At 41.9% G+C, this 72,089-nt stretch overlaps 2 protein-coding genes across 4 annotated transcripts; both read left to right on the forward strand.

The window, feature by feature from the left end:
- The first annotated feature begins 28,499 nt into the window (after positions 1–28,499).
- DEPDC1 (DEP domain containing 1) lies at positions 28,500–41,712 on the forward strand. Of its 3 annotated transcripts, none has more exons than XM_082054730.1 (12): positions 28,500–28,627; positions 30,356–30,621; positions 31,119–31,269; positions 31,393–31,511; positions 31,902–32,032; positions 32,457–32,504; positions 35,390–35,530; positions 36,014–36,877; positions 37,484–37,656; positions 38,586–38,762; positions 39,058–39,243; positions 40,980–41,712. In XM_082054730.1, exons 1-12 carry the CDS (start codon positions 28,580–28,582, stop codon positions 41,118–41,120), a joined length of 2,445 nt encoding a protein of 814 aa, XP_081910856.1. In that variant the 5' UTR covers positions 28,500–28,579; the 3' UTR covers positions 41,121–41,712. The 3 variants fall into 3 exon arrangements, with proteins under 3 accessions (XP_081910856.1, XP_081910857.1, XP_081910858.1); XM_082054731.1 differs by having other exon boundaries at positions 36,014–36,277; positions 40,980–41,709; XM_082054732.1 differs by lacking the exon at positions 36,014–36,877 and having other exon boundaries at positions 40,980–41,705.
- A 4,403-nt stretch (positions 41,713–46,115) lies between these two features.
- On the forward strand, positions 46,116–51,980 carry RPE65 (retinoid isomerohydrolase RPE65; the record flags this gene model as incomplete). Its single annotated transcript, XM_082053817.1, has 13 exons — positions 46,116–46,191; positions 46,533–46,683; positions 47,218–47,325; positions 47,408–47,549; positions 47,959–48,106; positions 48,395–48,476; positions 48,825–48,957; positions 49,061–49,200; positions 49,748–49,877; positions 50,479–50,593; positions 50,689–50,783; positions 50,882–50,993; positions 51,829–51,980. Exons 3-13 carry the CDS (start codon positions 47,249–47,251, stop codon positions 51,978–51,980), a joined length of 1,326 nt encoding a protein of 441 aa, XP_081909943.1. The 5' UTR covers positions 46,116–46,191; positions 46,533–46,683; positions 47,218–47,248.
- Positions 51,981–72,089: the final 20,109 nt, after the last annotated feature.

A 72,089-nucleotide genomic window follows, 5' to 3' on the forward strand; every position in this document is an offset into this window, starting at 1 on the left:
GGAGTTGCTCTGGGGCACACAGACCTTAACAATCAGCTGTTAAGTCAGGCTGAGCTGTAGTTATTAAGCACATTGCAATATCAGCCTCATTTCCACAAACAAACATACTACTCCTCTTACTCAATCCATGATTATAGTTCTACACTGTTCATTTATCAGTCATAACCCTAATTAGCTACAAAATCCAGCTCTTACAGTTTAAACTACAAGTTCAAACTTAACAATGTCTTTTTTTAACCACCCTGAATCAGGGGAAATATTCATGGACATTTTCATGCAAAAAAGATCAAGATTTAACATCTCCAGCTGGTAAAATGAAATCACATAGGATAGTCAGCTAATACAGATCAGTCTACACAATGAAGTCTATACAAATTACTTAATTTTTCAATTAGGACTCCACTCCATCTTTCTACCTCCTCCCTGAGAGCCAAGAGATACAGATGTGGTAGAGAGGTCAAAATCCTGCACTCACTGGTGCTCTGCATCTGTGGGAACATCATCTTTCCACTATTTCACCAAAAATGGTTTCGCGAGACTTTGGCAATAAAGAACCAAGTTCATTTGTGGTACATTAGTTAAACAGAAAATTAATCCCTGCACACATCAACAAAATAGCTACAACGAGATATCTAGACATAGCAATCCTTCTTAAAAAAAAAAAGCACGGGGGGGTTGGGGGAGAATTGCCCAGCATGCTGTTTACAGAACACAAGAACAGAAAATTGCCTGACCCCAGGAAATCTGCACCAGGCAGAATATACACACAAAATAAAACAGCAGAACTATAAACACCCTGAGAGCTGATATGCCGCTTCCAAAGGTGCGGAAGATGCTCTCCCAGCAGAGATTTATTTGGGCATGGACTACTCATGTCAAACAAATGCAAGTATGCCTCAAATGGCACTGCTGCTCCATTCTGCATGCTCCAGACTTCAGAGATACTCCTGACCATTATTATTGTTATTAAAATTTCAAAGATAGGTTCAGACCAATATGTACTAATAGACAATATGATAGAATTGTGTAATCCCAGGTTGGAAGGGACCTCAAGGATCACCTGGTCCAACCTTTCTTGGCAAAGCCCGGCCTAGACAAGCTGGCCCAGCACCCTGTCCAGCTGAATCTGAAAAGTGTTCGATGTTGGGGAGTTTTTCCTGGGGAGATTGTTCCAGTGTCCTATTCTTCTCATGGTGAAAAGTTTCCCTCTTGTGTCCAATCAGAATGTTCCCAGGAGCAACTTACCTATTTGATATATTCTGAGGAGGCACTGATTTTACCTGAACAATGTACTCAGGACAGATCTACACACCAGAAACTCCTTGTCCCATGTTTGCTGCTCTGCTGGGGACGGACACGGGGTAGAGGCAGCTTGCATGGTGGTGTCAATTCACAACTTGCTTTCCCTAAACACAGCATTACCCACAGCCTCAGCCCACATTTAGCCAAAAGCTCTTCCCTCAGCTTGTTCTCAGCCCCCACTCAACTGTCTGGGTTTTCCTTTTCTGGCTTTTCCTCCTGGTTTGGGGCTTTGTTCTGTTTTCTCCAGACCTACAAAGACTTACAGTGTAATTACCAGCAAAATCCTCCTGCCCCCAGCTATTTTTCCCTTAGCTGGTTTTCCTGTGGGACAGCATTGGGATGAAGGTTGTGAATGGTTAAAGCCAAGCAACTAAACCATCAAGTGTGATCCCCCTTTGAGCCTGGGGCAACCACAGATAACACCCTATCACCCTGATCATCTCCAGGAGAAGGCGGCACTGTGGATAATACGCTTTGATTCAAGTACATTATCTGCTGAGATCTTTTTTTAATTACATCTTCCTAAATATTACGCCACAGCACACATAACAAAAGACACAGTCCCATGGAAGTTAGTGGGGATTAGGTGTGGGTAGAGCAGCAGCTCCTGGCTTGGAAGCTCTGTCTTGAAAACCACCCTGCATTGGGGATGGGGGGCAAAGGGACTCCCCGGGGGGGCACAGCCACTGCTGAGCATCAGAACACAAAAAGCCAAACACCAAAGACATTAAGCAGTTCTGCTGTGAATCTTGTAAAATGCAAAGCAAAGTATTTTTCCTTTAATTAGATTTTCTACAGCTCAGAGGACACCGGGGGACCATTACAATCTCTGCCACGATGCAAGAAAGCTTGCAGTCCCACACTTACAACATCCGAATAATATAAGCCAAGTGGCTTACAAAACAGCAATTTGCCTAAACACAATTCATACAGCCTCTGTCGTGATACATCAGATAAATGGGCTGTTAAGCCAGAAGGGATATTGGTATTCCTTAATTGCCCCAATTTCAGATGCTTCAAAGCTCCACAGAAATGCCATAGCATACAAGCACCCAGGCAATGGCTTTTTATCACACAAATATTTAAAGGACATTTCACATGGGTGCTGCTGATGGCTGAGATGTATTCAGTGAAAAAAGCAAAAACCAAGCCACAGCCACCAGAGATGCAGAAACATCAAAAGCCTGAAAGAGACAGAACTAGTCCCTTCCAGGGGAGCTCAGGTACCCACCAGCAGCTCAAGAGAAGCTCAGTTTGAGAGAAGCTCCCTCCAAAAAGCAGCCCCAGAGGGTGTTTGGGAGGGCACCACAGGCAGGGCCCCCAGGTGCTGTGCCCACAGGCTGAGCTTTGTGCACCAGCCGGTGCCAGAGACCTTCAGGACAGCCCTCAGATTTCAAGAGCAATGTGCTGATTTCAGATGAAGCAAAAGCATACGAAAGCAGGGAAGTTTTTAAGGCTGTCGCTATTTATTCTGCAGCTCCACACAGGCCTCGTCTCATTGCTAAGCAACCCTACCTCGTGGCACAACCACGCTGATACTGCAAGCCCTGGTACCACCTCCCTTCTCCGTCCCCGTGCTGCCTCCTCAGGATGCTGCAGTTTCACCCCTGCAGCTCAAACTCCCTGTTTTCCTTCTCACTGCAGTGGGACCTCCCTGGCTTCTCTTGCCACCACCTCCTGGCCCCCAAAGCTTGCTGGGGAGCTCATCTCAGGGAGCCCCTGGAGCTGGCTTCCCCCTTGTGTTCTGAGGTTCAGTTGCTTTTTGGGGTGAGAGGGGGTTGGTTTATGTTAAGTTGAATCCATCTCCTGCTCCAACAGCACAGCTGCACAAGTGGTTGTGCAGGTCGGGAACAAGCAGGGAAGAGCCGGGAGTGCTCCAAGCCAGGACTGTCAAGTTCTCAGCAACACACAAGGAAATCATAGAACAATCTGCATTGAAGAGAGCGGCCCAGCTTCCCCAGTGCCACCCCTGCCATGAGCAGGGACATCTTCACCAGCTCAGGTTGCTCAGAGCCCCGTCCAGCCTTGCCTGGGATGTCTCCAGGGATGGTTCATCCACGAGTTCTCTGGCCAACTTGGGACAGGCTCTCACCACCCTCATGGACACCTCTCCCCTCTTCTAGTGCAAAACCCTTACCCTTGTCCTGTCATAACACACCCTGCTAAGAAGTCTGTCCCCAAGTACAAGACACAGCAGTTACCTGCTACATCAAACACCAGCCAAGCCCCATCAACTGCTCTGTGATCCTTCCAGAGAGCTTCAATATTACTGCTGTACTATTAACATACTGGATTTAGTGAGCCCTTTGGTGCTGCTCTCCCTCACCTCCTATCTGAATCTGTTCTGAAATTCTCTTTTGTTACTGAACCCACAACCAGGCTGTTTCAGTCCATGCACTCAAGTGCTTTCCAGCTTCATTTCACCAGCTAGCGCATGTGTCCGGGTGTGTTATGGCCACAGCTTCCAACACATCACATTTCCTTATCAGTGTCTCACTCTTTACTCATTACACTCCAAAATCAACTACAGAAAACTGAATAACACTAATCATTGTAGTAGTATGGACCTCCTCACATCACATACACAAGAGGCTTTTCCCTACAATCATGGCAGTTGGCATGGCAGCACATCTCCCCTGACTGCAGAAACAAGCTCCCAAAATCATTTGGCTCTTGCTTTTTTGCCTCTAGTCATGCTTACAGTCTCATTACATTTCATATCTATCAATTTTCTTTTTGCTGCATATTTTCTTCTGGTTGAATCACACACTGAAGTTTGGATCTTCACAGAGTTCTTACATCTTCTCAAAATGCACTTTTTCCTCTGAAAAGCAATTTTATAAAAAGGCTCTACCTAACTCGGGAGGTCTGCTCCCTGCATGCATTCAAAGCACTATCTGCTGACATCAGTGCCAAAAATAAATTTTTACTCAGTTTTATTCCCACAAACTCAGTGGGTTTTTTTACAGCTGAAACTGAAAGGAGGTCTGCTCCATCCCAGAGGTCACCACTAAGTCTCCACTACTGAAATTAAGAGGTGTCACAGGTTTTATTAATGGCTTGAGGTGAAGCTTGCTCTGAGAGCTCAGGCTGCATTTCCAGGGCTGGCAGTTTGAAAAACATTTATGCTGAAAACCACTGATACACACCACCTCGAACCTCACTCCATCGTTATCACAAGGCAATTTTTCAGAGCGGAATTGCACTTCAGAGCTGTCCGCCTTATCAGGAATTGCTCACGCTCACCATTGTCCAACACCACAGCCAAATGTCATCTTTCTTTTTTTCTCGGGCTCTTACTCTTGCAGTGCATTGATAAGTTTAATATTGTTCCCACTTCCTTTCTTAAATTCTGTTTAATAAAAGTGTCACATCATTCTGGCACCCACTACCTGTCCTTTAGGAGTTGCAGTATTTGTACAACCAGGTTTTCATACTTGGCACTTCCACACCGATTTCAGAGACCTCTTTGGTTCACACTGTCTGCAGATTTATGCATTAATAGCAATATGGTTGCTGACTTGATCATGCAAAACACAGGGTGACGTCTGGGACAGGCAACCACACAGGACATAGCCTTTCTGCAAAGGCTACAAGAAATATTTCACTGCAGCACAGGGAAAGGAAGGTGTCAGCATCTCCAGCCTTTGTGGTGAGCTTTAAGACACTGAGAACCAGGTGGAAACACTTGAGATCCAAATCTTCAGGCTCCAACCACCCAACTCTTTGCAGAGAGATACTTCAGTAAATGATTCAGAGCTGTAAGGAACCTGCACCTACAAAAATGCAGAGAAATCCAAAATGTTCCAGGAGAATTCCTCCATGATCAGTAATAAAACATTCCCTGCACAGGACATTTTAGCAAGGACTCTAGGGATTGCTCCAGCAAGAGATGACAGCAAATGCAGTAGATGTTACTGAAAGTTACAGAAAGTTCTGCAAAAACAAGATTTCCTGATCTGGTTAAGGAAAAGACAGCAGGACCTTGTTACACCTGCTCTTGGCCTCCTGGGCTGTTGGAGCATCTCTGCATGGAGCCCAGGGTTGCCTGTGCTCTCCACAGCAAGGGTCACTGCAGCCATTCTCTGACCAGCACCTACAAACCACCCGAAATTGCACACAAAGCTGGCTCAGGTACAGGGCTGCCTGTCCCACCACAACAGCATCACCTCTGCAGCAGCACCCACCCATACTTGAGGAAAGCAAAGCTGGGAAGAGCAGGATGGAGTAGCGAAGGAGACAGCAATGAGCTGCTCTAATTTAATGCTATTTCTGAAAACCCTCTCTAAAACTGGGACTATGTCACAATACGCCATGCATCCCCACATCCAGCATAGCACCATATCCAACCTATCACTAACAACACTACTGACTCTGAGCAGTGCAACAATAATCTTTAAAACTACAAAAATATCTTCCATCTCATTCCAATCTATTTAATGAGAGACGCAACTAAATTTTCAGAGCTCCCACATACAAGTTAGCCCATTCAATTAATACAAAGTTTCGCAATTCAAAAAGCATTTCTTCCCAAAAATCCACTACAGGTACATTAAGTACAAACTAAAAAACACAATGGTTGTATCTATACAACACTGCACAGTTTTAGTGGATATTCATAGTCCATTTTGAATCAAACCGGTTACACATATTAAGACTTCATATTTTATTAACACATTAATTTAAATTCAGTATAAAAAAAATCAGAAAAATTGTTCAGTATCATAATGAACAAACTCAAAACAAGGTGAGGGTTCCGTTTCCTTTTTGGAGGTGGCAGATACAATTTCTCCATAGCTGAATGGCAAACGAAGAGCACAACCTTGTTTCAGGAGGCTCCTTCTCTTGCGGGTTTTAAATAGACTGTCACGACTGCAGACCCGCAGCTCCCTCCTGCATACCAATGTGAGGCTCCATGAGTGTGACCTCACAGGCTGCAAAGAGACTCAGAACTCAGCAACCTCCCATTAAAAGTAGAACTAGTTTTAAAGGAAATGTCATAGCTGACTCAAATTTACCCATATAAATAAATTAAAAAAAAAAAATTCTATTCTGTTTCAAAATTAAAGAAATCTATGGTTGCCCATAATTATCCCAGGAAAGGCAGCTGTATGGTAGAGCAACAGCCTGTTAGCAGCACTTGCTTTCACAGTTTTATCATTTTCCTTGACATAAACTGCTTGGGATGGAGAAGCCCCTTTCATTTGTGCTCAGGTTTGATTGATGGGGAAGATGACAACCCTTTTCCTGAGTAATTACAATTCAGTCTGCCTCTCTTCTTAAGATTTCCTTTTACTTCACGATTTTCCTCTGAAGAACAAGCAAATAAACCACCCCTCCATTCTAGAGTGTGCCCGACTGGGATGGCCCAAGTCAATCCAGCCCCCACAAGTGCACCTGGGAATGTGTCCCTGCCAGGGAGGGTGCGGGCAGGGGGTCCAGCACCCAAACCCCGATGCTGGGGCTCTGAACCACAACCACAGCACCTCCAGCAAGGAAGGAAACCAGACATTTTGAAACCCACGTGGAAAGCAGAGTGGTGTCTCTCCAGGACACGGGTTCCTCTAGTTGAGGCACTGGCCACCCATCACACCCAAGCCAGGCTTTCAGATACTCACTACAGTCCTGCACCAAGAACATTGTTATCTCTTCTCTCAGTGTCAAGGAAGAGCAGCTTGACACGTTTTGCACAAACTGAGGCATGCTTCATACACTCTTCTTAAACAAATGAAACCTAACTTTCAGTTTCGGGAAATACTGCAGCACTGCAAGTCTCAAATGCATCTCTGAAAATATAGCCTGTGGGAAAATAAATATTGCTCGTATTAGTAGAGTGTCACATGAAGTTTCAAAAATACAATTTCTCATCTCCCTGAAAACTGCCAGCTCTAAGGATAGGCTAACCAACATTTACTGTGCTGCACTATGCTGATCAAATCAGAAGAACAATTTTACCAGCCAGTGAAAAAATGGCAGTACTTCCCCTGCTCATTTCGCACCCAGCCGGCTAAGCTCTCGAGATTTATTCCTTGGGAGATAAGCAAAAGCAAACGCATAATCCAAAGCAACAGTTCCAATTCTTTACATTTAATCTGCCCAGTTTTGCTCTCTGTAAGCCAGTCCTCCTGTCTCATCAGCTCATACCATTTCTCAAGTGCAACGCACAGTGCCTCTCCAGACAAAAGAAGGTGCTTTAATGGATGCTTAATATGTCCAAAGCATGTCTTTTTAATAAACAACACCAGGTCTGACATCATGGGTAACTCCCTACCCACACATCTGACTAATACATTGTCTCTAGACCAGCTGAAGAGATTAAAACTCACCAAAATAATAAAAGCAGCTTTTTTTTTTTTTAATCCAAGCACAAAAGAGCTTTAGATACAAAGCTGGACAGTAAGCACACATTATTGTTGTTTCCTACTGTGGCTTTTCTCATCAGTGAGGTGGCCTTTTCTAATCACATATTATAGAATAAAGAGATTTACAAAAATCAAGAGCATCGGAGAGCTGCTAGGCAGGGAAAGAACAGAGTTTTTGCTTATCACAGTACCTTAGCAGCATGTACCCTGTATAAAATACAATGTTGACATTCTGTCAGTGAAAGAATTTTCTCTCCTCACAGTTTCTGGGCTTTTTAAACAAGAATTTAAAGCAGTGAATTAGGTAGGGGTGATTCCCATTGAAACCACCACACCACATGCACACCCCTTCTTATCCAGGAGATGCAAGAGCAATGCTCGGAACAGATTTTGTGTCGGTTTTGCTCCTGTCTCAGGGTTACGGTTTGGAATCTAAAAATCTAAGGAGCTCAGATCGAGGAGAAATATAATTTGGTCTCAAGAGCTTCCTCTGTACATACATGCTGAGAAACCAGGATGCTGCAGGAATGTACCTTCCTTCAACACATGCATGAGGTACCAAAGAGGAGCCCTCTGGGCAGCTGTGTCACTGCACCCAGTCCCCATGGAAGTCATCACAGGGGAAGTGCAAGGAGGCTGGAAGGGCTGTGTTTTGCTAAAGTGTATGATTAGAGTTTATTCTTTGTAAGCATGGAGATGGGCTTGGACTTCAGGGCTGGTTTGCCAGGAGGATGCAGGGATTCAGGGCAGGAACACCCCAAACAAGTGCTCACAGAGGATGGAGGTCACTGCCCAGAGGGACAAACAGCATGACAGATTCAGATCCAAACAGGGACAGGTCAGAAGAGGATAGGGAGACAGACCATGGAATTTCCATTGAAATCACAATCAAAAGTGTCTTGATAATCCATTTTCCCCAATTAAAATCAATCACATAGGCTGGGCCCCCAAGTCAGTGGATCCTCATGTGGCCAATCTCTTCTCCACTGAATCTGTAAAGTATCACCTATGTCACATTTACATTATAATATATGGCCCTAATATGACATTCCAGATTGCAACACAATACTGAATAGAACATAAGAGGTCAGAGAAAGTGGCTTGCATGTGCAAGCAAAAATAAACCCTAGACCAGCAGGAAAAATATACACTGCTTAAATACCTTTTCTTTATTCAAATTCTGTTAAGTATTATGAAGTGATCTTAATCATCCAAGTAAGACTCAAATGACCTATAAATATAGAATTAATACACCTAATTAAGAGCCAGGATGGTATGTGTATGGATGAGCTTGGGCACAACTGAAGCAGTAAGATAAAACCAAACATACAGACACAAGATGCAAAAGGTACCGGGGGGGGGGGGGGGGGGAAATGACAGAGGATCTGGCTGCTCGGTCCCACCACCCCCCAGCACTGCAGACACCCAGCACTGGAAGCACCTTTAAAGATGGTTCAGCTTACTCCAAGACTGTCTTCAAAGCTATCTCAAAAATCTCACTACAAATAAAAGCTGGAACCTCCAAAAGCACCATATACAGCCCCCATGCCATATCATGCAAGCAGCACAGAGGAAGGAAAACTGCTGCTACCTGTGCAAAAAGCACAGGGAGCTGCAGCCCCTGGGGAGCTAGGGCTGGGGGCACAGCCAGACCCTGCACACCAGGGTGCTCCTGCCAAAACCCATCGCAGGGAGCATTAGCATGATCCAGCAGAATTATTTATTTACAGAAAATGAGCCAGATGCAAGTCTATGCTAAAAACTCCTGGGGAAGCCATCAGACAGGCTAAACCAAACATTCCGTTCAGTATAACACACAGAGCTGCAATATGCTCCCAACCCCACAATATACAAAGGCAAGGTATGCCAAAGTTTACTACAATGAAAAGGAGATGCTCTGAAATAATAATTTATACATATGCATTAAACAAGGGCTTCCTTGTTTCAGCCCTGTTTACTGAGTGCCACTGAGGGCATTCAACTGTCCTGACAATACTGAGTAGCCAGTAGGAAGGTCTAGAATGATGCATGTGGTATGAGACTACAAGAAAGCCACATGAGCTTTGCACAAGCCAAGGCTTTCAGAAGAGTCTTCTCAGGAGACAGTGGGGTGTCATCAAGTGCTACTTACACCCACAGTCTTCTTACAACACATTGAAAAGCAACTTGGAGAGGGAGCCTTCACTCAAACTACACCTGAAGACTTGTGCTTTTCCAGCCAGGGAGGATATCTGGCTTCAGTATGTTATTTTGTTGGACAGAACTGCTGCTGGTTTTGACAGGCAGTACCTAAGCAGGGCTGAGGTCTGAGCCTGTACTGAGCAGCTGCCTGCAGGCACAAAGCAATGCGAGGGTCAGGTACCTGCAGGCATCCTTCCATCCATCCATCCCTGCCAGCACCTTTGCTCAGGGCGGCGGGGGGGAGGGCTCACACAGCTTCTTGCTTCCCAGGAGGAAGGCAGCAATGAACACAACATTGCTCCCAACATGCCCTTTTCACAGCACACAGGACAAGAGGTAAAGCTAAATAATGGAAACCTCATACATTGTGTCACATACTTGGTGACTTCACTGCACTGTAATGAGCACTGGAAATAGCTCACTTGGCCAGCAAACTGAAAAATTGCATTATTTCAGATGAAGTCCAGTATATTGATATTCCCTACTAGAGTGAACACAAGTCCCAGTGACTGAAAGAGGAGTGAAGCCTCACTTTCCAGCAAGCACAGACATCCCAAAGCAGCTCCAAGGCCTCTTTTCAGACTACACTGCAAGACAAGTGATGCAGCTTTGATATTAATGGCTTGGAAAGCTCACTCGAGAGCACAGCAGCAAGAAGTGTGGGTCGATCCTCAGAGCCCCTGAACTGAAGCCTTTGCAGAGGCTGAAGAAAAAAAAAAAAAAAAAAAAAAGAGCCCAAACAGAGCTTCAGTAGGTATGTGGCCTTTGGTTGTGACCCATAGCTTCTCCCTGATGAGGCAGAAAATGGAGATGGATAGAGCAAGGGAACAGAAGCAAAGCAGAAAAATAGCATGAAGGGGCTGAATGGTTGAAATCCAGAGAGTATTTGGGTTAAATGAGTTCAGTAAATCAGGAATAATCTCCTAAACTCAGCACTGCTTTCAATAGTTCAGTCAAACTCTACAAAAAGCCAACACACACCTGATTTTGCTTTGGCCTGAGGAGAGGATTAGCTGGGGAAAAACTCAAAAAACCGCAGATGAGTTCTTACAGCTAAGCCAGCGTATACAGTTTTATATTCAAAGTCCTTTGTGAATCACTGACTTCAGCATAACAACCATATTCACAGTATTTGTCATCTGTATGGGTTTTTCCAGCTCTGCCGTGGTCTCCATGAACTTGGCGAATACAGACGCCTCCTCAAAACCCAAGTTTTCTTCTGTGCTCTGCAGACCTGGCCAAGCAGCACTGAGCTACAGCAGGAGCCAAAACAAAGAGGTTTGCTCTTAGCAGAAAAAGAAAAAGGCAAAATTAAGGTCTCCAGGAAGAAAGCTGGAAGGCAGAAATAGAGGTACAAAAATCAGTAGGCCTCATGCTTTGAATTGGAGCAACTACCCTATCTCCCCAAAAATAAGACAGGGTAACTTTTGCTTCAAAAGGTGTGTTGGGGCTCATTTTCAGGGCATGTCTTATTTTTCCATGAATAATCTATATTTATTCTTGAACAGAACAAAATAAATCAACATGTATTCAAACACAGTCATGTCATCACATCTGTCACATCTGTCCTGCTGCATTCTATTGACAATTAATTTTACTTTTCTCCATGTATAGCTGCCTGGACACTATTTAAATTGACTTTTTTATGAACTGTGACTAAGGCTTATTTTTGTAGTAGAGCTTATATTTTGAGCATCCTCAAAAATCCTGAAAAATCATGCTTGGGGTTATTTTAAGGATAGGTCTTTTTTCAGGGAAACAGAGTAAGAAACTACACAACCCAGATCATGCTAAGAGAGGCAACAACATGAAAAATCCTAGCATGAAATCCTAAATAGTCAGATCACTGTCACCTCCCAGAAGGAAGACATTTTTCCTCACTAGGTATGAAAATCAATTTTGTAAAATCTGAAAAAAAAAAGAAAAAAAAAATCAGGAGACACAATAACAGGTAAAACTCATACTCTGATTGTAAAATCTACACCTGGGAATTTGGGGTCTGGCTGTCATTTTCCTTGGGGAGGACAAAGCAAGAGAAGCACAAACATAAAAGTCCTGTAGAGGAAAGGGAGCCCAGAAGATGGAAATCCAGAACACTGTTATGGATCTCTCTGCTGACACTAAATTAATTTTGCTTGTGACAAGTTAGAAGTTTACAACCAGCTGCCATATTAATATATGACTGAAAGCTTAAAAGGTCTTAAGGGTGAAATATCTTATTAGCAATACAAGAAAAAATTATTCTGCAGATAACTGGTGACAAATCGTTTCTGAAAAGTTTCACATAAATAAGCTTGAAGTTGCCATTTTTCAGCAGTGCTGTCAGTCTCACACCAGAGTATGTCAATGAACATCGTATTTGTCTTTTGGAGGCTTTTTCATTTCAGATTTGTTTTAGCAGTGAGACATGATGGGGAAAATTACTCTTTGCAAGATTATGTTTCCCATCCTAACAAGTAGTAAGTATTCTCACTAAAGCCAGGAAAATGGGAACATTGTACTAGTTAATCCTGTTCAAGACAATTCCTTTACTTATTAATGCTCATAATTACTTTTATTTGTATCTCATACTAGAGGGATATAAACAAAGATTAAAATATTGTCTATATAAGATTTTGCTTGTGACTAAATCAAGCAAAGGATGATGTTGTCAACAAAAGAGTAGCTGATTTTTATACTAAAAAAAAAATACTGATTTTATGTATCTCCTTCTCCCATATGCAGGTATGGGTTGCAACTATCAAGTGCAAGTGGTAGAAATCACCAGTTCAATTACAACCCATACTGGCCAACGTCAGGTGAAAACTCTTTATTATGTGACAGTTAATGCCACAGGGGATCACTGGAGAAGCAGCGGGATTATTGATCTGTGTTGGACAAAGCGAGAACTGCAGTAGTTAAAAAAGATAATTCAGATTTTTGAGTGTGTTATAGTCTCAGTTCCAGGTGGGTTTGTCCATTTGCTGATCTGTCCTATCAGTCTATGTTATCTTGAATCCAAGCACCAGCAAGCCAGCTTCTGTTTTCCAAATTCAGTCTTTGAAAGAGGAGATTGTCCCAGGACATTTCCAGACACAAGCTTCAAATACCACTCTAAGCCCATTCTCTTTAATTGCCTGTTCTGCCTACAGACCCACACTCACCTCCTCGGTTACTGCACCTTGCTCTCATACTGGGCTTTGGAGGGAACAAACTGGGATTAGTTAAGAAATGGATGGAGTCGGGTATTTAAAAGATTAATTCTAGCTGCCATCATTGTGTATATTAACTTGGCTGAACAGCAATGTGGAAGTCACTCTAAAAATATCTAAGGGACTAAATACCCCAGATGCACTACTCAGAAAAATAAGAGTACTGGAATATAATATTAAAGATGAGCTGTCAAGTATTTTTAAAAAACCTCTTCTTTTGCCTGAATTTGTTTCTTTATGTGGGCTTGAAAGACTATCTAGAATGGCTTCGCTAGATTCGTTCTTTGTTTTATCCTTAATGTATTAGGAATGCCAATATTAGCCTGTTTTTCTACACAATTCTTGAAGATCCCAAGGATGTATTTTTAAGCCAAGCCTTCAAGAGAGATGCTGGATTTTTAGCAAATCCTTCCTTTCTCTGAAATGTTAATTAGTCACTGAAGTGGAAAAATTAGGGGGGAAAAAAGCAAAAAGCAGAAATTCACAATATCTTCCTCTCAACCCTTCCCTTTTGAGCACAGAGTTTTCACTTCATTTCTTCTTGAAACTTTATTTTCACACATTTTCTCAGGTTTTTGTAGACCAAACACATAAGAAGTTTAAAATAAATATGCTTCAGCCCCTTAAAGCCTTTTTCCAGCTGCCAGTGTTTAATTCATTACATGGTCTAGCTTATTAAGGGAGCCAACAGAACCCTATTTTTCAAGATATTAGAAATTAAATAAGCAAGATAATATAATTCTCAATTTTCCTATCATTTGTCACTGTAAACAAATATTCTTATGGCCCTTTGATGGAAATATATAATTGTGTGAAAATCACCTTGGACTGACAGTATTTCCAGACAAGCTGTGGGCCCATCCTTTTTAGTACAGAACAACTGATAACACAAAAAGTTATCCAGCTAATTGTATGACTGCATTGTAAAAACTCATTGTGGGACTTCCCTTCCTAGCTTCCAGCTTGGCCTCCCTTTCCAGCAACTTCATAGGAAAAAAAAAAAAAGGCATCACATTATAAAGAACAGATGAAAGAAAAACTGAAACCAAGGGGCTGCAAGGACCCTTTCATGTGCAGGTCTTCAAAAAATACCTGCAGGGCAGATACTTGTGATTCCAGCTGAAGCAGCTCAGTGCTGCTAAGGAGCACAGAGCAGGACCTGGCGCTATGTCAGCTGGAGCTCGGACACTGCTACATCCCACTTTCCAGAACAGTTTTCTTCAGAGAAGTTTACATCAGGACAGGATTTCTTTTGAAGAGAGAAGATAACAACCCTGGTATAACCAGCCCCAGCTAATCCAAATTTATCCTGGCTATGCCTGCAGAAAACAAATGGCATATGCAGGCAGGACCCAGAAGTGGAGCCTGGCTGAGCCCTCCCTGTGGCCGTGGCTCTAGACTCAGTTCCATAGGGCTCCAGGGTGTGAAACCCAGATTTACCACCAGTGATAACTTCCCCAGTGCCCTTACAGAGGTCAGTTGGGCATTTCTAGTGTCAGGAAAGGTTTTGGTAATTTTAAGCCCAGGCTGAGCACATGCCAGCACTGGACGCAGCTGGAGAGGGCTGTGCTGAATGAGCACTGGTGCTGACAGAGGCATGACTACCCCCTCAAAATCCACTCTACAACACACAATTTCTTGCAACAGACATTGAGACCAGTTTCATTTGTCATCTTTGAGCCATGCAGGAGATTAATTACTCCCTGCTTGATGCAGCATTTCAAACTCCCTTTGCTTTTGGACTCTATCTGGCAAGAGGATACACACCTTGAAAACGGAGCTTTCCAGGCGCAGCTCAGCTGGAGCTGCTGATCCACAACCCGTCATGCACACCATGGGCGCTGCTCACACAAAAGCACCGCTCTCATGGCTACACTCCTAAGCCCACAATAAATAGAGGGGTTTTTCCCCCCCCCCCACAAATAAAAGTCCTTGTCAAGGAATATACTATCTGGCTCTGCTCTGTTTAACTGAAAAATTTGCTAGGACTGAATTACTATAGCCTGTATTAAAGGTTGAGATTATCGAACATGTGCTTGTACTGAATTAATATTTTATCGCTCCTGGGTCCTGTGTGGGCTGGCTGTTCTCCTGGAGTGCTTTAGCACCATGGAAACGTTGGGAGATATTTTCTCTTAATTGCATGAATGGTTGACAGATAACAGTACAGTACCATGGAATTAAGCCCCGATTGCTAATGAATTCTGATGAGCTGCTAGGCTGTTTCTGTTGTTTTAATTTTATTTTTAAACCTGGCAACATCTGTCCTTGTCCATTATAATTTCTAAAAGCTTTAATGTCAGTAGGTAATGTATCTGTATGACAGGTAATGTATAATTATTACAATTACGACTCACACAAGGTGAGCCCTTTAAACTAAAGGGAGAATTTCAGTTAAGAAATAAAAGAATAAAAATCACCTGAGTGATCAAAAACTAATGAAATTTTTCTTTTTTTTAAATTTTTATTTCTGTGGCAAGGTTAATTCAATATATAATAGCCCCTTGGTTTTAGAATTGTCAATAAAAGACTGTTCAAACACTGTTATTCAAAACTATTGTCAGCAAACACAGGTAGCTGGTTATAAATCAATTTTTTTTATTTCTCAGGTTAGAATTGTTCAACAGCTTGTAGGACAGAGCCCTAGAAATCACTGAGCGTTATTATATAATGAAGCAGTCTTGCAGAACACCTTTTTTTTTTTAAGCATAGTTGCTGCATGATTCACCCTACAGTAACTGTTCAAAATGCAGATTATATCTTTGCAAGAACATTTTATCTGCCCATGTAAGTTTGTGACACACGCTCCCTGCATCACTTGCTCTGCATTACAGGGGGTTTCCAGAGTGTCCCGTGTACATTTGCCCAACCACCTGCTACTGATGGACAGCAAACTGCATTATAGTCATTAACCCTAAAAATACAAACAAAAGGCAACTGCATTCTGCAAATGAGAGGAGACATAGTACAAAATTAAGCACAGCACCAGTCCCTTTTGCATGCCACAGCACAATCTACTGCTAAAATTGCTTGATAGTATGCTTTAAGTGTTATATCACCACAGCTGTACAGAGCCTTAGCCACAAATTAAACACCAGTCTAAATCCATACTCTGAGCCTAATCTGTATCCACATACTATTCCAAGGATCCACTGCTCCTCAAAAGTTTTCTTGGGACTTTAAACATGGCAAGCTCTAAAATATTTTCAAAATACTTTCCAGATTTTAATCAGATCACATATGGAGATACTGAACTCTGCCTATAGGTGACAGACAGTCTGGAAGGGATTGACAGATTTTTATTCACTCTGCCTGTTTAAGAGCAAGGAAACGGAACACACGCTATAAAGGGGCAGGTTTGAGAGCTGGGAGATCGTTGGGTCACTGTGCTCACTTGCTTCAAGGTTTCTGCCAGAACCCTCAAAGAGTCCTTATATAAGAAACCCAACTATATTAATGCCATTTATCATTATTATCATTACTATGTGATCAAAAACTTCCAGTAAAACTTTTGTTTGATTTTGGGTTTTGTTGTTGTTTTGTTTGTGTGTGTTGTTGTTTAGGAGTTTTTTGTTTGGTTTGTTTTTTTTGTTTGTTTGAGGGTGTGTGTGTGCATGTGCTTTGTTTGTTTGTTTTTTAATTGAGATGGATTTAAGCCATATGTCCAATTTGAAATGAGCTGTTTCTGAAAAGACCACACAATTCCAGTTCTATACTTGGGTTTAGACCCAATTTTGTCACTGTGCCCTGTTTTAAACATGCAGGAGTAAAGCCTGGATCTACTCAGAATCTCATATTTCTAGTGTTCAAACTCTGGATTTGAGCTACACATTCTGAACCCATCTCTGCTACTGGCAAGGGACAGTACCTAAACAAAGGCGCTAGGACAGACAGACTATGCGATATCCATCCCCTGCTCCCCATGTCCCCAGGCAGCAGTGCCCAGCTGTCCAACAGGTGCTGCTGACCCCGGTAACAACATGACATAATGCAGGCTGACCATTTTAATATTTCTCCACCTGTGCACAAATATATGAATAAAAACTCACTCACATAGGAACACAGTACCGCTGAATCCTCACAGTCTTGCTTTAAGACAAAAGCAAGAGACCGGAATTTTCTACAAGCGATGCTCACACATTCACAAACGCACACAGGTTTACTCCAGCAAGGTTTCCACAGAGTCCTACAAGACAACATCCACATTTGAAAAAGTCTAAATTCAGTTAAGCAAGAGCTAAACGCTGCCATGAACATTTCATAATACATCTCTTTATTCTCTACAGTTGTTAAGAAAATTATACCATTATCTGTATTTTAAAACACAGCAAACTACCTTTAAAATGCTCATCTGTTGAAGGAAAAGTGCAATTTTTTTTTTCCCATGAGAGTTATGGCCCAAAGAGAAGAAAAGTTTTTTAATCAGCCAAACAAGCAAGTTCTATCATTAATGAAACTGCAGGCATTTCTCCTTTGCTTACAGGACTGTAGGTAAACATGTATGTTGGAACTGTCACTCTCCTGGGAGGGGAAGTCTCCCCAGAACAATAGTTTCCTTAAATTTCATTTACATGAGGACAGAAGAGTCATGACCTAGAGGCTTCAGAAGCTGAACCGCCCAAATCTGGCACTTCTGAATGTTCAGAGGGTTGCAGTGCTTAACTTGCACTGAAATCAAGAGTAGCTGTGAAGCTAAACCCTTGCATGTGCTTTGAAAGTGCAGGATTAATGTAAATACTGCACAGCTTTGTCTGATCTCCAGCAGAAGAGTGTTTAACATGCTGCGTAGCTTCTATCCAGCCTCAATTCAGATTACAGATTTAAGGGGCATTGCTGCCAGGTCCCATGCACAACCCCCATTAACAGCAATGTTAATGCCCTGCAAATGGTGTTAACACTAATGAAAGAAACTATCGCACAAATGGAGAAATAGACCCCTCTGGGTGAAAAGCAGAGCTCAGGACAGCGCCCAGCCTATGGACACCTATGACAGAGTCAGGTAAGCAGACATTTGTTCTACACAGATGAAGCTGAAAATACATGTAACTGGCAACGCAAAAGCAGGAGTCCTATATGAATGTGAGTAGTCTGGCACATTTCCACCAGCATCATTCAAGTTTAAATCAAATGAATTTTCAGCGTATTACTACACCACTTCTGGCACCGTTCAATCTGAGCACATATATCTAGTCTAAAACTAGAGTTGTTGGAAGTACGTTATCAGCAGAAAAATTGGCTGAAAAGAGTGGATACCAAGCTAATTATGGAGGGGGCTGGTTGTATTTCCTGTTATTGAAACAGCTCCAGACTGAAGACTGTTTTTGTTTTGTTTTGTTTTTTTTTTAAGAGGTGTCTCATCAAAAAACATTTGGTATTTCATTACTTTTTCCATTCTACCTCAGGCAGAAAAGAGAGTGCGTATAACTTTTAAATACAAGCCCAGAGGGACAAACCTCAGTTTGCAGCACTTAACCTGGAGTTCAGGCACTTGTAGGAGACAGATGAGAGCTCCCAGATGGAACAAGGACCTGACCTCCATCTACCATCATCTCTATGCTGCTGACAATTCGGCAGGGGGCATCTCCAAGTCATTCCTGGTTTACTGCTCAGAAGTATTCACCAGAAACAGATACTGAAGAAAAGCCAGGGCATGGATCTCCCAGAATGGCTGGACAAGGAGACCGGAACAACAGAATTTTGAAGGAAAGATGCACTTGAGCCACATGCCTAAGGTGAGAGGAGCCAGACTGCAGACAGGGACACAAAGGTTCATATTTATTAGGATACACCATCAAATGGGGTCCAACATGAGGCTATTACACACCTCCTGCTGTCCTCTGGAGCAGTTCCCAACTCCATCATGTTGGTCTCTTTGCTGATCTGTCCTTCTCCATTCATTCTTCCTGGGCTCTCTGGTTATTCAGAATATTCCTCCTAACCCAGCTGTTCACACAGACATCACCAAGCCCATCATCTCCTCAGCTGCCCCAACAGCTGCCACTAAACCTGGAGCAGTCCAAGAATTTCTTCGTGTTCTCAAGCTCATCAGCTCAGTTAATGGCTGAGCAATTCTATCAAATTCTGCTCTGCTGAAATGGAGAGCTTATATTTAGCCTTCTACTTAAGCAAAATAACCTACTACTGCATGAAGGTCATTTTTAACAACAAGCTCGAACAATTTTAGAATACCATCTCCTCTTTTTGAGTCAGTGAATATTTATTTTAAAAAATTGCTGGCTAGAAACTGAATATTGTAATGTGATAAAAAGAATACCAGCTGATAATAGAGCACAGTGACCTAGAAAAAAAATTTAGAAGACTGACATTTTTGTCCATAGCTTACGAGCAAATTAAGTACAAACATTTGAAAATGTTCAACTCCATACAATTAATTCAAACCGTTCTCATGGTAAATTACACTGTAGCATTGCTATGAGTCCATGGCAAGTATACAAGGGTTGCATTGACAGAATGCTCATGGAAATTACAGTCAGTGCTAAAACCTGCACAGCTAGGGTAGTGTTGTCCCTGACCCAAACAGTGAACTGTTACACAAAAATGCCTTTTTTTAATGTATATTGAAATGAATTTTCATATTAATGCAGAGTACACAAGAAGCAATATGATCAACTGCACAGTATTTTAGCTTTACAAGTACTAGCACATATGCTATGAAGATCAGAATCATTAAGCAATGTAATTAAAGTGCACATGAATGGCTTCCTTGGGGCAATGGGGCAAGGGAGAGGAGGCACAAAAGCCTCAACAGCATCCCTCTCGTCACAGGTAGAGGAACTGGTATGTTAACCCGGTGGACATTTATCAAGCCTCACACTTCTTCAGTGCATTAATCCTGACTTGGTTTCACATGGTCAGTTTGTTCCTTCCATCTTCCCTCCAGATTTTTTCTTAGAGCCTGTTGTTTCTAATCAAATCATGGTGATTTTCAAGTGGTTTTGTTTCTATTTAGAAGACTTAATTTTGTATGCATTAGCCCTCCAAGAAAGATACCTGCATAAATAAGGTCTACCTTCTAGAAACTTTCTGCATGCACATCACCCATGGATCAGGATTTCAAGGACTTTACAATTACTACTTCTTAGACTTCTTTGGCCATTTCCCAGACTTTCAGGAAGGCTTTTATATCCTTAGAGGCCCTGAAACTTATTTGGCCAAGGAGATCTGGACCATATCGGGTACTTGAGGAGCTCGGGGACCACACACAGCAGCTACTGCTCCTGAGCATCACTGCATGAATCATCCTCCCCGAGCAAGATGGTTTCCAGGCTGCCGAGCAAAATATCTCTGCAGATTTCAGCCTATGCCAACATTAATTTGAGCTAATACATTGCTCAGAACATGATGCCTAAACCACCTTTTTACAAAGAAACTCCAATTTTATAAAAGTATTACTAATGACTCAGTGTCCATAAGTTCTCCTTGGAAAAAAAGGTATAATCTCTTTTCACTTATATGGACAAAGTAGCAATAAGCCACTAAATGCAGTGAAAATATTAGATGTAAAGAACTGGGAAGCTGGCAATAATAGCCTTGCTAGTGTACAACAGACCTGTTGTGTATTGATGACATAGTACTATTACACCCCGGCTGCAAAAGTAACATGAAAATCGCATGAACATTTATTTTAAAAAAATCAGCATATTATCATTAAGTTGCATTTAACAAATAAAGCAGCTTTAAGTGCCCCATTTGGTCTTAGAAACCAACTTTCCAGGATTATATCAAATGCAACACCGCCACCGTGTGGCAGAAATCGGTCACACCACAGAAAGCGATAAATACAGGACTCGAATCCAGAAAAACTGGGCTTGCTCCATTTCCCAACAGCCAGACATCCTACAGCAGGTTCCCGAATTCACTTGAAGCAAGCAAGGTTTCCTGCGGGTATCTATGGACCTCTGCTGTTTTCTCCCTGTGCAGTACAGGGAGTTGTACTTTAAACCCAGTGTTGTGGATTTCTTGTCTGCTTTGACTTTCTAGATTACATTGCAGTTGTACCCAGTCTTGTATCTATTAATACCTGAAAAATGTAGTGAAGACTGCAGGTATCATACAAAGGTATGTGTGTGCCTTTGGAGGAAACGGGGAACATGCCATCAATAACCATCTGTCTGTTTGGGCACACAGCTCATGTGCTAGAATAGATATTTAACTGATCTCATACCCAGCAAGCAATTATTCACCAGTGGGAAATGTATTCTGAAGTGGTTAGATCCGGGACACTAATCAGGCGGCAAAGTCCTAGTGATTTCTTATCTCATGCATGAGCTTCCTAAACCTCTCTGCAGAAACTGGTAGTATTTGAAAAGACCATGGACTATTCCCAAGAACAATTTGTGCTTTGTGTTTTCTTGATATGTGCTGCCATTGTTTTTTGTTTAGTGGGTTGGTTGGTTTGATTTTTCCACGCTGTTTGGATCTTCCAAATCTTTTTACCAGGTCAAGAGATAACTGTATTTCAATTATTTAATTAAAACAGTACAGCCTCAGATGATGGAAGCAGCACGACTAACACCAGAGTAACAACCTTGCAGCTGTGTGCATGCAAAAGCCACTCACTTTGTGCTGAAGTCCTTTAGACACTACAGAAGACATATTAATAGGAAAATCCAGAAAAAAAAATTACTAAATATTTAGTTATATTTCCTAGCGATCAAGACAGTTTCTTCCTTGGTTCCTGCCAACATCTCCTTTCCCGCCTGTTGTTTAACATGCCTGACAGCTGGCACCTTCCACTCCAAGAACATCTGCATTTCAGAGACTGCAGAGAATGAGTGAAGCACCACGAATCATGATGAAGGGCTGAAAACACGCACAATATTCATGTTTCCCCAGTGCTTCCAAATACCATCACAATGAAAACTCCAGTCTGAGCATTCTCCCCTTCTGATGTAAGTACCTGCCTTTCACCAACAGCCAAGAGTTGTGAATACATATGTAAAACAACCACACGCCATACGCCATCCCATCCTTTGATCTTTTGAGCAACTGCCTTCCAAATTGCCGCACTGTGAAGCATTTTAATGTATACTTTGTACAAGCAGTTACGACCAAAGGAATGATTTAGTAACAAAATGTTTGGAGTAAACCAATTGAGTAAAACTGCAGAGGGCATGTGCAATCAGCCCAGATTTGAGCAACAGCTGCTACACATTTGTAGAATAATAGATCTGATGAACTAATTTGTGAGAAGAACTGGGCACAGCTGTGATGCAGCTCACAAACCAAAAGCAATAAATTGTAAGCAACTGCAGAAAAGGATTTTCAGACCAAGTTCAGTAAAATCATATGTAGTTGGGTTTGATTTTTTTTTTTTTAATTAAATAGTTTGTCGGACAAAGGAACCAGGGAGAAAATGCCTCTATCTGAAGTAACTACTATTTAAAGATCTGTAGCAGAGTCAGAAAATCAGTTTTCTTTTAAAGTACAGGAGTAATTCAATAGAGTTCAATGAAAACTACATGAACAAATAGACACCTTGAAGGCAAATTCTGAATTTTTCCAGAGAAACACCATAGATGCTTAACATACCAAGTACAGGTATTAAACTTTCATTTGCTGCTACACCCAAAAGGAAACGACAGTTTGCACCTACCCTTCAAAAAAATCATCTCAAGAGTGGATAACACAGGGGTCACCAGATTTGCATAAAGCTGTTAGAGAAGCACATGCCAATGGATTGTTACAAGTTCAGTGCCATGTAAAAATAACTATGCCAAAGTTATCACTAAAAGAGCATACAAATAAAACTATATTTTAAAAAGATCCAAGTTGAAATAATATTGTTTCATCCATTCAGAAGTACATTTCCAGCAAGCAAAGCCAAACCCGAATCATACAGACACACACCACATTGGATCAACAGACAGGATGAGCTGAAAATCAACTCCATAGAAAGGGTCCTTGCTAATTGACACAGCACTGATCAGTGCCTCCTGGCATCACCCTGTACCTATGGATTGCCACACCAAGGTGTTCCGGCGTGCCTGGCCAGCAGCCTCCACGCTGCACTGGTGTGGAACTCTGCACTGCTTCCTTCCTCTCTTCACTTTATAATGAGCTACAATTCTCTACTCACCTTTACTCCCTTCCACAAAAATACTGATTCAAACCTCATGTAGTTATCTGTTTTCCCTCTATTTTCATCTATTTTACTCAGAAAGTAAAAATAAAAAAGTAAAAAGCCTTCCTGGATGAAGCTGTCGGATAATTAGAAGCATTGCCAGTTTTTCATTTTGTGACATATTTTCAAAGACATAATAAATAAGCATAAGCAAGGACAGCAAAAGGCATCAGAATTTACATTAAATAATCCATACAACAAGGGATTTTTTAATTAGTATAGCTGTAACCACAATGTTTTGAAAAATGCTTTTCAGAGATAAGATAAATATCCAGAGGAATCTGGAAGGAAGAGTCTGTCCAGCCAGCCCTGTGCTGCAGTGAATGGGCTGGATCCCACACTGAACACACACAGAAACAACACAGTGGATTAAGCGGCCTCAGTTCTCACCCTGTACACCTGAGCTAGCAAGAAAACACCTCAGCTGAATCCCTTCACTAAACTATGCTTAACAGCCACTATTTAATTAAGTCTTAAGCCCAGTGACCGAGGGAAAAAAAAGCATTAAGTTAATTAACATATCGTAATGCAGTACATAAAAAAAACCCTTTGACAAGATAATAAAAAAAATATATGAAAGTCAAAGCAAAAGGGCTCTAATTTAGGATTGGTTTAAAAACACCTCAAGCCTCACACTGTGTATGTTAATTAAGTGTATTTGAAGCCAGGACTCCTCATATCTATATATGTCAAGGCTTTATTTACAGTCAGAGCTCCAGATACATAGTATCAATACTTAACAATCTCAGGTATAGCCACTGAAATAGATATTGCTATGGTATTTCTGGATGCAATGTCTTTGAATCCTATTAAAAATAAAATAAGTTTTCATTAAAGCTGCAGCCTTCATCTAAGATGGTTGCAAGCACTAGTTGTTAATTATAGATTAAACATTTCGGCAAGACTTTGAAACTGTACTTGAAACTAACCCAAATAAACCGAGCTCCAAGCTCAGTGTTTCCAAACATTGAAAGATCACACAACTTCACACACATTTTAATTGTTTGCACGTACCTAACATTACATGAATTTTCTCTTGCAAAAAGGCTCTTTGTGCACATCATTCTACAGCAGTATAATGCTCATCTCACAACTCCTCCAGCTATAGCCACTTACGCTATTACACATGATCCTCTCATCCACTTGATAGATTTTTTCTTTTATAACAATAATAACAACAAATAGATGGCTACTAGTTATTTCTACACTAAGTGCTCCAAACATACCTGCTTAACATTTTTATTCAGCTCAAAGTTCAGAACTATTTACATTCTTGAAGTAATAATATAAACACAATTCCCATGAGGTTTTTAGGTCACATAGCCATAAAAACTGATGCTATTAAAGACTTTAAGGTTTTTCTTTATGACTTCTACAAAACATCAGTGCATTTTTCATAAACCGCTGCAGAATACTTCAAACCTTGTGCTGGCAAAACAAGACTAAGACCAACAAGGGAACTGAGTAACATTTTCCTACCTCTATCACAATGGTTTATAATCCAAGGGATCACCAAGAGACAAAGTGCTGAAAGAGCTCCAGCAGAGACCATTTTGGGCCAATGGTGGCTTTATGGACTGTGTGTTACTGCTGTTAACCAACCCCACCCTCAGCAGATGCGATGCATTGAGGATAAGGATGAAGGGCAGAGCCCTGAGCAGCTCACCAGGCTCTTGTTAACTCATTAAGAAGGGAAGAGGTCGGGGGGCTGAGTAAATGCATTGGATAATATGAAAATTTAGTGAGGAAAGGTGCAGGGTGTTTCTCAGTACAAGCAGAACAGGATTGGAGCCAACATAATTCGGAAGAAGAAAATAACCAGGTGCTCATGTTGTCTGAGCACCTGGTGATGGTACATTGAATTCCTCATCACCTGTGGGAGAGAGCAAAGCACCAGGGGAACCTGAGTTACTGAAGGGCACAGCCGAGGATCTTAAGTAATCACTCAAGACTGAACAACAGCAGGATTTATCCCATTTGTTTGGTTTGGTTTCTCTGCACTACTGTGTAAAACCTCCCCTTGATGCGGCTTTGTGTACAAGCTACCGACTCTACACGTGGCAAAGTTTAGTAGGAGTAGAAAAAGATACGGTTGCAAACTGAGGTTCTTCTTTTCTCTCAAATTCTCGCACATGCATTTTCATTGTAACCTTTGCAGGCATTCTCCTCTATTCTTCTTCCTCCACCAACCCTCCTGAAAAGTGTCTGCACTCTCACTATAACAGTACAGCCCTTCCATCTCCAGAAAGGAGCAAATCAGCTGAAATGTCATTATCTGAAAGCTGGTAAATTCTACAGAAATGCTTTTCTAAGAAAAAAAACATCTTATAATGAAATGACAGTAATTGCTGCAGTTTGTCTTCGATGTGGATTTCTCCCCAAGGCACATCCTGCCTGGATTAGATTCTCTGTCTACAAAATGTTGCTCTTATAAAGTCTGTAAAATATGTTATTTACAAAAAAAAAAAAAAAAAAGAAAAATCCAGCCCTCAGTGTTTGATATCCTCAACCATGATGCATAATGTTCTTGGGGAAAAAAATAACTGCTTAAACATTTCATCCGGAAATGTAAACGGCTGAGTTCTGATCTTGTTATCTCAATGATACAATGAGAATTTTGTGTTAAAGACTCACATCTTTCAACTGCTACACATTTTTATGCTTCCTGTTTCATTTCGCTAAATATCAGGCAATTTGTTTTGTCTACTGTCTGTTTTGGGATGTGGCTCCTCCCAAACCAAGTGGAATGTGTATTTGTAAATATGTATTTGTATTCCTTAATAATAAATAAAGAAAGCTTATGTTATCACTAGCAGTCTCCACAATCTATTCCCTCATGTTTAAAAAACACATTCTATTTAAACTTAAGGACAAGAATGTCAATCTGCACTAAACACCAGGAGATCAATATTAAGTATTTCCCATTAGTTTTATTCCTATGTCTAAAACCAGTAAAACAAAGACCTACAGCCTACAGAAAATGCCTCTTCCGTTTGTTTACACACACAGGTAAAAACAATCCAGCAGGACAACCATAAGCTTAATATTTTAAATGAACACCATTAATCTCTATTTATTTACCTTCTACTGTTACTAGTAGCAGACACCAACATCAAGCAATTCTAAAGGGGAAGCAGAAAATAACTATTTTTCCAGTTACTTACCCTCATGCATTTTGCAGAACTTTGTATACGAGAAGTTACAGTGGTGCCCTCCTATAGCTAAACTGGTTTAGTATTTGTACAGGTACGCATTAGGAATTTGGAACTCTCTAATGAGAACAGGAAAGAAAAACACTGAAAGATAAAGAAGTCTCATTGTAAAGCCATAAGAATGGCTCTAAGAATAATTCTAGTAACCTGAAGGTACTCTCTGATCATTTCAAAACACTGTTTATATTTCCAGTTGATTGCATCTATTTACAATTGTGTGTAGATACACAGAACACCTGCCTCTCATTTTTCTTGAAGCAGGGAAACCTACAAGCAAGAGTAGACTTAAAATAGAATTATAAAAGCAGAAAGAACTCTTGTTTTTGTCTCCTAGGAAAGTAATTAAAACACTAGGCTACAACACTATAACACTGCTTACACTGCTATGGAGAAGACTGTAACATCTCCCAACCTATTCCAATTATCACTTTTACTGTATTTGCCAGACATGTCTCTAAAATCTTTTTACTTGATCTAACATATTAAGTTTTACAAAATATATTTGATCATCTATAGGCACCAGGTTGAATGCAAATACTTCAAGCATATATTTAAATGACGTGAGAGAGGGAGTACGGGAAGTAATCCGTAGTGAAACTGTTGGAGTCATCACTTTCTGCAGGTTTTACTCGTGGAGATTTCCCGAAGATAATCAGTACATTGATTTATACTCTTGAATTTTTTTAAAGCCTGGGTCACTGGAAAAATCAATACCACTTTCTATCTTGGCAACCACTCATTGAGCAATTTTGTTAGAAAGGAAAACAGGAGGTGAGTTGTTGAAATATGTAAGTGATGAAGAGCACCTCTAAAAGTTTTGAATCTAGTGAGAGGATCCACATCTTTCTTCTTCTAATCAGATGCAAAATATAAGTAAAATAACACGGGTTCACTGAATTTTGAATTGTTTCCTATACTGACTCCTAAGTCAGCAACTGCTGACTCACCAGCAGGTGCCACAGCTCACAGATCTTACAACTGTTACCAGCTCCTGCAACTAATTTCTTAAGCACATAAAAGCAGCATTGCCATCCCTCCTTTAGCTGGGGATGTGGCTGAGAAATTGGATTCTTCAGGGCTGCTCTAGTCCTGGGAGGCACTACTGAGGTTTTGTGTGTTTTGGTAATTTGGCTTTTTATTTCTGTTCTTTTTTTCCTGGGCTGTAGCTTTCGGTCTTATTGCTTAAATCCACTTGTCATGCTGGTTGTGTTTTCTCACACTAGTGATGTTTTTATCCCTTTTATGAAAGTGTTTAAGGTATTTGTGCATCTTTATTGGCTATAAAAGTAGTTTAAGTGATGAGCTCAAAATGTCTGAGTAAAGCATGGCTTCATCAAGATGAAATACTTGTGGGGTATTTATAGCTCTCAGGTTATAAGAATACTTGGTCTGCAGGGCCTGAGAAAGAACACTTTAGGAAAAAAAAAAAAATGAACACACAAAAGCTATGCTATTGCAGTGTTTGTTAGGTTGTCTGTTAGGGAAGGGTTTTGTTGGGGTTGTTGTTGTTTGTCTAATTTGTTGTTTTTTTGGGTGAGGCACCTCTAGTATACCTGCATCTCTAAGAAATGCACAGGATGAAGCAAGGTAGTCGAAAAGTGCGTACTTAAGAAGCAGAGTGCATGCGTTGAAGCAGTTGTGTGCAACCTACGTGCTGGCGTCCTAGGACCTAAGAAATGTACCAGCCACACCTGCCTCTGCAAGCACTGTCTGCGAAACTGCTCTGACCATCCAGCCACGTAACACGAGGTTTTTCCCCCGTGTCTTACCCAATAAATTCCTGATTAGATGCGAGTTTTAAACCCGCTGTTGTATGTGTTCGTACACTCCAGCCCGCGGGACGCAGCGCTCCCTGCCCGCGTCCCAGGAGCGGCCATCGCTGAGCGGCGGCAGGGGCTCCGTCCGTGTCACAGGGAGAACGCAACAGCTTCAAACGGCTGTCCCTGAGGGCCTGGCGAGTGCCGCCACAGCTCTGCAGCCGCTCAGAAGGACACCGGTCGCCCCTCTTGGAGAGCAGAGCCGGGACCCACAGCCTCCCCAGCCCGTCCCCTCAGGAGCCAGGCAGAGCGCACGCGCCCGCCCCGTCCAATCCGCTGCTGCGGGCGGCTCGCGCAGCGAATTCAAACGGCTGGCGGCCGTTGGGCTGCGCGAGGCGGGGGGGCGGCCCGAGGGGCTGCGCCCAGAGACATGGCGGCCCGGGCGAGCGGCCCGGGGCCCTACCGAGCCACGCAGCTGGTGAGAGCGGGGACCGGGCGGTGTGCGGGGAGGGTGCGAGAGAGGCGGCTGGTGCCGCGGCGCCCGGATCTCGGCGTCACGGTTACGACATGATATTGACTCTTCTGCCCTGGTGAGACCGCACCTGGAATATTGTGTCCAGTTGTGGCCCCTCAGTTCCAGCAGGACAGGGAACTGCTGGAGTGAGTCCAGCGCAGGGCAACGAAGATGATGGAGGGAGTGGAGCATCTCCCGTGTGAGGAAAGGCTGAGGGAGCTGGGGCTCTGGAGCTTGGAGAAGAGGAGACTGAGGGGTGATCTCGTTAATGTTTATAAATATATGAAGGGTGAGCGTCATGAGGATGGAGCCAGGCTCTTCTCGGTGACAACCAATGATAGGACAAGGGGCAATGGGTACAAACTGGAACACAGGAGGTTCCACTTAAATTTGAGAAGAAACTTCTTCTCAGTGAGGGTGACAGACACTGGAACAGGCTGCCCGGGGGGCTGTGGAGTCTCCTTCTCTGGAGACATTCAAAACCCACCTGGACACCTTCCTGTGTAACCTCATCTGGGTGTTCCTGCTCTGGTGGGGGGATTGGTCTGGATGAGCTTTCGAGGTCCCTTCCAACCCGACATTCTGTGATTCTGCGCCCCGGCAGGTCGGTTGGATGTCCGGTGTGGGGCTGTGACTGCGATCCCTGCGGGGGTCGGAGCTGGCTCTGCCCCTCATACCCGCCCCAACCGCTGTCACGCCCAAAGAGAAGCTGCTAAATTAATGTATGCTATGATGAAGTTACAAAAGATGTATCCATCATTAACCAATTGCTATGATCAATGCTTTCTGGCCACCTGCAAAACCAGGAGATATTTCTCAAGTTTTAGATCCTTCTGCACAAAGATTGACAGAAGATTGAGTAATACATGGTTTAGAAGCAGAGTGCTTAGTGTGTATTTAACTAATGTATTTTAAGTAAGAAACTAAACAATTATAACTAACACCACTGATTATTTCTTAGTGTAGATGTATGTAAAAAATTTTGAAAAATTGTAATGCATATGCAATAATTATGTGAATATAAGCAATGCAAGAGCATCTGGTCTTTGGAGCACTGATGGAGGATGATCCCCAGCGCTGATAAAATAAAGAATGTCGCTTAACAGCATAATTGACTCTGCTGCTAAGTTTATTTATTGGTTTCACGCTGGGTAAGTGGCCTCAGAGCCCAGGCAGGGACAGTGGCAGTGCCCTGGTCCTTGAGAACAGTGTGACAGCTCAGGATGAGGAGCCTGGTGATGAGAGTATGCCATCCTATCTAAATAGGGAAGGAAGAAAATACTTTATAATTGGCATTTATGTCCTCTGACAGCTGGATTCATCTTGTCTCTGAGGGCTACTCCAAATCTGAAGGCTGTGGGTTGACAGTCCCTGAGGAAACAGTTGGTGTAGATGCTGGGTATGCGCAGGCTGGGGCAATAAGACTCATTTGTGAAACTCTTTCTGCTTTTAAAGTTAAAGAAGAGTGAGATAAAAACCTCAATGACATACTCATGTATTTTTTTAACTAGAACTTTAATGTTTGTTTATTAATGCTACTACATTATTTAGTATAAATATTAATATTTGTTAGTATTAATGTTGAGATTTCATTCATACACTTATTAACATAATATTGTTTTAATTGACAACTTACATTGATCAACTTCAGGCTTTAACCTTGCATTCTTTCCTGTTTTGTCTCCCATGCAGTGGAATGAAATTACCAAATATTTCCGAGCAGGCATGCCGTTAAGGAAACACAGGCAACATTTCAAAAAGCATGGCAGCTGTTTCACTGCCTCGGAAGCTGTGGACTGGCTCCATGAAGTGTTAAGGACTAACAGCAACTTTGGTCCTGAAGTTACCAGGCAGCAGACTGTTCAGTTACTGGGAAAGTTCCTCAAGAATCATGTAATTGAAGATATAAAAGGGAGATGGGGATCTGAAAATTTAGAAGACAACGGTGCACTATACAGGTACTGAAACAAAGACCAGTTAACAGAGCTCTTCAGGTTGAGAACTTTATTTAAAAACCTTACTGCTCAAATTCTCAAAAGTATCTTGCTTTGGGTTGATCACTTGGGCCAAAAATTAATTGCTAACACTGCTTTACTTGGCTCACTGTTTTACTTTGCCTTGCAGTATAGACCATACATCCTATATGCTGAGGGCTGGTTCTATGCTTTCGTCTAGACACACTTTTCAACTTGTAGTAATTCTGTGCTGTGTTTACTTCTGTCCATTTTACTGAAAGTCTAAGTGGGAAACAGACCTTCCCTTTAGTTCTATAACTGAAGGAATTAATGGCCCTCACTTCTCAAATTCTGCTCTTAGTGTAAATATCTGTGTGTCTTTAGCTTGTCTTTGGAATCAAGAAAAGTAGCCCAAAGCTAATTTATAATATGATAATGTTAAACAGCATTGTAAATAAAAAAATTCACTGTTTTTCTTCTATTAATCCTATTAATTACAGGTTTCCATCAACATCTCCAGTTAAACCTCTGCCAAGCTTATGTCCACAAAAAGAGAACTTGGAAAACTTACCTAGAGACAAAGAAAAACTTTTTAAACTACCACATTTATCCAGGAGAACATTTAGAAAACCTGAATTACTACAGTCTCTGGTAATAACTTATGTTTTGTACAGAATTACAGTTGCCATGCATTTTTGTCATAAAAAAAATAAAACTAGCAGCAATCATCTTAAGAGGCTTGTTTATCTTATGGTGTAAACCACTCACTTTCAGGAAAATTTAGAAAACCCAAAACCTGATACAATAGAAGAAAATAAGGAAGATGCATTGCATAGGAAAGAAATAAGCCAGGAATATGTGCAAGAAACTTGGAGAAATATCATTCTACTGCAGTAAGTAATTTATTATAAAAAGCACCTTCTCATGTATGTGCTTTGTGTATGTAATGGTCCAATCAAGCTTTTGGCTTGCACATTTTTTTAGATGTTTTTGAAATTCTGTTTTAAGTTGAATATTTTATTGTTTACATATTCTTTTCCATTTAAGAAATCCATTGAAATTTACTGGTGCTGGTGTTAAAGTATATTTTAAGTACCATAGATGTTCTTTCTTACTGGTTTTTGGTGTTTGTCCTGGGCAAATGTCTGTCCTCAAATAGTCCTTCTGGAAGTGAGAGTTTATTAAACTTATCAAGTAACTGGTGTTTGAATAGAGTGAAAATAAGTTCTTTCTGTATCATTACAAGCAAACCTTTAGACAGCATCTGCTGTTCCTCCCCACAGTTTGCAAACCATCTTGGGCCTCCCGTCTCTGGACGAAGTTTTGCAGCCAACACAGATAGTTCCCGAGTACGTCATCTACAACATGACTAACACGAGCAAACATGGTGTTGTTATTTTGCAGAACAAATCAGGTAATATTTTTTTTTTTCTGGTTTTGTTTAAAGTTTCTGTATGGTATCATTACAACCAACAATACATAAGTAGACAGGGTTCTTAGGGTCATCATTTGGAGGTGGATTTGGCAGCATTAATGATCGGACGTGATGATCTTAAAGGTCTTTTCCAACCAAAATGATTCTATAATAATTACAGTAATATGTTTCATAGTCTGTCTTTTACACTGAACTGTACTCTGGGAAAAAGTGCATTTGTGTAGAAGGTTTTGTAGGTGTATTACATTCACTTTTACATTACACATGTGTAGCAATATTTAAAATTAGTTTTAAATTAAATCTTTTCTATTTAAGGTATTATTTAATACGTGTGCCATTATTTGTATTGGTCACTAAGTGTTTGGGCTTGTGTATAAATAATGTACTTGTTTGTTTATTTTAGAAGACCTCCCTCACTGGGTGTTGTCAGCTATGAAATGCCTCGCATACTGTAAGTCACAGAATAGCTTTTAATTTCCAGGAACCTATTTTGAGGGTTCAAAGTGAAATACACTTGTATGTTAAGATCAATTGTGATGTTTCATTTTGGAAGTTCAAATAATCTAAGTGCCCTGATGTGTGGAGAAGCCATGAAAGCAACTGTGTAAGCTTTCAGTGGAATTGTGCTGTCCAAGGCTGTGAAAAAGTTAAGAACTGGGTTTTATGAAAATAATTCTTATTAACAAAGAGGCGGGGAGAAAACTTCAGTGTTTGGGTAAAACCCGTGTGTGTTTTTTTTCTAAGGTAGTTTTTCAGGAGTAAAGGGACTTTCCTTTTCTAGTTTCAGGCTTTGAGCTGGACTAACACAGTTGCTATATTTCATATTAACCTGGGGAGGCCAATTCACAGGATACCAGTTGGATTTTTATTTGTCTTAAGAGAAATCAAACAAAGTTTTTCAAAAGGTTTGAGATGAAAGCTTGCTTGTATAGTCAGCTTTATAGTCTACTAAATTTGTCGTGAGACCAGAAAGAAGAATTGCACTTATTTGTTCCTAGATCCCAGACTTGGAGTACAGCTCCTCCGGTTCCTCCTTCTTGCCTTCCCCACCTTTTTCTCCAAACTGTCTTCAGAAAAAGCTTATACACCAAACCCTGTAAGACACCTTTTATAGTTACAGTTCAGCTGTGGAGAACAAAGACCTTAATGTCTTGTGAATCACTGTGTAGTAGATGAGATGGAATTTTAAAGTCAGATATTTCAGCTGGTAAGCATGTTTTGTGAACTGCACTTTCATTGTCTGCAGACTGAGAGTCAGTCTGCACTCATCCCTTGTTTTGGTGTTAATGTATGAAATATCTGAAAGTGGTTACAACTTACAGAAAATTTATAATTTCTTTGTTTTCTTTGTGTATTTGTTTAAATGTAAAATTTAGAAAGGTGTGATGTTAAATCTTAACAAGAATCAGTTACTTAAGGCATCAGTGTTACCTGTACCTGAGCAGCTGATTTGGAACTACTGGGAAAGTATTTACTATGCAGTAATATAATTAACCCAGGTTTTCACACACTGAGGGGAAAAAAAAGAAGTACTTTCCCAGTGAACCTAATGAAGTTCAGTTTCTAATGGCTCAATCAAATGTGGATTCTGCTGCTAATAAAGGAGCAGTTTTGTTCTTCAGTGTGCGCTGTGGCAGACCTGAGTGGTACCAATATCTCCTTTACACTGCCATTGATTTTTGTGAGACTTCACAGAATCTGTTTTTGAGGCTTCCTTTGTCAGCTGTATTTGAAATTGTTATAAACAGTACAGATCATGAGTAAGTAAACTTTGCATGTTTATGAAGCAGGCTTTGAAAAGATTCTGGAGAAGCAGAGGACAGCTAGACTGACAATTAGACTGACTCTATTTCTTTTTTAATAAAACCGCCTCTTTAAATGGCTAACAGAGCATGCTGGAGTTAGGTGAGTGCCTCTCAAATGGAAGCTGAGATTGAGCTCTTTATGTGTGTGCTTGCCCTGCTATTTAACTCTTGCCCCTGTTACTGGCAGTCACCTTTGTTAGCTCCACTCAAAGCCATACTACCTGTAACGTGGGTGTTTATATCTGCATATGTTTCTAGCTGTGGAGTGGAACCATGGTAGGGCTCTGTGCAAGAAGGTTAGTGTGACTTCACAAGTTCAGTTTGCAGCATCTGCTCTTGTGAAAATGACCCTTGTGGGTTGTCTTTTTTTCCGACGTGACCCTTTTTCTTCAGCTGCATTCCCAAATACACAGAGCCCCTTACCTGAAGAGCATTCTTAGGAAAAGCAGGACAGTGAAGAGCTTTGTGAGTGGACTTAAACCAAAGTGGAAAATGTAGCTGAGCACTGGTTTTTGAGCATTTCAATGCCTTAATTCCCATGTCAGTCCTGTATTTAGAACTAACAGGTCTTTATATTCATGAGATGAAAACTGCAAGCAAGCTTGCTGGTTTTTTGAACTCTCAATTCTGCATTTGAGTGAATTAGTTCAAGTGGAGATTTTATCTCTGCATCTGCCAGCTGTACGGTAACCAAATGATGAAGGTGGTAGGTACTTTGCACAGTGAAAACTAAAAATACACTGGCAGGGGAAATACTGCTTTAGTGTATTTTCAGTGTAGTGTGTGCTAACGTGATTATGGATTATAGTTTGATCATATCAAAAGTTAAATTTTCCCTAGTTCTTTGTGTAATTAAACCTGCCATCTCCTAAGTCATTGGAATTGGCTTTGTAAGTTAGTTAATTTCACTTGTAGGAGTTCAGTGGAATATAATAATGTTATGGTTAAAGAACTAGAAAACATCAAATATTTGTACCAGACCTCTTTCATTCATTCTTTTTCTTGTCTGTAGCAACATGGTCAAGGTTGATTAACCAGATATCATAGATAATTGAATTGTTTACCTGTCCCCTTCTGAAGAAAAGATCCACAATGGGAGTAGTGGTGAACAAGACTTCCACTTCAAAACTGGTCTCAGCATGAGACTCTTGATCTGGGAGCTGAAGATTCCTGTGGGAGAACTGGGATTAGTTTGGAAATGAAGGGAAATGCTAGAATCTTGTGAATTATTTTGCTGAGGAACCTAGAAAGGGCATAAATGAGTTTTGATTTATTTTCCTGATGGGGAACAGCTTGTTGGAACTAAGCACAACTCCTCAGTTGGGTATACAGAATATTTTATACTATTTTTGCTTACAAGTGGTACAGTGCTGAATTAAACAAAATATTTGTATAATGCTGACATAATTCTTTTCTTGTGAAACAATAATTCCCATAAGAACAAATTTATGTTGATTTTTTTAATGTTTTTTAATAATGGAATTGTGAGAGTAAGTCCTTTTGTTAATTTTCTCTTTTCACCTCTTTTTAGGGCCTAGAAATAATGACATGAGCCAACCAACTTACAGTGGGTTTGAACGGGATGTATTCAGAACAGTTGCTGATTACTTTCTCAATCTCCCTGAACCTTTACTTACTTTTGAATACTATGAACTTTTTGTTAATATTTTAGGTATGTATGAGCTTAGAAAACATCAGTACAACCTGTAAGTTTATATCAACAGGGGAACAAATCTAATTCAAAGCAGACCTTGATGCTGTAATTTAAATGGCAGGTTGAAGCTGAGGAAGATAATCAATGCTGTCATTCTGTAGTACAATATTAATTGAAATGCAGTTCTGTCTCATAATGTCCTACAGCAATTGCTGTCTGAGCTAACATTCTAAATATGCATTAACCATAATTTTTAAAAAATGTGCTCTTTCCTGCCTGTTCCTCACTATTGCAGCCTGTTACCGTTGTTCTTGCATGTTGGTTGCAGTTATCTTGGATTGCTTTTGGACTGAGCTAAAAACCTAAGGGTTTTACTAACAGAGTCAACTATATATGAGTGTCTTACATTTGTTGTCTTCTGTGTTCAGTCAGCAGCTTGCTTTCTGAACTTGTTCATTTTCATACCACTTGCATCTTAACTTATTTTTCATTTTCTGATAGTTATGTGTGGCTACATCACAATTCCAGATATAAGCAGAGGAAAACATTCTGCCCAAGATGAGGAACATAACCCACAACCTTCAAAAATTCTTCACTTAAACTCTTTCAAGTCAACTGAGTGTCTTCTTCTAAGCCTCCTTCGCAAAGAGCCTGACAAAAAAAAGAAAGAACATGAAGCTTCCAGGAAGTCTTCTTCAGAAGAGCTAACTGTTCAGAAACAATGCACAAAGAAATTGCAGCAATGTCAGCTGGCATGTAGACAAGGTAGTGCCAAAAATCTAATAGGGGGAAGTTGTCAAAATCTTTCAGGTTTCAGGAAGGAACAAGATCCACCTCGAACATTTAGGACAAGATGTTACTCTTTGGAAAGAATTGGAGATACTGCTTCAAATGTATGTAATAAAGGAGAATCTGATTCCCTTGGGCACAGTGATGTGAACACCACCCTGGGCACAAGAAATCAAAAGCAATCACCGCTGTCTGAGCATAAAGCTAATTCTGTGTTGGAGCCTGGGTTTGATAACATGTGTCAAAACCAAACCCATGGTATCTGGAGAGTGGCTGCCTCAACTCTCCAGGATAAAGAGCTGCTTAATGAAAATCTTGGGTCGAAGCAAATATGCAGGTCTCGGAGTTTACTTGGCAAGAGGAACTCCAAAAGTTGTGCCAACATCAATGTACCCGTTGCTGAAATCACAGTAAAGCCAAAGCCTCAACTTTGTGGGCAAGGAAAACCAAATACCTCTGGTGTGGACATCAGGACGGAGGTTTCCGACATCACCATCAATAAGAGACGCTGTAAAAGTACCACAGAACTCTCAGAATTCTCTTTCACTCACTCTTTTATGTTGACTGGCACGCAAAGTAAGATGGATTTCTAAAGCATGTTGTATTGGCTTATTGTGTTGTCTGACTAATCTCTGCTTCCTTAATCTTTGGCACTGTTGCTTGGTTTTTTGATAACCGTATAACGTGATCTGTGGGTTTTAAGAAAAAAAAATAATTCTGCTACATTGTGCTGCCTAAGGGGAGCCTGTCATTCCTCTGCTAACAAATCATAGCGTGTAGTATCTTTAGATCTTGAACTCGATGTGTCAGCATTCACCTTTCTGTTCAGGTAAGTGATGAGGAATTCTGACCTAGACCCTCTCTAAGAGTGGGCAGGGAATTTACCCAGCCCTGCCTCTTGGAGGAGATGCTTTTTTCTGGACTTTGAAACGCATTTTTTGGAAATACTTCCAGGAATAACATTAGTGTCACTCATTAATTGTACCAGCAGTTTACCATAATGAAGCAAGTTGAAGGTGACCACACAAAAAAAAGTCACATAACATTATCTATCATGTTACAGCTGGTTTCTATGAAACATAGATTATCATTGAAAATAATAACATTTCTTGTACCGAGATAAAAATATCCTGAAAGTTGGTTCCAATCTTAACGACAGCTGTCTTTACAATTAACTTGTAGATCTCCTTCAGCCTCATTTAGAAAGAATTGCTGTTGAAGCGCTACAGATATGTTGTTTGTTGCTTCCACCACCAAATCGTAGAAAGATTCAGCTCCTAATGCGTATGATCGCTCGGATCAGTGAAAACGTTGATATGCCGCGGCTGCACGATGCTATGGGAACACGTTCTTTGGTAAGAAAATCGTAAGTGCAGCATGTCTGTTTTAACATTGTGGCTGAAGTAATGCTGAGAATACCCACAATATTCTGTACTTGAGGTTCTTGTCCTTGCAGTTAAATAGTCACCAACGGGCAGATTTTTTTGTGTCAAGAATACTTACAAAAATCTGACTTGAAGCAAGCACTTTTTTGTGTCCATCCTAATATATTTCAAATATTGGTATTGCTTTTGTTTACTTTGAGAGAAGAAGGGAAATAATTTCTTAATAGAATGTAAATGACTGCTTAGTCTGATTTCTGACCCAACTGCCATCTAACTTAATAGGTGTTGGCAAAGAGTCTGTAGAAAACTTTTCTTGGGCTAGCGTTTGTGTATGTGAAGTTGTGACAAAACCGGTTTCAAATAAGTGTATTCTGCCTGGTGAGTTTAAAGATGAGCTTCAAAGTCTAAATTTAAGCTTTCATTGGAATTACTAAATACTTTTGTCGAACAAGATTAGATAAAACAAAGTTACCTGCAGATGCTAATTTAAAATAAGCTTGCTAAAAACTGGAAATATAGAAGCTTTAAAAATTATTTTAAAGCTATTTAAAACTGGATGTCGGTTAGGCTGGCTCTGCAGGTTTTTGATCATCTCACTTGTCTCAAGATGGCTAATTGGACATCCTTCTACAGAGGAAGGCTTACTACCTTTCTAAAAATACGTATTTCATAACTGAAAGTACTGTTCAAAAGTGTGCAAGTCTAATGTTATAAGAAGTTACCTTTATTTCAGATAAGAAAAAAATTATAATTGGTTTTCCTCCTCTCTTGACCAGTGGTGCTGGCAAGAGGCTGCAGTGCCAGTTGGTACTGGGGGTTTGCTGCTACCACTGTGTAGACTGGAAAGAAGGCAAATCCCCCTCGACTTCTTGAACTAACGATCTGCTGAACACTTCCAGATGATACAGACCTTTTCTCGGTGCGTGCTGTGCTGTGCGGAAGAAGTAGATCTCGATGAGCTGCTTTCCACGCGGTTGGTTTCATTTCTAATGGACCATCAGCAGGAAATATTTAAAGTACCGACTTACCTGCAGGTTGCAGTGCGAGATCACCTGGAATATGTGAAGATGGCTCAGGTTGGTGACATAAGTTTAAATTCATTTTCTAATTGCAGAGTATTTGTTACTTCTGAAACTGGGAAATTGCAGAGTATTTGTTACTTCTGAAACTGCAAATAAAAAACACTATGTTTTGAATGCAGAATTGTATTAAACTCTTGGTGTAGTCATAAATAGTAGCTACATTATAAAGTTTTGCAGCTTATGATGTTGCTTTAAGTTAGTGTGCTTGGATATTTGTTAGCTTCTTACTGAAATAGTGATACATGATAATTTGCAAATACACACACCCCTTCTTCAACTTCTGTTTCAGTGCAAATATCCAAAGGAAGAAATTTGTGCCATATTACCAACGTATTCATACTGCAAACAAATAACTCCTCAGGAGTTTGAAGAACAAAAGGTTTCTACCTCTCAAGCTGCAGTGGCAGAGCTCTTGGAGAACATTATCAAAGATAAAAACTTGTCTGTGAAAGACAAAAAGAAAAAGCTAAAACAGGTAAGAAAACGTGGTGGATAATTCTTCTAATTCTGACAAGGCCTTTGAGGGAAGTATCTCAGTCCCTGGAACAGACCCAGAGCAGACTGGAGACAGAGGAATGCTGGTTTTTCCCCAAAGAGCTGTTAGGTGTATTTGGATTGTGTGCTCTGATTGGGATTTTTAAAGACAGTGGCTAATACTGCATTTCAGGCAGCAGCAGCATTCAAACAATTATTTGAAACCCATGTAATATTATCCTAAGACTCTGCTTTCTGTTCCATCATGTGTGATAGAATTGCAGCATGGTTTCTCATGCACTGGCTCTACAAGTTTATCATTAACATACTATGGAAAGACTTAAAATCAATTATTGATAAAATCGTCAATTTTTGCTTTAAGGAGTCAAGCTCTATCTGTTCTCAACTCTAAACATTCTTTTCTGAGGATTTAGCTTTGTGTTTTGTAACGTGTATATTGCTAAGATTATCTGGCACTTCTATGGCCTATTACTAAAGCTAAAATACAGCAAATCTGACAGGATTTAATACTTGAGGGTTTTTCTTTTTCGGAAAATCTTTGGCAAGTATTTCTGAGCAATTGAATAGTATTGTACTTGTCCTGGAATCTCCTAAGCGAGTCTTGTGACTCAAATTTGAAAAAGGAGCTTTTCGGAGCAAGTACATTTCTTTCTCTTTGCCCCTCTCCCTGCTTCTGAAATACTGACTTTCATACATGTTGTGAAAACTTTCTGGTCCCATAAAAGTGAAGGCTGGACTTTTAGGTTCATTAAAAGAGTAATTAATTACAGTTGATTTAAAACTTGGAGGCAACAAGCAGTAAAGAGTGGTACACAGCAGCATGTTAAGCAGGTGAAGTGGGGAGGAAGGAAATAAAACTCAAATCCTCTAACAGTAAAACTTGAAGTACATACACTCTTGATGAGTTCCCACTGAAGTACAGCTCATACTGTAAGGACCACATGTTAGCAAAGGTTATTTTTAAAATTCACAGAGCTTTACCATTGTAGTCCTGTCATTTGTGGTGTGATAAATTACAGCTCTTCAGAGCGATTATTCAGTTTAGATACTTATAACTGGGGAAAACTAAACATGTGGCACTTTTTAGAGGGTCAGGTCCAACTTGGGTTGTCACCGGGAGTTACCAATGGTGTCATTTTCTATAGGCTGAATCAGTCAGCAGAAAGCTTTGGCTGGTGCATAGATGTATTTACTGTTATTCATTCCTTCCTGAGACTTTTCATAATAAAAGGGCAAAATGTCAGAAATATGTCTCTGAAGACAGGTATTTTTGTTTAATTGTATATCTGCAGGAATTGAAAAATTACTCCATTGGCTGAGTAGTAAGCTCTCCTAGAGATTACCTTCCAAATATGCTGAATTTTGGCTTCCATGTAGATAAAACATATTTATTCTTCTTGAAAGCCAGCTTTCCAAGCATGAACAGAATATCCACTGATGCTGCATTGATGGTGCAGCTCCATGTGGGTGCTGCCTGGCCTGGCTGGGGGGACAGCATTGTCCTGGTCACAGCAGCTGAGATTTCTTGGAAATAAAGTGAGACCAGAAGCTTTTCTCATTTCAACAGGAGATAAAGTGCCTGACAAAGCTTCCGTTTGACTCATTGCTGATAGCTGTGCTGCTCCTGCTGGTCCACATCCTTCCCAAGTGATTCCTGCACAGCTGGAGGTTTTGGTAGAGTCTATTTTATTTTATTTTTGCTTTTGTGTTTTCTAGTTCCAGAAGGAATACCCTATAATCTACCAGAACAGATTTCCAACAACAGAAAATGAAGCAATGCTATTTGAGAACAAACCTACCATCAAACAACCCATGCTTAGCCTAAGGAAACCAAGATTTCGTAGCCTAAGATATTAATTTCACTGCACTTCAGCTACTTATTTATTTGATGGATGGACGTATGAATGATTTACCACAGGGCACGTGTTACAGAAATTTGAATGTGGCTGTGTGTGCAAAAGGAAGAAATGTTTACGTGGACGCTATGCTGAAACGTGCCAAAACTTTGATTTTGGTGCAGATAACTTTTGAATGATTGCAAAGAGAGAAATAAATATTTATCTGTTTACAAATTATTACAATATATTATGCTCAGTAACATAAATGTGAAAATGAGCATGAAGCCGTTAGTAACCAAAAATTTATATATGGTTTTCATATGGGAAACTAAGATATGCATATGGTTATTTTTTAAATGGTCAGGAATTTCTGCCGTTTATTATAGTTTGTGTAGGTTGTTGAGTGTCTGTATGTTGTGAATAAGTGCCTTCTTTATATTCTCAAAATATTTGTATTTAAACTAAACAATGTTCTCTAAATCTGGGACTAATTTAAAAGTTGGTTCTGTCATTTCCAAGGGACCTGGAAATTCACCATAAATAAAAGATTATCTGATCCATACAATACTTGCATTCAGCTCATCTGTAAAATTCACATAAGCTTTTGTATATTTATATTAAAATTCTTAGGTATGTTTCTGACATTCTCATGGGAAATTTATTTTGGATCTATTAATATACATATCAAAATACTGGAAGTGATGGATTATACACCAAGTGACAACAAATAGAATCAAAATACACTGGATTTCCCTGTTTTATCCACAGAGTTAGAGGTTTGCTTATTAATGCTGATGGGGCCAAAGAGTCTAAATCTGTGTATTTCTGTGAGAAAACAATTCAAAGTAAGTGTTTTTGTAAGGAAGTCCTGATTTAATATTTAAACTGATGTGCTGACGAGGGGAGCAGGTGCCGGGGGAGGGTGCAGCTGAGGGTGGGGAGGTCAGAAGGTAATTAATGCAGCAAGTATGTTAATTTGCCATTAGGCAGCTACAAGTCCTTAGACAAAATGAGGCCACAATGTAAAATGTTGCTTCTAGATAAGTTTTAAACTATCTGCCTATTTTGTCTGTGTTTGCAGAAAAATGGAAGGGCTGTACTGGAAGAAGGTACGTTTGGAGTCCAACTTTGTTTTCACTTGAAAGTTTTATTTATTAAGCAGTTTTGTGCTTATGGAATCAGATATTTTGGAGAGCTGTTTTTCCCTCATGTGAGCAGTTCCAATGGCTGTTACCTTGTTTGGTGGTCTGAGTTCTGAGCTGAGCCACTCGGACAATAAACTGAATCATCATTGCACCTGCACATCCGGACGCTTATAGTAGTTTTTATAAAACCATTGTCAAAATTAAAACAAATCTCAACTACTCAATTCTTTACCTGGTTTGGGAATCTTTCTGGCATCTCATGGGTCTTGTACAAGTTCATGTACCATGTCACATCCATTGGTCTTATGAATGAATGTCTTATTGGAGGATTGTCACACTGATATTTGACATTTTAGCACATAACTGCAACCATGAGACTGCACTTCAGTTCCCTCAGGCTGTTCTCCCTGGAAAAATGAGGCAAAACCACCTTTCCATTCTGCATCTGACAGATAATTATACATAAAGATACACAATTATATATATATGAAATCAGTCTTATAATCAGCTTTATGGCTGATAGCTTTCTGATAACTGGGGTATGTCTGGCACAAAACCTATTTTGCAATATATCATTTTGCTCTCTTCCTTAGGAGGCGGAAGGCTTGGTAAATGAGAAACCAAGATTAGCCTAGTTCTAGCCAGTATTAGTGATGCTTTAATGTCCTGTAGATAACACTTGTGTGAGAGGTGACAATGTTCATCTCTGTGAGGCCTGGTAGTAAAACTACTTTGAAAAATCCAGTACCTGCCTGAACTTGCTTCTCATTTTTCTCAACATGTTAAACTGTTGCATAAATGCTTTATTTATGTATGCGGTCCAGTTAAGTAACCTATTTGTCGAGAAGCTCACATTTCTAAGGATTTAGCTTTCAAAGGACTGCCCTCATTATTCAGAGTTCTTGATCCATGTTATTTAATGTTTTGACAGAACTTAGCAAAAATGTGAATAAATAAACAGATTGACTAGCTGTGGGACAATTGAAACATTCCAACTGGAATGACATACAAATTTACTTTTAATCTGAACCTTTCTTTGAGCTATCATTTTCTCTTGGGTGAAATTTTTTAGTGGAAGCTTTTTAAATATATATATATATATTTTTTTTTTTTTTTTTTTGTACTGCAAAACCTACAGTTCTGTAGGCGACCAGTTAATCCGAGGTGAATTTTCGGTGTCTTGTAACGTCTTGGTTGTGTCCAACACGGGGTAGCAGAATTCCCTCCGCTCTCAGTGTAGTTTGATCTGTTTGCTCAGCGGTGGCCAATGCAGGTGTGACCACGATGGGCTATTTGGGTTTGGAATATGTACTCACTGTTTTGCAGACACCGACCCAAAACTCTCTTTTGCTGAAGTGTTTTTAGCTGTTATTTGTGGTTGCCATCTGCAATACCACCTGGTCTGCTGGAAATCAAAGGTAAATAAATTAGTTGCCTCTCTTTCCTGCACAAAAGAAGTGGGATGAGATGCTGCTATTTTTTCTTAGCAGCACCTTTTGTGCTAATTAGCATCAATAATTCCTTTTCCAGTCATATTAGTTGTAAGGAAGAATGGTTTTATGACACATTGGCAGGCATATGCCATCTCACGGTGTCCTTGGTGTTGGTGTCACACCAGAAGTCCCTGGTCTAGCACTGACTGGTGTGTTTTGGCACCTGGTGATTCCAAGAAAGCAACTGAGTATGTGGATAAAATATTAACAACTGAGCTCAGCATCAAATCGTGGTGCAACCATGTGCTCCAAATTTAACTGCGTGTGGGCAGCAGACAGAAGAGGCAAAATTAAAACTTAGAGGGGAGCAAGAGAAAGAATGATAGAAGAATTAAAGAATTGGCTCTCTGCCTCCTGAGCCCCTGGAGGAGGATGCGGCCTGGGAAGATGTGTCACCATGGAAACACTGAATTTTCATGACATCAAAGATTAGGACACTGCTTTGGGTCCTTATCCTACAGATAATTAAAAATCTCCATGTTATTTGCACTAAGAGGCCTTGGGTTTGCACTCAAGTTGATATTGTATATATTTCTCGCTGGGCTGCTTCTGCGGACAAATTACCATATAATTAAGGTTGCTTAATATGGAGAGTTAATGGGAGGCTTCAGCCAAGGAGCTCAAGAACGCTCAACTTGTGATCTTGGTTTTGAGTTAGAAGCCTTGAATGAACCCTCAGTCCTAAAGGAGACACTCTGTCTAGTAAAGAGGAAAAAGAAAAGAAGACATAAAAAAAGGAAGCCAACCTTTCACTGAATGGTTGTAGTAGCAGATCAAACATGGAGACTATTTAATGCTTCATTTTCTCCTTTCACCACAGTTTTGAGCACTGGAGCCCCCCTTCTGCTTGTGTGGGAGGAGGACCTGAAGGTAAATGGAATTCTGAAATGTTTCCATGCTGTACCATGGGCTACCCATGAGTACACAGCGGTGATCTTTAAAACCTCGTTAATCTTTGAAATTACTCCTTACAGCCCCATTGTTTTCATAGATGTCTGCTCTTACTAGAGGTCGTTTCTTAAAGTGATCTTTGGTTGTCTGCATGTAAAACAAATGATCAAGTCTGATGTGTTTGAGTGTGTAGGGCTGTTAACACCCTGTGTAAAAATATTCCATTACGTGCATTAGATTTCAGGAATCTGCCTTGTGCAGCAGCTGGAGCATCCCTGGTGCCCTCCCAGCCGGTGGGAAAGGTAAAGCTTTAGTCTTGCTCTCCTTGGACCAACACATTAGAGCTCGCAAAGACAGAATTCCACAGAAGCCCAGGACAGAGGAAAAAGTGGATGACTGATGTGTACAGGAGGCAGGAATGATAATAAGTGACACCGTCATCTTATCTCTCGGTTGGTGTTGGAGCAGGGAAGGTTTCCTATGGCGCAGGGCACTGGTGAAGAGTCAGCAGCTGTGCCAAGTGCCCGGCATGTCACCCAGCACGACTCCAACACGCTCCATTTCACTCCTTTCTGTTTTTTCTCTTTTTTTTTTTCGCTTTTTTTCTTTTTTTTTTTTTTTTTTCCTTTGTAATTACTTCTGCTTGGGAAGAATTTAGGTCTCAGAAAAACATTCAAAGCCCTTTTTTGTGTGAACAGCGAGACAAAACCTCTCAAAGCCCCGGGAGGATTTTGGTGCTGAAAGCCCACTCTGTTCCCAGGGGGTGTGTGCTGGTGGGGGCGGCTTTGGGCACAGAGCTCCCCCCAGCAGTGCCCCATAAATACCCCTCACACAACTCTCGCTGTGCGCTCGGCTGCCAGAGAGGAGAAAATGTACAACCAGTGAGTATCTCTGCGGGCGTTCCTGTGCAGGAGCAGGTCAGCGATGGCCATCGCAGTGCAGTGCTGGCTGCTGTGGGGTTGGGGGTCTGTGCAGGCTGGAGGGGGGCTCTGTTTGGGGGTGTCTGTGCGGGTGTGCCCCCTGATTTGGTTGCCGGGGGACAGGATCACCACTGGGTACCAGGGGATGCTCTGTGCTTCGGAGACGGATGGTGCCTGTGTCTGGTGTGTCTTTGCGGACTTTGCAGTAGATCAAAAATGGAACCTGAAAAATAATTCTTCTTTGCTCAAAATAAAAAAAACTGCTTATCCAAGACCTGGGAAATACACCTTGGATTTTGCTTCCTGATTGGATGTCCTGAATTTGTCTGTGGGGTGCAGGTGTCCTGTCTGTATTCCCTGTTCCTCCATCATGTGCTTGGGGTTTATTTTGTTCTAGGCAGCCCCATCATGGCTGGTGCTTCTCCCTCCTGACCTCTCAAGTTATTTGCAGGCAGCAGATCAGTCCATCCAGAAGCAAAGCCCCCTCCCTTGGGGGGTGGGTTCCAAAGCCACCCCAAAATCACAGAAGGCTAATGCCAGGTCTGCTGCCCCTTCCAGAGTGGAGCATCCCGCTGGAGGCTACAAGAAGCTCTTTGAGACGGCGGAAGAACTGTCCTCGCCGGTGACCGCACATGTCACAGGTGGGTCTGAGCTCCTCCTGCCCAGAGTTTGTTCTCAGGAGCTCGTGGGCAACCAGAGCTCAGAGGTTTTATAAGGGCCAGAAGTGGAGGTTGTAACAAGGCTGGTGTGTTTTGGGGTAGAGGAAGGACAGATCGGTTGGGTCATCTTCAGACATTTCAATATTGAATGTCTTGGTCTACAGGAGGTGTGTAGGTGAAGGATACTATAAAGAGTTCACGCATGTTTAGAAACCAAGTTTAATAAACATGCAAAAAAAATGGTGTGACGTTTTGTTCTTTCTGTTGACACAATAAGAATGACTTGCTCTGATTTGCACGCACCAACGCCGCGTGTTCCGCAGGCAGGATTCCCAGCTGGCTGCGCGGGAGCCTCCTGAGATGCGGCCCCGGCTTGTTCGAGGTGGGCGCAGAGCCCTTCTACCACCTCTTTGATGGCCAAGCGCTGCTCCACAAGTTTGACTTCAAGGAGGGGCATGTTACCTATCACCGAAGGTATGTGCCAATTTTCCAAGAAAAATAGCAAGGCATTTGCTCAACTCTGCTCTGCTGCCCAGCACGTGGGAGATGCTGGTTATTTCAAGTCAGTGTGGTTATTGGAAGAGCTCTGATGGTGAAATCACTGAGACAGGCTGAAAATAACTGAAACTTACTCATAGTTAGCAGAAATGCAACTTTTTGCACAGATTACAAAACATAGGGGAGGGCAGGGAGGGCTGGATGCAGTTGCAGCCAGTGACAGAATTACAACCTCTCTGAAAAATGAGAAGTGTTTCAGTCAGAAGCTGTCAGCTCTCAGGTGTTCGGCCAAATCACCGTGTTTCCAGCCGGTCCAGCTCCCCCTCGATATCTCCTCCTGGGGATGCAGTTGGGGAGCAGCTGCTGGACCCTATGTGCTCCAGATGCAGCGTGAAGCTGCGGGGACCTACAGCTCTCATGAGGCTCATCGCAAGAATATTTACATTTTAATTGCACAGCCCATTGTGGGTTTACAGCTATACCCGTGACTCGCCTTCTCGCCCTGCCCAGGTTTGTCAGGAGTGACGCTTATGTGAGAGCGATGACCGAGAAAAGGATCGTGATCACAGAATTTGGTACCTATGCCTACCCAGACCCGTGCAAGAACATCTTTTCCAGGTACCTTGGGGCTGTGGACGTTGCAGCGATGTCCTGCGGTGCTTCCACTTCCCCTGACTACCTGCCCGTTTTCTCTATTCAGGTTCTTTTCATACTTCAAAGGTGTGGAGGTCACTGATAATGCCCTCGTTAACATTTACCCCATCGGCGAAGATTATTATGCCTGTACTGAGACCAACTTTATAACCAGAATTAACCCAGATACGCTAGAGACCATTAAGCAGGTGTGTCTTTGTACTGCGCTTCTAAACAGGTGGAAGAATAAAACTAAAATGAAAATGTTTAATAAAAGCCTCTTACAGCAAGGTGAGAGATGAGGTTTTCCAGGGAGGTGACGCAGAAATCAAACCAGCCGGGAGGGTTAATGAGAGCAGAGTCGGAATGAGCTTGTAAACCAACCCAGCACTGCTGCTCTGAGTGATATTTAAATAGGAGGTGATGGGGTCTGCGTCCTCATGCGTGGGTTGGCATTTGCAAACTGGAGCTGGATTGCAAAGTGGACGGTGATTTGGGCTTAGAGAAGAGCTTTCCATGGCTGAAGCGAGATTGTACGGACCTGAGACACTTTGCAGAGCTGGCGACCTCCCATCTCCTGCAGAGAAAGCTCCTGACTTGCTGCATCTTCTTCTCCAGGTGGATCTCTGTAAATACGTGTCCGTCAACGGGGCAACGGCTCATCCCCATATTGAAAACGACGGGACAGTTTACAACATTGGCAACTGCTTCGGCAAAAACTTTGCGCTCGCCTATAACATCATACGGGTTCCTCCGCTTCAGGCAGGTCAGTTAATCCCAACCCTGAGCCAACTGAGAACATCATCTCCCATAAATCATTTTTTTATCCTTCAAATGAGTTTTGTCATCAAGTTACATTTTATTAATCTTCTTTAGATTTTATTCATTTTTTTAGGTAGGAGAAATGTTACCTTAAAAACAATTTATTTATGTGGTTTCTAAATCATGAACCACCTTTGCATTAGAAGCAGAAACTTGCTGAGTAAACACTACAAATAGAGACTAAGTAAGTGGAGGTGAAACCCTCCTTAACCCCTCGCCTGTCCCGTTCCAGACAAGGAGGACCCGCTGGACAAGGCGGAGGTGGTGGTGCAGTTCCCTTGCAGCGACAGGTTTAAGCCATCTTACGTTCACAGGTGAGGTTTGGTGGGGTTGGGACCAAGGTCGCAGCTCGGGATGCTCCTCGTGTGTCCCCCAAAGTGTGTCTCTCACAATGCGGCTGCATTGTCCCCATGTATTCCTGCGAGCACACCACGGCGGGGTGGCCATGCACAGAGTCACTGCTGCTCTGTGCTCTGGAAAAGTGGCACACGGGGCTTGTTCTCGCGTGTAATCAGTGACACACCAAAATCAGCATGTTTATATTCCTGTCACTTTAAGTGGTGATCTGCATGATCTGTTCAGTGCTTAAGATGAACTGCTATATGGGTATTGTCCAAACTAACTCCCGTTGAGCTTGACGTGCTGGCCATGTTTCAAAACAGCTTTGGGCTGACCTCGGATTACATCGTGTTTGTTGAAACGCCGGTGAAGATCAACCTCCTCAAGTTCCTCTCCTCCTGGAGCCTTTGGGGAGCCAACTACATGGACTGCTTTGAGTCCAACGAAACCATGGGGGTAAGTGGCCAGCCATACCGAACTGGGCTGTACTGGGAGGTCCATCATCTTGGTTTAACCTTCATTTCTCTGAGCGCAAACCGAGCTGCTGCTGGCTTTTCAGGTCTGGCTTCACGTGGCAGAGAAAAAGAAAGGCAGGCTCCTCAACATCAAATACCGCACCTCGGCCTTCAACCTCTTCCATCACATTAACACCTACGAAGATAATGGGTTTCTGATCGTCGACCTCTGCACCTGGAAAGGGTGAGTGTTGGCGGTGCCAAGAATGGAGCTGGCCAAGGGTCCCGAGCACGCCAGTCCCTGCATTGAAATATTCGCACATGGTGACCCACAGACTATACAGCGTGGAAGTTACCCAGAAGTGCAGAGGATGTTTGAAGCTCATTGTCCATGAAAAAAGTTATTTTTATCTTTAATAAATGTGACCACTGAAGGGCTGATGCTGTTTCAGCTCCTGGGGCTGCAATTGGCAGGCTCTGGGTGAGGTTTAAAAGCTGCATTTGTGTTAACACAGAGAAATGTGGCACCAAAACGGTGATGCCAGCCCCGCGTTGGCTGCACAGCCGGGATGCTTGAGCTGGGGTGGTCCTGGCCGCTGCCGTGGGTGCTCGGGATGGAAACCAGCACTTGCTGGGTGTTCCTGGCGGGGGAAGCAGTGCACACACACAGCTCGCTTCTGCCAAGGACTCCTCTTAATCCATTGAATTTTAGGGGAAAAAAAAGGCGCATTTGAATGCCCTCGCTTGCAAGTGACATCTTTGTTTCTGTCTGTGACCCTGGTTCCATGCAGGTTCGAGTTTATTTACAATTACCTCTACTTAGCCAACTTACGATCAAACTGGGATGAGGTGAAGCGACACGCAGAGAAGGCGCCACAGCCCGAAGCCCGCAGATACGTCTTGCCCCTGAACTTCGACAAGGTACCAGGGGTACCGGGTGCCCTCCTCTGCAGGGCTTATGTCCGAGCATCGCTAGTGCTCTGCCTGACCCCACTTAATTAAAATTACACTCAGAAAATGGAAGCAGCAGCCGTTGCCAAGCGCATCGATGTTCTGTGCTTGGCAAGGCTCTGCTGCACATCACTGCCTTTGCCTTTCAATGTAGCTCACAACACATCTCTGCAAATGGGGTTAATTTATCTGTGGGATTTCCTGCACTTGGGGTATTCCTGGGTGGAGACAACTCAGATCCTTTGCATGGATTCTAAATGAAAACAAATAAAATACATTCAAATCTAAGCTAAAAGATCAGTAAAATACAGGTTTCATGTCAGTGGAGGGTGGTGAGAAGCTGCAGCAGCACAAAAGGAAGGGCCAAAGCTTGCTTAGATGGTTTGGCATAATGAAAACTTTTCTCCGATTTGCAGAAAACCAGAACTCTTCACCCACCTCATCATTTTGCCCAACACTTAGGGGGTGATAAAATAAAATTCTGGGGTGCCAGCCAAACCACCAGCTCCAGCTTCAAACAGACTAAGAAATTTGTTTCTCTGTTTCTCTTGGGTATTTTTCTCGGTCCCAGGCTGACACGGGCAAGAACTTGGTCACGCTGCCCTATACGACGGCGACGGCCACGCTGCGCAGCGACGAGACCGTCTGGCTGGAGCCAGAAGTGATTTTCTCAGGGCCGCGCCACGGTGAGATGACGATGCCCAAACACAGCTCACAGCAACGCCAGCACCCCCTGCACCCACCAATCCTCATGCATATGTGTGTTGTTTTTTTATTGTAGCCTTTGAATTTCCACAGATCAATTACAAGAAATACTGTGGGAAACCTTACACGTATACGTACGGGCTGGGGCTGAATCACTTTGTCCCAGACAGGGTAACTATCACCGAATGGGTCTTTTCCATGATCTTCCAGTTTAAGGACAAGAAAGAGTATTTCTGAGATGTGTTTTGTTTTGTTTTTTCCACCTTTAGCTTTGCAAGCTGAATGTTAAAACCAAGGAGACGTGGGTATGGCAGGAGCCGGATTCGTACCCCTCAGAGCCGATCTTCGTCTCCCACCCGGATGCCCTGGAGGAAGATGACGGTAAATACCTCTTTTATTTTAGTCAAGGACACCGTGGCTCTGCTGAATTCAAGAGCCAGCTCTCACTGGTTTATAGTGGCAGTTTCATACTTCATAGCCAAAATGTGTCACATTTCAGAGTGAAATTTCATATTATGTGTTCCCAGTTCAGGAAAGTGACGATGCAGGAGCTTGAGTCCTGCTGAAATGAAAAGGTTTTAAGCTTGTTTTTAAAAGCTGTCTTTAACTGAAGTAGACAATGCACGTTTGAGGAATATGTTTAAGTCTCTCTCACTTCCTGAGACTTAAGCCTCTGCAAAAAGCTGAGTTAAACTGGGCTCTGTCACCTTCCCAAGGCTGTGTCTGATGCCATCACAGACTGTGAGGATGTTCCTATGTCACCTGCCATGACTGATCCACAGAGCACACAAACCTAAGAGCTATGATGTCCCATCCCTTCCACACAGGGATGCCACGATCCAGAAATTGAGATCTTGTAGCATTAAACCCGAGGAGCAGAATTCTAAAGTAATTTATAAAGTAATTCATAATATTGAAAAAATGAGTGGACAAATTTGAGATATATATTTCTGTATGTGATGTTTGTCATCAGCCCCTGCAATAGCTTTTCGCAGTTGCTTTTTCAGAATTAAAACATTATTCCGTTTTGGAAAGAAACTCTGAGGGAGCTACGGTGCCACGGCACCCCGGGCGGGCAGGCTGGGGATGGCGAGAAGCCAAAATAGCATGAGAAAGAAATAAATCATCTCGGTCTACTTCAGAGCCGGTGATTATGCAATAATAATGGGATTTACTGGCGTCCCATGTGCGGGTGGTTTTGTTTTCTCCCTGCCAGGGGTTGTGCTGAGCATCGTCATCAGCCCGGGCGTGGGGCCCAAACCCGCCTACCTGCTGGTCCTCAACGCCAAGGACATGAGCGAGGTCGCCAGGGCCGAGGTGGAGATGAACATCCCCGTGACTTTCCATGGAATGTTCAAAAGAGCCTGACCTGACTGCTGCCCACAACACGTCGCGGTTCCTCCGGCGCAGGCTCCGTTTACAATCGCTCGCGTGACCTGAATTCCTTCCACGGCACCTTTTATTTGTGTGGCGAATTAATTAGGATTGAGCATTTCAGTTCAGGTGTTTTTCAAATGCATTCTTTGGCATAATATCCAGATGTACGGTGCTAAGAACACTCGTACGGTTAAATCGACGGAAGTTTGGGGTGGTGGAAAGGAGTTTTTTGTTTTTACAAAATTAAAGTTTGCAGCTGTGGCAAAGTTAAAGATGCGGGAAAACGCAAACTCAATACCTGCGCACATCCTAATGTTATGTACAACAGTCTCTGTGCTCAGTTATATGCCTTGAAGAGGTATATTTTAGTCTAGTATTACAGATTTAAATCACCTCCTGTCACTCCTTTAGTGCCCTCAGAGCAATCCGGGTGCAGACTTTGCACAGCTGCTGTGGAAATCTGACCTGGCAGGCGGCAGTTTGTCCTTCACCAACTGCGCCCACCAGCTCACGTGTTTTCTCTTTCCCATTTCGTTGCTTCAAGTGCAGTTTCTTGAGTTCCGGGTTTCATACTTAAACATGAATATGAAAAAAATTAAGCAATTTTTACGGCTTGGGATGAATTTTCTTCCTTACTGTGCTATAGACTCTCAGCTTCTTCCTTTTCACCAAATAAATTCTCAACTAATGTAATCGGAGGCTATGGTTCAATATACAAACTTACTGCTAACAGACCTAAAATCCAGGATTCTTGTTTGTCTGCAATGGTTTAACATTTTTATTAATGGTATCGAAGAATGAGAAAATCATTGACATTAAAGATTTCTAGCACATGGTGCAGACTTTAAAAGGTCAATTATTTGAAAATGGCTGCAGTCACTCCGATGGCAGGGACACGACCTGGTACTTCTGCTGTTCTATCATCTCTAAGAACTGCGCAATTACCTAATTAAAACCAAAATACAATATAAGCAACAGGCCTCCGAAAGAATAAATTAGTAAATCCTACTAGTGATACACTCGTTTCATAATGTACTTGTTCTTACTTTTTGCAAAACAATGAACGTTTATAATGAAGCGCTGTCAGCTGGAGCATCAGGGAAAACGTGTCGGTGTCAGGTACTGCTGAGGAAAGGGAAATGGAAAGGAAGAAATGTCCACAGGGTCCCAAAGTCACACAGAGACCGCTACATCACTTCAAAGTCACTACGGTGACAAGAGAATTACTTTTGGAACACCGGGAAGTTATTTTGCTGTAAAGCTCCGGTGAAAATACATGATGTGACAATCCATTTCTGTTACCACACAGCTATGCACCCAGGACTCCCAATTGCAAATCAAAAATCAGCAGAACATCCAGCTCTTTCCCATCCACCTTTTTCTCAGGAGTCATCATTCTTGGTGTGCTGTGACAAGAGGCACTGAAAATACAGACCTGGTTTTGGTCTTTAAAAACAAGATATTTTTCCTTATTTCACTGCTACTGGCGCACACGCTGTCTTTTAAAAGCCTGTTTAAAGGAAAAAAAGTTCCCCCAGCAGCAGTGCTGGAATTACAATGCCATGTTACTTTTTCCATTTCAAACAGTTATATCTAGCTGCATGATACTCCCACATATATAACTGAATACCACCAACCTTTATAATAACTCACGTATTGTTTCTACTGTTTTTTTTTCACTACATGTTTTTCAGTCCTTAAGGACTTCAGCCACATAAATTTAAGATAAAGCAAGTTTCTTCAAAACGAAATATGCTGAATTCTCTGCTATATTTGAGAATTATTTCACAAAGTTAGAGTGAAATTTGGCTCCTCCTAGGAGGACACATTCTCCTGCAGCAGTTTTTACCAGAGGTGGGTCAGCAAGGAGCATTGTACCAATTTGATCTGTTATTGCAGCTTCCCGTGCCGTGGTTGGAACGTGGGCACCTCCAGCTGCACAGGAGCCACACACCAAGGCACAAACGGCTGCTGCAGAGGGGAACATGGAAAGGCTAAACCATCACCTTTGTTTCAGAAACGTGCAAGAGACTAAATCTCAGCTTGGGAAACAATGAACCAGAGATATAGACACCAGCATGAGCAACGATGCTGATTTTGAGAGGATTCGTTGTTTACTCTCCCATAACCTAGTGATTTGGTGCTTTTCCATCATAGTCACTAAACACCGATCCTTACAGCTCAAATATTCCGTTATGTGAGACAGGATTTCAATCTCTCCCAAAAAGAAAAGCTGAGCTTTAGGGATTTTTTTTGCATGTTTGGGAGTTGTTCCCAGAATCTGTATTAGAACAAAACTTGCTTCAGATCCCTGCTGATCACAGATAACACTTGCACCTCAAATGACCAGGGGGATTCTCATGGCAGAAATTACCGCTTCATTGTAGAAAACTCTGCCACCGTGTGACTTGTCAGGGGACAGCTCTGAAATTACAGAGAAAAGACCAAGCGAGTTTTAATCTTAACTACAAAAGCCAGCGCTGCTGCTTCTCTCACAAAAGTGCTGTCACCAGCTCTGGGGAGGTCACCGCCGACAATCACACCTGACACTCTCACATGCGGCATTCGCTGGGGTGTTTATTCCCTTTATGCACCGTGCAATTCCACAGAAATACCCATGTGTTTCGAAAGCAGAGGTAAGTTTGGTAATTTTTTGTGAAACCAATTGATTCTATGCAAATTGAGACTGTAAACATGGAGAAGGGGAAGCTCATGTTCATACTTCATCTGTGAAAGGACTTCAGCACGGTTTCCCTTCTGACTTAGTTTTTGATGCCATTCCTTAAGTCAGGTAAGAACTTTTACCACGTGTTTGCTTTTGGTCTGGAGGGAGAACTGTAGACTCTGTGATATGACCTCTGAACACTGGTACGCAACCTGTGCAAATTCTCCTTTTACAGTAAGAATTTTTAAAAACTACATTTGTAAAGGCCAGGGAGGTTCTTGCGTTATCATCACAAACATTACCATAAAATACAGAGTAATTTTATAGGTTCTTAAGATGAAAACAGAAACCTCAAACAACGTATTAATGTAGTAAAGGCACAGAAGCCTTTCAGCACTCTGAGGGATCCCCACGCTTGGTCAGCACTTTGTCCCCTCACTGATATTCCCGTTTCTGAACTTGGATGAGATGTGAGATCAGCCAAAGCGGTCACCACGGTTACAAATGTCAAATAATCTGACTCAGTTTAACAGACAATGAAAGTCAGCCAGTCAAGAAAACAAAACAAAACATAAATCTGAGGTTTATTGCTAAAAATTAATGTGACTAAGGTTCCAATATTACCTGTAGTGGCAGAAGCGCTCCCTTGCTATCAATACACAGGTAACAGTCTGTTCTGCACAGCGGTTTCTTGAGCTTTTAGTTGTTTCTTCACCCCAACTGGATGAATAGTTCTGCCTTTTATGTTTGCACCATTTGCCATGAAGACACATCAGACCCCGCAGATTTTGCCAATTCCTGTAAGCGGTACCACAGACACTTATCAGGACTCTCTAAAATACCCCAGACAAAACAAGGGGGGCAGATTACAGCTAGGATGTTCTTTCAGAAATATTATATCAAAAAGCTGCAAATTAAGTCACAAATACCGCACAGGGAGGAAATCTATAGCTCTTCTCTAGAATAACAAGCTGAAAGCCATTAAATAAATATTGTTGGGGCAGCATCAAGTACAGATCAAGAATCAAATAAACTGTAAACCCATGCTCTACTTCAAAAAATGTTGGTCTTAAATGAACCAAGTTCTTCATTTATTTAAAGCAAAATATTTTTCACTGAGATGAATCATCTTTAACTAAAAATACCGTTGACACGACTGTTTATGCACCACTCTGTACGTGACTCCATTATCTTACTGCGGCTTCCTGCAGACTGAGGGGATTGAAAAAACTCAGGAGAAAAAAGCTGAGGATTTTTAATAATGTAGTAAATGCCACCACAGGAGGGCACAGTGTGTTTTGCAGAGCTTTGCTCCCTGCTCATGTCTCATTCCTCTGAACAAAGGCCTTTGCGGTTTTGCCATCTGATGTTTAAGGACCAGCATATAAAATACGTTTTTCTGCTTTTATCGGTGAATCACGATTAATTGCAACAACTGTCACCTGCTCTTTCAGGGGTATCTGTAAATGTGTGAGCCACCACTTATGTCTCTGCATTCAGAATCATACACGAAACAAATTTGATGAAGGCCTAGACAAGAAGCTTCTTGGCAATATATGCAAAACAATGTCACATGGCACTATTTTAAATACAGGTTTAGGCATTTCAGTCAACATCGAGGCACATTTTCTGTGGGGGCTGAAATATTTAAGTGCTGATCCTTGCAAAATTCACTCTGCGGAGAAGCTACTCGAGAAAATAGCAGCAAGGAAACTAGTTTAAGCTCCAAAATGGTTTTGTTTGTTTGTTTTTGTTGGGGGTTTTGTTTTGTTTGGGTTTGGGGGGGATTGTTTATTGGTTTGCTTTGGTTTGGTTTTTTACTCTCTGGAATTTTTATCCCCCCTCCTTTTTTTTTTCCTGTGGACTTTTTAATTAGCACTGTTCCTATGTTAAAAGGTTCCTAAAAGCGCCTGTAACTCTCACATCATCTCACAAGCAGCAACACTTTGAAAACACCACAAAACCAGTTTATTGCCTTTTAATAACAGCCTCGCCGTTCTTACATTTTCTTCAAACACATGTCGATACACAGACAGGATATGTCCATCTAAAACAGCTGAAGTTTTTGCAGACTCTCTGTATTTTATTACTTACTAAATGTCATAGAATCATAGGATAGTTTGCATTGGAAAAGACCTTCAAAGTTCATCTATTCCAACCATGTCCTTTCCGGCCCGATTCTGCAGTTCGGGTGCTGACGGTTTTACCACCACACAAAACTTGTATTTTCTTTTAAACACATGATTTATAAGGTCATGCCATTCCTTTCAATAATAATCATAAGCCATTTGAAGCACTAACTGCTCAGTTGAAGTGCCTAAATGCTTTCTAATGAAGTTTATCTTTAGAATATTAAAACTGATTTGATTTTCCCCCTCTTCCATACCTCATCCTGTCCCTGGGCTGCTTTACTCAGTTCACTATTGTTAGTCATGCCATAACCTTCTAGAAATTACTGCTTGTTGCCTTTCAGCGACTTCATTAAAATGCATTCCTGCCAGAAAGCTCTTTACCATACATATTAATAAGGCTTCGTAGCGATAATTAAGCAATGACTAATATGTTGATGAATGTAAGTATCCAGCATAGGCAGGAGAAAGAATTTGTAGGTATGTGTGTATGTTATTTAAAAGTCTTGACAATGATAATTAAGATTTGCTGAGCTATACTAATTTAAAATAATATCTTTTTTCCCTTTTAGACTTAAAGCAGATAGAACTGTCTTTGATTCTCTGCTGCTTTGTACCAAGAACCTCAGTGCAGGTGGAGCTGTGGGTGCAAGGGATGGGAATGTGTTGCTGGTAACAAACTATTGAAGAAAACCCCCAGTTCGATCCCTTATGAAGTTTGCAGCCTGTTTGGGGCATTCGTGGTGGTGGTCGCTGCTGATTTCAGCTCATATCTTCTCTCCTTCCGTGGTGTGACCAGGACTGTCTTCTCCCGACGGTCTGAGAGACTTGTAAAGAGCTGAAGATGAGAGACGAAAGACACTTTGCAGCTTTACATGGATCTTTTGCATTTCCTGTGGGATTTTGTGTGAATTTTTATGCTGTCTGTGGTACAGGTGATAACGGGGAAGGAAAGAATGGTGACAGAAAGTCATGTAAAGCAGGAGGATAAATTTGAGGAGGTCTGAACTTCCGACAGTTGGTGATGACAGTGAACAGGCTGGTGCTCGGCTTGCCAAAGGAGCAATTGCTGGTGCAAATGCTTTAATATGTATTTAAAGTGAGATTTGGGCTTCCCGTTTCTTTGTTCATCTTTTAAGTGGACCCGAATATCATTTCCCTGGAGTCATAAGTTTTTTTTTTTAGTACTCTGCTCTGTGAATGTATCAGAGGGATTACTGTTCAATTATACTTTTCACGCTTCTTATTTAATTTTCCATAACGAAGTGTTAGACTTTCGTAAGAGACATTATCTCTAAACTGCTAGTGTTGCATAGCAGTTTCATTTTATGTGATCTTAATTTGCAGAAGTTTTTTTAAATACCTTTGGCAGTTAGTGTATTGGCTTGTATTATTTTACAGGTTTTCTGGTAGATAGAATCTGTGCTCACAATCAGAACATGCTGCAAGTAGTACAGGCTGCTTTTACTCTGGCTTAAGAGGGGATTAAACGTTCTCATGAAAGCTGAACACTGCTTGCTCAGAATAAGGAAAAAGAAACACTCTTCATTGCATTTCAGCCTCCACAAGTATCCGAGTGAATGTTTATCACGAAGAGAAGGCATCAGTCATCCTTTTTTTGTACTGGGAGGCAGCCTGGTATAAATAACAAATCCTGTAATTAGGAGCCAATAGATGCTAATTGACTTATGTTAGTCCACAGGCTGAAATCCAGCCTTTTCTCTTGTCGTGGCACGGAGCATCCTTTGTTTAATGAACACTGAGGGGAAATTGAGTGAGGTAAGGAAAAAAATAGCACTTTTGAATCAACGCAGACTTGTGCAAGTGTTTGAAGTTGTTATTGTACGTGCTTATTTTAGCGACTTTTGAGCGGAGCATTTAGGATATATAGAGTAGCATTTAGGAAAAATGTTAATGTGGCTGCTGTGCCATTTAGGGAACGTTGGAGCCTTGGGTGAAGTTTTTACTCAACTTAATTTAGAAACTTGCTGGAGTGCACCGGATGCTGGGGAAACCAGAACACACTTTTTGGATTGTCAGACCAAAGGCAGGAAGGTTCCCACAGAGCCCTCCTCCTTATGTAGCTTCTGTTTCTTATTTCCATTTTGTTTTTTAATACCCAAGAGCTTTTAGTGGTGTCCTGACGATTGTGGCCTGGAAATTTGTCTAAATTGAAGCAGGTTTTGGTTGTTTCCTTAAAAGTGCTAACAGACCCAGACAGTCCCCCAGCATTTTTCAGGGCTTACATCATTCTAAAATAGATCCAATCGATTCAAAACAAATTTTCGCCTCAGACTCTGCCCCTCTTCTAAAAATTTTAGGAGACTAAACTCCTGGGAGAGATGAGAGGGGATGAGGGAGAGATATGACAGTGACAGGCTGCTCCGTGGCAGTTGGGTTTGGCATTTGTTTCTTGCCACGAAGAGTTTACAAAATGGTGAATAATTACATAATAATTACAATTGTGGAAACAGAGCTCATTTGGATAAGACAAGGAGCGTGTCCGCTTGCTTACGTTAACGAAAAATGTGAGTTTCTGATTTGTCTTACTCCTGCAAAAAAAGCACAGAACAAAAAGAGCAGAATCATATTCTACTTAAGGCATAATCTGATGTGTGTACAATGCCCCATTGCAAGACCAGAGTTCTGAATCGCACTGACACAAGCTGAAGAGAACAGAATTCGATTCTGAGAATCCAGGTCACTGGTGGCGATAACAAGCCAGAAGAAAAACAAAAAATAAAATTACTTTTGTGGGTTGAAATGGCAAAGCTGGGAAATCACCTGTTGGTTTTACCTGTGCCCTTTCTTGAAATCACTGAACGGCTTCTGAAGAGCTGTTTTACAGTTCTGATATGCAACAGCTATCTGAAGATCTGATGCTTTCTTCATTTTAAAGGCCTAATCGAGTCTTCTGAAATAATCTGAAAGCTTTTTACTGGTTAGACGAGATGGAGATTCAGCTGCACATCGTTATATGTTACTTGCTGGTATTTTATTCTAGGAAAGTGCTGATTGATTTTCTTTTTTCTCCTGTGCAGACGTTTGGCGATGAGTGGTGACACCAAAGCCTCAGCCTGTGTTCAGCTGTCCAGAGTCCCTTGAACATGGTTTTGTAAGGCCATTTCTAGCTACTAATCGGTGACTGGATGTGGTCAGGGTAGTTAGATAAACATACAGAGGAAGGGGATGAATCACTAAGTAAATATAATATCGATGCTGTAGGAACTGCTGTTACGTACAGCACATTTGTGGCAGATGTGACGTATTTGTTTTCTGTTGTCAGGAAAATGTTACTTGAAAGCTGAATCAAGTTTAAATGTCTAGTTCCCAATCTGCAGACCCACACCTTCCCGGTGCAGATGTTGTGTCTGTTTAGACTCTTAACCAGCTGTCAGCTTTTAACATACCCCTCTTCTTTTTACATATCCCCTTAGAATTCAATCCCCTCATCTGAGGTCACACCAGGGAAGTTTCCATTGCTGTAAATGTCAATGTAGTTGGCGTCATTAAAAGTCCCAAAAGTAGATGGTCTGTGTTAATGTAAAAATACATTTATGCCAGTGAAACAGCATTATAGTTATTAGTGGGGTAAGTTGGCAGTTTCTGTTGGCAATTTATGCAACCATGCAACACAGGAAAGGATAAAAATACCATTTACTGTGATTTGCATGCCACAGAAAGGACAGAGTGCTATAGTACCAAAATCACAAAGAAAAGCCCTGCAAGTAGTTTTCTGTCTTCTCTTTTGCACTTTTGTAGGATGTTGGTGGATACACGAAACCTTCTTGAAGAGCTTTATGCTGCTCGGGGGTGCTGGGGCTGGGACACCCCTATATTCAGCAGTCCCAGGTCCCTCTGTTGGCAGATGGAGCTGCCAGGGAAGAGGAACTGAGGCAGAACGGTCGATGGCAACATGTGTCTGCAAACAGGTAAAGGCTTTATTTGTTCCTGTTTACACTGTTGAGGATTTAACCATTAAAAAGGCCTAATTACAAGACAAATTAGATGTTTCATCACCCTGTTGTGAGATGAGAAGCATGCATATATATATACACAATGTATACACAATGCTAATTTGATTTCTCCAGTCCCCCAGTGTTTATTATTTGTAATGAAAAACCTTTGTTCAGAAGAAAGAAAGATCAAAATTCTTTTTCCCTTTATTTTATCTTCCTCTCATGTGTGTTCATGCACATACGTGCACCTAATTCACAGTTTCCAGATCCAAACGCTCCGTCCCGCTCTGCCACGGCAGGGTGCTCGGTCTGCAGCAAACCTGGGTAGTTCTCAGGTCACAGAAGACATTTTCTGAAGACAAAAAACTCACGTCTGCGCTTTGAACCCTGCAAAATTGTCCATGATTTGTGGAATATCTCTATCTTGAGTTCTGGTGCAAAGTTTCAGCAAGGAACTGAATATTAAGCAACAATACATAGAAGATTACATAAGATATTGCCAGACAATTGCGGTGATACCATAAAATCCCTCTCCACTTACTGCTTTCCTGATCCACTTGGCATGAAACATTTTCTTGACTTCTACTTACTATTATCATAAAAACCACAGGGGTTTCTTCTTGCTGCTACTTGTTTTGTCAAAGATCCAGTAACTGGTAACTCGTGAATTAACATTTTGCAGAAGAACAGAGAGAGCACCAGCAAGGATGAGAAGTTGCGTTCTGAAAAGTCGCTTTAGCATTTCAATCTATGGCAAGCGCCAGGGCTAGAAACCCACCATCTTTAAGAAATAACGGGCTTACACATCAAATAGCTGACATTTCTCCTGCCAATACCCACCTATTTGAATATTCACAACTGAAATGGAAACATGATGAAAAATTAATAGTCATCACAGATCCTTTGATGCGACGCTTATGTTTTTGTAGATCTTTGGAGCAGATTCGGTTGTTGTCTTCAGACTGGAATTGTTTTATACTTGCTTTGAGTGCACTCCCTTGCAATATCATATCGTGGTACACTGCTTTGTTATAGGTTTAGTTATCAGTTGACATGTTTAGCTTAGTTTGGTGCACTACAAATTACGTATATGGTTTATGACATTGATTGTGAAATATAGTGAAAAAGTAACCACGTCAGGAAAATAATTTTTAAAAAATCAGGCTCAAAACACCCTGTAAAATCTTAAGGTACATTTTAAAAAATTGATGGAAGGGTTTTGAATTCTCCAGCCTCCTGTGGGTTACCCCTGCCACACTGGGTAGTGAATTGCTTGGATCATCTTCTCACTCATATCCTTGACTTAATTGAGCTGTAGTGTGAGAAACATTTACTGAACCCCCGCAGGCAGCCTAAAAAAAATAATAAAACCTTCTTGAAACTTCCAAGTCATTGGATAGGTCTTTTGATTCAAAATCTTTTTGAACTAGGGTCACCTGTGGTTCCTTTGCAGCTCTCAGCCTCGCTGGTGCATAAAGGAGTTCTTCAGATTTCGCCCGTTTTGTCTGACAAGATCCTTTTTTCAGCACTCATCCTTCATGACCACAATTTAACCATTTAAGGTGACAAAAACCACCTAGCAGTGGGCTCTCAGTTCTAAGAGAGTCAATTTCAGCTGGTGGCGTTAGTAATAAAAAAGAGAACACAGGCTTTCAAATCAGAAGGAGCCTGGTACTTTTAAGAAGTTACTCTGGATAACAGAACGAGCAGTGCTAAAGAAATTGAAGAAAATTTAAATTTTGCCCTTGCCAGATTGCTTTAATCCAACATTTATGGCAACACTGTAAAGTCGGGACTGTCAGAGGAAAAGCTCTGAGACTGAGACTCGCTGCAAACAGAGAACTTTGCAATGTTCATGGAGAGGATATTATAGAAAGCCAAGAAACCACGCGCGGTTAGCAGAGCGAATTTCTCCACAAAAACCCCAAAGAGATTTCCAGTTGCAATGTTTTTAGCTTTGAAAATAGAATCCAACTTTTTCATTTTTAGGTCTCTGACCATTATCCTCTGGTCTCAGCAGAACAGCAGCAGTGTATTTAGCAGTTTCATTAACGCCAGAATAGCAATCAGCTGCCGCAGGAGCAGCTATCGCATCAGGAATTGTTATACCAGCACTGCAGAAGAATTCTCATTCTTCAGAACTCAGGAGCAACATTTGAAAAGGTAAAAAAAAATAGTGAAAAATGTTATATAATCTGAATCTAAAACACCTTCACCCTTCACAGCAAAGATTAAGGCAAAAGTGCAAGCTGCTGGCTGGGCTGAGTAATTAATCCTCAGAGAATGGCTTACTCAATTAGTCTGCTTTGTCTTGTCTGTACGTAGATTTGAGTTATAACAGTATTTGCAATGAGGAATTTTCATTTGTTTCCTTGCTACAATGTGATCACAAGTTATCTGCTGTGAATTCTTTCAGTGCAATATTCAGGACTGTGTATTTCATATTTATAATTGGCCAAATAATCCAGATGCCACTTTCTGTTTTCTTCGTGATTACTCGTTAATTGTGTTTATCACATTTTTATATGTAAATGTAATATCTAAATATTCTCAGAGTTATCATACTAGATTTAGAAACAGGCACAAAACAATAACAAAACTAGAGTTAAAAAAAACCTTGCAAAATCTCGCAATATTTGCTGATTTATGAATGACAGAGATTACTCACTGTGTGTCAATCACACGGGTGGGAAAAGCAGATCACCTGCCACGTTTCCTTCCTCTGGATCTTGAAAACAGAAACTGGAGCTGGCTGAAGGGCACACTGAAAGAAAATGGGTTTCCCTTTCAGGGAAACTTATTTGAGGAAACAAAAAGATGTGAAGCTTTGTGTATACTTAGAAACTCTTTTAATCTTTATTATGAGCATCCAAGACCTTACAGTTTTCTCAAGCATCAGGAGGATACAGCAATGTCATTTTATAACAAGGCCTGTATAGCTACAGTTGGAATTCACACGCATGTTTTCACAGAGTCCCTTGGTACCTTTTTAATCAGCTGGATCCTGAGTGACTCTGCTAAGATTTGGGTTGGTTTCTGAAGCAGAACATGGCATCCCACCATTTTGCCTCTGTTAGGTCTCTTTTTTACAATGACACTTTAATCTGAAATTTAATCATTGGCCAGCCTGGGAAGAATCATAAAATCATAGAGCTGGAAGGGACCACAAGGACCATCGAGTCCAACTCCTATCCCTGCACAGGACAACCCCAAAATTCAAGAGCAGGGGGGAGCCAGGGCAGAGGGCTTGGGGGGGACTGCCCAGGGCTGGGCTGGACAGCCCATCTTCATCCTTCATCACCCCTCTCAGCTTGCAGCTAAGCTGCCTTTGTGCTCCCAAAACCTTGGCTTAACCATCATTTATGCCTTTTCTTGCATCTTGGCGCATTACATCACTTCTCCACTGCCCGCTGGTTATTTGCTCTCTCTATCACCTCCCCCTGGGGGTGCTCAGAGAAACCAGCAGATCTCCCCCAGCAGAGCCATGAATCCTGAGCCCAATTCATTCATGCACAGCGGGATGGCCGGGGATTAATGGGAGGGGGAATGCTGTGAATTCCCGCGCGTTCCTGCTCTCCCGGCGGCGGGAATGCTGCCAGATGGATGTGGATGCCAGGGATGGACCGGCCCCAACCCGGAGCTCCAGTGCCGGCTCCCTCTGCCAGGGTAGACACAGGAGGACCCAAGTTCAAGCACACCTCACTCTTCCAGCTCTCAAGCTGGTTTTAGCAGTTACCAAATTCTCTAGGACACAAATTAGAATGGAGGTATTTTTGAACGTTACGCCAAAGCATCACAGAAGCTGGGGACGGGAGAGCTAATTGACAGCTCATCTTCTTGCCACTTCAGAGTTCTCTTTCTGATCTTAAATTTCCTAAACGAGGTTTCTCTGATGTAACAGAGAAGCTATTCTTAAGGAGCTTTTTACAGAGAATTCTGTTTTCTCTAGGGTGTCATCGCTCAGTTACAGCTTATTGTTGTAGCTCTCCGCAGTGGTAAAATACCCACTGATAGCTTTGAATTTTTCCTTTTTTTTCCCCACAGAATCCCGCTGTATCTATTGACCATCTTCTGTTCTCCAGCCCCCCAGCACTGTCCGTCTGTACTGTTGAATAGCTGTGATCGTCCACAGGAGTCACAGGGTGGGAGCCCGTGGTGTTTATTGTAGAATATTTATCAGAAGAGCACTCCACAGCATTGCAAACACCAAACCAGTGTCAGAAACACTGTGATAAATGAATGTTAGACCAGCACAGCACGAAGCAAAGGCACAGACCAGAAAACCAGGCGCTCGTTAGGTCTGTGGTGTGATTGGAAACGTGTCCCTCCATGTTTCCTTCATCAGACAGTGATCCCTTGTAATCCCCCCATCGCAGGCAGAGCCTGTGGCTGCCCAGCACAGCCGTTTTCTGTGCAATAATGATGGTCTGGGAAACATGGTCAGGAAGGGGAAAAAATTGAAAACTGCTACTTTTAAGACAATTGAAGTTTAAGGGCCAGCCTGTGCCAAGACTAAGCAGAAATGCGGCAAAAACAAATGTGCTATGTGTTACGAAGATGAGAATAAATTTATTTTTAATATAATTTATAATACTATTAATTAACTTGGTGAGTACATATGATTTTAAGTAGTAGCATACTCACGTTCGAAGTCTTTATTTAGAAATCTGGGATTTGAGAGTTGGTTTACATCTTAACATATATAATTCCGAAAATTGTAATTCCCTTTCATTGATGTTTGCCATTCTGCAAGTATTTTTTCTTTCTTTCTTTGGTGTGAAAGGCTATTTCAGGCCCCGCTCAGCCCCTGTCTTTGCAGAACAGGGCATCTACTGCTGGGCCGTGCAGGCAGTTGTGTCAGGGTGACACGAGGCTGGGGACAAGCCGGTGGGGATGGGGAAGGGGCTGTTGTACCTGAAGCCAGTGCTGCCATTAAAAACTCCCATGAAATGCAACCGGGGTGAGGGAGGTGGAAAAATGAGCATGGGGATGAAGATGAATGACATTGGGGGAAGAAATCCTTAAATCAGCATTGCCACTGGAAAAAACATAATTTTATGCATTTCTACTGTATCCTCAGTGTCCTCAGGCTCCTGAATTTTGATTGTGAAGAGCTGAACAGGCCTATTTGCTATTCAGTACCTTTATGTGCTTTTCTGTGATTCTCAGTATAGATTTATCTTGTACATGCATATGTAAAAATCTGTTATTTTAGTTACTGCTTTCCTTTCCAACCTAAAGCTTGTATTCCTACTAGTGAAGACTTGCTGGAGACTAAGCAGGCATTGTTTAAACACTTCCCGTCTGGCTCCGCTGGGATACTCCAATCTGTATTGCTAAAGAGAAAAAAAAAAGATATTAATCATTCTTGGTGGGTTTATTTTAGAATACTTGATTCTGACAGCGAAGGCAATTTGTGTGGCTTAACTGTGATGCAGACACTTTCCTCCTGTTGTTTGAGTCATACTCGCTTATTTTATCCAGGTTTAACTCTCTGAAAGGTCAATCTTAGTTTAGTAATTGGGGTTTTGGGGGTTTGGTGGGAACAACCTAGCTCCAAATAATTAACCTGGGCAGCGTGTCATTCAAGGAAGAAGAAAATAACTCCCCCATTTCTCTCTTTTCCTCTTAGATCCCTGCAGTTCCCAAGCCCGAGGGTCTCGGTGCCCCCTGCCCAGCTGCTTCCCCTTCCCGAGAGACAGGGGACGAGCAGGACGTGTCTGAACTCCTGCTGTGCAGGAGAGCTGAGCTGGGGGTAATAATTTACTGCAGATACAGACCGACAATAAATTCGTACGCCCCCAAGAGTCTGGAAGGCACAGAGGAGGAGCAGTGACTCAGTTCTGAGTCATAGAGCCTCCCCGGGTTTATCCTGGATGATGTACTGCGCACACCACTCCTTCATCTGGGCTGTCTCGAAAGGACAACCGAGCCCTCCACAGCCCTGAATATAATTGTGGAAAAATAAATGTTAGCTAGGAGCAATCATTCCTTGGCAGCAGCAGACATTATGATGTTTTGTAAGATATTCCCTGTATCAGGTCAGTATTTTGATAAGAAATGGTGAAAAACAAGCACAGGGCGGGTTGGTTTGGCTGCCCAGTCAGTCTGAAGTCAGGAGGTGTCAGGTCACCCCTTGGTAGGAGTTATGGGATCTGCTTTGGGAGGGTATCGGGGATCAGCCAGAGATCCCAGCGTTGTTCCAGCCGTGGGCAGCCACGCAGCAGCGTAGACCACGCTTATTGTGCTTTTTCTTTCTCCTCCGTTTCTTCTAAAGGTTCTTTCCGCGTTGTCTGGTGCCTGGAGCTGTGCGGATCTCCTGCCCGCCATGGCTGTGCTCGGGCCTGCCCTTCTCCTCAGCACCAGTTCCTCACGGCCAGGAAGGATGGAGATTTCGGGCCTCTGTCACAAACAAGGCGTCCCGTAATCCAAACCATCTGGGTCTGCATGGGTCTTTTTGAATTGGGTGGAAACCACCGCTGGAGGATACCAGTGGTACCAGAACTTTCTCGGTCAAATAAAGCTCATGTGAGGGATTTGAACAGTCCTGTGCTCAGTCATGGGATGTACGAAGTGATGGGAGGAGAGGTATCCAGAAAACCTTGCAGTTTTCTGTGGCTCCAGTGTAACGACAGCCCTGGTACCACACAGCATATAGGAAACGTAAAGCTACTTCAAAGTCATGATCCCTGTTTTTTGCCAAAGTACAAGAGCAGAGGGGCTGAAAATCTGCAGCTTAGATTTCAACAAAATCTGTTCTGATGCGGGAGCAGTTCTCCTGTGCAACCTCATCTGGGTGTTCCTGCTCCATCGGGGGCATTGGACTGGATGAGCTTTCGAGGTCCCTTCCAACCCCTGGCATTCTGTGATTCTGTGATAATTCCTCATGACCTTGTGAAGACAGCTTGCAGCATGTTTCCATCCCAGAGCTGTGGCTGCTTTTGTCTTACCAAGCACCCAAATCAAGATTTGAACCCATGTTGATAAAGTATTTTGGTTGAGGGCATTTTAATCTCCTTGCAGTGCTGAGTACTCCCAGCTGGCGGAATAGCTGTGCCAGTTGGACTGTGGACTGTTTGTTGTTAATTTTCACGGATTTTTCTTTTTACGGATCGCAGGTATACAAAGACTTTGTGTGTGAGCCGATGAACAATCTCAAAGGAGGAGGTTTTATTCCCTCTTTTTTCTACCTTTCCTTTAGTCCAAGCCTTATGGTTCCGCTTCCACCCTATTATTCAAAGTGTAGCACTCATTAGACCTTTTGGTGAGCTGATTTAACTCCCCGTCTGGCAAGAAACTATTAGCTTTGCGAGATAAAAAGTGTGTTTTCTGCTTGGTGAGCAGCTGGAGGGGCCCAACAAGCAGCAGAGCCAGCACATGATGAGCCTCAGGAATGCGCGGCTGTGAGGAGCAGGAACGGTTCCTCCTCTGGTAGGAGCACAGAGCTGTCAGATCAGTTCTCCCTGTCTCCTGTAACTTCACCCTGAACCTCCCACCGTGTTCCAAATTTGAACAGTCAACAGGTTCAACAGTCTCCGGGACGGTGGTGCAGGGTGAGGGGAACAGTGAGATAAAAACAACCACCGATGGTGCAAATGGGCTGCGAGAGTTCTTATTTCTCCTTGTCTGTCTAACTAGACCTCCTTTGGCTTATTATATCTATTTCCCTGTGCAAGTTTCATGAATAATGTATCTTAAGTATGTTAAATGTCAGATATTTTGGCAGGGGTCTGTCTTAATGACAGTTTCACTTTAAATATGATGAATGTCCACTGCAAAAAATTAATTTTCCTTCTTCCTGCTGAGACAGGTATTGATGACGGTTTCAGAAGATGAAGCCTTCAGTCGCCAAATGGTGATAACCATTAAAAATGCATGTAAAGAAATAAATTACCCTTATTCCCATTTCTTTTGCACACATCAAATGTGGTATAGAATGAGAGGCTGGGGTTAAAGATGAGTGCTAAATTTTATCTGAGAAAGTCTAATGAACTGACACCACGCTGAATCATACAGTACCACCAGTAATGAATATACCTGGACAGAAATGCAAAATTCATTAGAAACATCATTGCACAAAAAGGAATATTTCTTCCTGTGACTTTCCTATCTTTCTATTGTCTGGAGTCCCGTTTCATAAGCAATTCTTGCTTCCAGCTGTGTGAGCAGCAGTCCTCATTGCACATTCGTGGGCACTTCTGATCAGCCTGATGCCCTGAGGCGGTAACAAGCCCTCAGAAAAAAAAAAATACAAGGACATTACACTCTAATGTATATGAATTATTTTATTAAGCACTGTTTAGGAAACTTGGCTGCTGTTTTTAAAAATAACTGAATCCAAAATAAGTTGCTATACCTATAAAAATGGCAGTTACAGACAGACCTCCAGATTATTCACAACATTAGATTCATGACCAATACCTGTGAGAAAGTGTTGCTAGAAACGGTCGATGCCATGGTTAATGTGCATGGCTTCTGCTTCCTGCTAGCTCTGGACAGTTATGCCACAGCCATTCTGCAAAGTTTCTACTGGATTTTAAATACAAGTACATATCGAAGAACCAAAGCCACTCGACACAAGGGAGAAAAAAAAATCCTGCACATTCTTGGATTAACAGCAGTGTCGTGTACTCACTGAAGGGTACTGAGCCCCAACTATGCCTTTGCCTTACAAGGTGATATTTTCATTCCAAGAAGACTCACATTTATGCAGCTATAAATCAGCAGATCAGAAACAGGAGGGAAGCTTTGCCTGCGTATGTGTTCCATAGGACATGGGGGGTTATTGTAAATCAACAAACTGCTCCTCCAGACACAAATCTCTTCTTGAACCCAACCATGGGGTTTGTAGCTGGCTCTGACGGTGCAAGCCAGCCCTGGCCACAGCTTGGTTGACGTCCTATATCGTATGAAAGGACCAGGCATAAAACACTACCCAGGTTCCCAGGGAGGTGGTGGATGCCCCATCCCTGGAGACATCCCAGGCCAGGCTGGACGGGGCTCTGAGCAACCTGAGCTGGTGAAGATGTCCCTGCTCATGGCAGGGGTGGCACTGGGGGAGCCAGGAAGGTCCCTTCAACCCAAAGTGTTTGTGATTCTCTGTAGCCCCTTGGTTTCTCTGCAGCTGGGTGTTTTCTCTCCTCTTTGCAGGGGGGTGCAGCTGAAGAACCCCTTCTACAGCATCTGGACCACCGAAGTTGGCACAGAGCTGTATCCTTCCGCACGGCTCCGGGCAGGAGGCGACTTCTCCTGGCAGACACCTGGAGGGTGTGGGGAACCCTCCTCCTTTGGGCACATGAGGGCTGTAAGGGGTGCTTAGGTGCTGTGGGAGATGCTGGTGTCATTTGGAAGAAGGAGCACTGACAGTTTGGAGCTGGGGACTGTGCTTGGGAAGTCACTGGAGAACTGAACCTGTGTACAAGATGACTGAGATTTGGGGGAAAGCATGAGGGATTACACAGCCCTCCTGCTTTCCTTGTGCCACAACGTGATACCAGTAAAACTATTTGTGTAACCATGCTGTGAATTAGGTTAGAAGCGCTAAATAACTCACACCCACCACCCCCCTGTTTATTTTTAACACGGATGAATTCCTCATCCAGTTCACCCCATGAAAACGCTTGTACAAGAATTTGCACAGCCTCTCAATGAACCGGGTGGGAAATCAATCCAGCAAAACAAAAATCTACATCCTCATTCCAACAAGAAAATTATCTCCCAGCCAGACCAGCTCCTCCGCCTGTGCCATGCAGAGACAGGACAAGGCGCCCGTGTGAGTTAACGCTTTAAGCCACCCGGCCTCTGAATGTGAGATGCTGTGGGCTACACCTGGAAACAATTTCCTCTCCACCTCTTTCTCTCTCTGCAGCATGTCTTTGTGCTTGGCTTTACCAGGATGGAGTGGGGCTAATCCATGTGCCCAGGGCTGGGGCGAGGAGACGCTGCTGAGCTGATGCTGCTGCCAACAGAAACCTCTGGAGCTGAGTAATCCGGTAAAATGCTTTCTGTCTGCCTATGCAGTGTCTTTTGCTATTCTCTGAATATTTCTGTCTTTGCAAAATACATAAACATTTCAACCGTGGTCTCTGTAGCCCTTATTTCCAGCACTTGGTGTGGAGTTGCGGTGTCCTAAACCTCCTTTGCTATGGCTGATTTACACTGGGTGAGCTCCCAACTCACACAACCAGTGGTACGTGGCCCCATAATGTGAGAAACAAACCCAAAGAAGTGATGGGAAGCGATAAAAGGGACGGCTGCACCAAAGTTCACATCTCCTCATTTCTATTTTTCCTTTCTTTTTTCCTCCTTCCTCCTTTTCTACAACAGTTAACAGAAGAATTTGAGGTTTAAAAGGTGCCTGTTGCTGAACTTTTCAAAAGTAACGAAAATGCAGGAGTTTGGAGAGTTAATGTTAAATCTAAATTTAGCTGGAGTATTACAGATTGGTCTTTCACCTACTATTAATAATTTACACATTTTGTGCATCTTCTCATCTTAAAATTCTGAACTGCCGACTGATGTACACTCGCAAATACCCATCACATAAGAATTTTCCGAGTTACAACGAGTAATTGAGGAGCTGAATTAATCAATATTGTGTGGCAGCCAGGAGATAAAATTCCTGAGCCCAAATTTCTTCTTTTACTTTCTGCAAAAAGCCTTCCTTTCATATTTTTAGAGCTTAGAGGATGCCACGTACGTAGCAAGATACCTTTAAGTAGCACGCTCTCCAAAAAGTTTGCTATTTTCTTAATGTTCATTAATATTTCAGGAACTCGTGCTAAGAGATTTCAGTGCATTCCAGGACAATGATTTCGAGTTTCTGTTTTGCCTTAAGAGGAAACGTGGTTTACCATGACACATTCTACATGGTTTGCATTATTCTTTTAGACATAGTTTATTACTGTTACAGAATCAGATGTCCTGAATATATGCTACCCTTTTTGTTTGTATTTGGTAAGTAGTAGTATATGTTCTTACAACTTTCTCCCTGTTTTTCCATTCCTGTCATCTGTCCCTGACAAAAGATGGGCATGATTTTTGTTGTTGCGAGAGGAGAGGTCTCTCTAGAAATTAATAGAGTCTGTTAAATCATGAGCAACACCAGAGTTAAGTAACAGAGTTTACTTTTTTCACCCTTTCATCTCATCGCTTTCCATTGCTTGAACTGGTGAACACACTTTGACACAATTTTGCAGTGGCAGCAGTGCACAAGATGTTAATCAAGTTAGTATTTTCCAGCTGAAATGTCTGTGATTCTATTGTAAAATAATTACAGTGATTTGTATAAGCATAAATTGTAGTATTTGGGAAATATTTGCTTAACTGCAGTACAAGATACATTTAA

The sequence above is a fragment of the Streptopelia decaocto genome (genome assembly GCF_964273445.1).
Source record: "Streptopelia decaocto genome assembly, chromosome: 5".
Taxonomy (NCBI): Eukaryota; Metazoa; Chordata; class Aves; order Columbiformes; family Columbidae; genus Streptopelia; species Streptopelia decaocto.

What these genes read in the sequence shown, in the direction of transcription:
- DEPDC1 (XM_082054730.1), top strand. Translation starts at nt 28,580, where the DNA reads ATGGCGGCCCGGGCGAGCGGCCCGGGGCCCTACCGAGCCACGCAGCTG. An exon ending in TATGTTGACTGGCACGCAAA is followed by an intron (nt 36,878 to 37,483) that starts GTAAGATGGATT and finishes ATTAACTTGTAG; the next exon opens with ATCTCCTTCAGCCTCATTTA. An exon ending in AAAAGAAAAAGCTAAAACAG is followed by an intron (nt 39,244 to 40,979) that starts GTAAGAAAACGT and finishes TGTGTTTTCTAG; the next exon opens with TTCCAGAAGGAATACCCTAT.